Source organism: Nicotiana tabacum, chromosome 11 (genome assembly GCF_000715075.1).
Source record: "Nicotiana tabacum cultivar K326 chromosome 11, ASM71507v2, whole genome shotgun sequence".
Classification (NCBI taxonomy): Eukaryota; Viridiplantae; Streptophyta; class Magnoliopsida; order Solanales; family Solanaceae; genus Nicotiana; species Nicotiana tabacum.
The window spans coordinates 63919074-63991162 of record NC_134090.1 but is presented as its reverse complement, the minus strand read 5'-3'; the positions used below and the strand labels follow the sequence as shown (position 1 = coordinate 63991162).

General features: G+C 38.8%; 1 protein-coding gene across 1 annotated transcript; it reads left to right on the top strand.

Moving 5' to 3' along the window:
* The first annotated feature begins 24947 nt into the window (after nucleotides 1–24947).
* LOC107806219 (cycloartenol Synthase-like) lies at nucleotides 24948–47404 on the top strand. Its single transcript, XM_016630343.2, is given in 20 exon segments — nucleotides 24948–25016; nucleotides 25115–25316; nucleotides 26264–26449; nucleotides 26658–26747; nucleotides 26874–27068; nucleotides 27183–27267; nucleotides 27674–27840; nucleotides 28158–28258; nucleotides 28260–28344; nucleotides 30549–30662; nucleotides 30871–30993; nucleotides 31088–31210; nucleotides 31288–31386; nucleotides 31571–31627; nucleotides 33555–33601; nucleotides 33699–33842; nucleotides 33951–34128; nucleotides 35097–35177; nucleotides 45547–45630; nucleotides 46718–47404. Coding segments are annotated over 19 exon segments (2271 nt in total). The 5' UTR covers nucleotides 24948–25016; nucleotides 25115–25118; the 3' UTR covers nucleotides 46832–47404.
* Nucleotides 47405–72089: the final 24685 nt, after the last annotated feature.

The following is a 72089-nucleotide window of genomic DNA, read 5'->3' as shown; positions in this document are numbered from 1 at the left end:
AAACTAAGTAAGACTTCACATAAAATATAGAACTTAGCCAGAAAAGCAGGTTCAAACCCTAACAAAGATTAATTAGGGCAAAACCTCAAAAATATTGGATTTAACAAGGAAAAATGTTTAAGTCCAAAAGATAGAGTAAACTAACACGACTGGTATCACAAAAATACCCAAAATCGAAGCAAAGATTAAAGGAACCACATAGAATCAACTAGGGTTTACATATTCTTGCACAAATCAGTCACGGAGATGAATGAATAATTAATCAAATACTTAGAAGTCAGAAAAACCTTTGAAAAACAACTTGGGATGAACCCTAGTTTAGGAAGAGTGATTAAAAATCGGAATAATCAAACAAAGATTTTTTGAGGGAAATCACATAATAACATTCGAATCATCTGAGATCTGTAAAGATCTGAGAAGAATCGACACTATCGAGCTAGGGTTTTCACAAAAGTAGTAGAGATGAGAGAATAGGTCAAGAACCCATAGATCCGTAATAAAACAAGAAAAAGTTCTTACTCACAGACGAAAAATGGCCTGAGACAGGATGATAAACAAAGTTTCAAACCGGAATCAGTTGGGGTTCCCTTGAGATCTTCTCAAGGACCCAAGAAATCGAAGAGCCATGGCGTGTAGAAGACCAGGTCTGGTCGGAGAAGACATAGAATCACCATAGGAGGGGTTCACACCGGTGACGACGTTTTAGGGTTAGGTTGAGAGGGAGTTTGAGACAAGGGAGATGATGACGGCGGGTAAGGGAAAGAATGAGAAGGGTTTGGGTAGTTTTGGGGGTTAATTAAGGTAAGGATAATCGTAGACCGTTGATCAAAATGATCAACGGCCATGATTGAACGAGCTAGTTGGTCGGGGATAGGCAAATTAGGCCAAAAGGGTTTTGGGCTAATTTTAAAAAGGGTTTTAGGCTGGTTTTAAAATGGTCAGGTCTGAAAATAAAGGGGCTATTTATTAAATCCCAAAAAATTTATAAAAAATATTTATAAAATAATTAACTAATTATAAAAATATTTTTCATGCGTAGAAATGTTTTAAAAATAATTACTCAATATTTTAAAAATACAACGAACCATTTTCTAGTAAAATAATGCAATAATGTACACATGGGCTATAATTTTAAAGTTATTGCAATTGTAACCAAAAAGTGTAAATCTGGCCATTTGTTAAATAATTTGAACTTAATATGACTATAAATAGCAAAATTGGATCATGAAATGTAGTACGAGCGTTTGTGATGCAATTTTGTAATTGTTTATATAAATAAAATACTGGAATTAATTTAAAAATATAGAAATTATGGAAAAATATCAATTGATGTTAATGCATAGTTTTGAATATATATATATATATATGCATTTTGAAAAATAATATAGGGAATAATTGAGTATCAATAGCTACCCCTCTTTACCCGGAAAGGATGAAAGAGTTGTAGGGTAAAGATATGATGGCCAATTTTGACCGAGCGGGATGGTTTGAGAGATTTAGGCCGCACTCTGGTTTCTGAGCTGCCTACATATCCCTGGTTTTGCAGGAATCATGTCGTATGTAGTTCCGAATTCATTGGCGGAATATACCGATGAAGTCATCACACGATCGAACGCGAGATTTCGGGATAGGTAAAAGGATGGTTACGGTGAGCGATCAAGTTTGAGATAGTCAAAGGGATCAGAGCGGGATTGCTCCTATTGGGATAACAGTTGCTTATCGAGTCAGCTGCATATAAAAAATACTACAAACATATATTTGTGCAGGAATTTAAACATGATGTAGATTCCCTTCAGACCATGAGAATTGTCTTCGGACGGTGCAGATGACGTCCTTAGACTATGATGTCCTCGGCCATGAATTGTGATATAGGAGATTTGCAGGCCATGAAATTATGTTCTCGGGCCATGAGGATGGTGCCTTTGAACCATGATACCTTTGAATAATGATATGTAAATTTGAGAGATCCTCAGGCCATGGCATGCTGTCTTCCGGCTATGAGGATGATGCCTTTAGACAATGACACCTTTGGACAAGTTGGCGATGTTTCAGCCAATGAGATGCAATAATATGATGCTAAAATCAACAAGACAAGGCTTAGTCTTGTGAGGTTGAGGGTAAAGCTTAGCCCGAAAGAGGAGCAAATAGATAGTGTCGGAATAGAGAAACATTTATGCAAGGAGGGACAATGCTTAGTCTCATGAGAAGGCAGTGCTTAGCCTTATGCAAAGATGGAGGCAGGGTTTAGCCTCATGCAGATGGAGACAGAGCTTAGTCTCACGCATAGAGAAGGCAGTGCTTAGCCTTATGCATATATTGAGGCAGGGCTTAGCCTCATGCACAATTCGGGACAGGACTTAATCCCATGCAAACGGAAGGCAGTGCTTAGCCTTATGCAGATATGGAGAGAGGGCTTAGCCTCATGCAAGGTTCAGGACAGGGCTTAGTCCCATGCAAATGGAAGGCAGTGCTTAGCCTTATGCAAATATGGAGGCAGGGTTTAGCCTCATGCAAGATTGGAGACAGAGCTTAGTCTCATGCAGAGAGAAGGCAGTACTTAGCCTTATGCAAATAGGGAGGCAGAGTGCTTAGCCTCATGCACAATTCGGGACATGGCTTAGTCCTGCGCAAACGTAAGGCAATGCTTAGCCTTATGCAAAATGGAGGCAAAGCTTAACCTCATACAAGATTTGGGACATGGCTTAGTCCCATGCAAAGGGAAGGCAATGCTTAGCCTTATGTAGATATGGAGGTAGGGTTTAACCTCATGCAAGGTTCGGACAGGTCTTAGTCCCATGCAAAGGGAAGGCAGTGCTCAGCCTTATGCAACTATAGAGGCAGGGCTTAGCCTCATGCAAGATTGGAGATAGAGCTTAGTTTCATGCAAGATGCGGGACAAGGCTTAGTCTCATGCAGATGGGAGGCAGAGCTTAGCCTTATGCAGATATAGAGGCAGGGCTTAGCCTCATGCAAGATTGGAGACAGAGCTTAGTCTCATGCAAGATGCGGGATAGGGCTTAGTCCTATGCAGATGGGAGGCAAAGCTTAGCCTTATGCAGATATGGAGGCAGGGCTTAGCATCATGCAAGGTTCGGGACAGGGCTTAGTCCCATGCAAATAGAAGGCAATGCTTAGCCTTATGCAGTGAACAATTGGCAAATAGGAGTAGAGTATTTCTTAGCTAGAGATATATTCGATGTCTGGTGGCCCAATTGATAGTGATTTTGCTGCGTGTATTTATTTGCGAATGCTACTCTTACGTCAGATGTGCCTGCGCTCAAAGAAAAATTTGTAAGTTTTGTAAGGGGAAGTTGGTTCGTGCCTTCATCTACTGGCTTTGCTCTGCTCCGTTTTGGAGGCCTTGTTTGAGATTCCCTAGGTAACACCTGGCTATTACAGAAATAGAGTTTTCAAAAATATGCAATTATTGATGAAAATAGAGTTATTTTCAAGAATCATAGTGAAATATCAAGTAGTTTAGATGAACTGATGAGTGTAACATATTTAAGAGACATTAAAACTTTCTTGTATTAGAATTTTGAGGATCCTCCTCAAAATTCTGCCCCAGTTTGGTAAATGATCTTTCGGCCGTTTGCGAGTGACGAAACTTGTTGGACCTTCTTCAGAATTTTGAGAATCTTTCTCAAAATTTTGCCCCAGTTTCTTAACCAATTTCTGACTTTCTGGCATGTGATGGTGTCGGCTGGACTTGCTCCAGAATTTTGAGGGTGCCCTAGTTTTGGGTTCTGGGGGAAATGAAAATTTTATTATGATATGACCGAACCCACAAGGCTGCCTACGTATCCCCTCTTATATGGGAATTAGGTCAAGCGTAGTTTAATTGCATCATGTGAATGAGAAACATCTAAGCATAGTATCTTTTGACTGCGTCTGAATTGATTGGTTTTGGCCAGACTTCTCCGTCCATTTCTGCAAGTATGAGTGTTGCTCCTATTATCACCCTGTGAACCATGTAGGGACCTTGCCAATTGGAAGAGAATTTCCCTTTGGCTTCATCTTGGTATGGGAAGATCTTCTTCAGCACTATCTGTCCTGGTGCAAACTGTCTTGGTTTTACCCTTTTGTTGAAATCTTTGGACATTCTGTTCTGATAAAGCTGTCTGTGACATACTGCGTTCATTCTTTTCCCATATATAAGGTCCAATTGCTTATAACGGCTCCTTATCCATTATGCATCGCTGAGTTCGGCTTCCTGTATGATCCTTAAAGAAGGAATCTCGACCTCGACTGGGATGACAGTTTCGGTACCATAAACTAGTAAGTAGGGAGTTGCCCCAGTTGATGTGTGGACTATAGTGCGGTACCCTAACAAGGCAAAGGGTAACTTCTCGTGCCATTGTTTGTGGTTTTCTACCATCTTCCTTAATATCTTCTTGATATTCTTATTGGCGGCTTCTACGGCTCCATTCATTTGAGGTTTGTATGTTGTGGAGTTCTTGTGCTTGATTTTGAAAGTCTCACACTTGAATTTCATCAGATCACTGTTGAGATTGGAGGCATTGTTAGTGATGATTGATTCTGGAACTCCATACCGGCAAACAATCCAGTCACGGACAAAATCTGCCACGACTTTCTTGGTTACTGCCTTGTAAGATGCTGCTTCAGCCCATTTGGTGAAGTAATCAATAGCTACCAAGATAAACTCGTGCCCGTTTGAAGTAGTGGGCTCAATCGGACCGATAACATCCATTCCCCAGGCGACAAATGGCTAAGGTGAGCTTGTTGCATTGAGATTATTTGGTGGCACCTTTATCATATCGGCATGTACTTGGCATTGGTAGCATTTTCGGACATACCGGACGTAATCTGTCTCCATGGTCATCCAAAAATAACCGGCCCTAATAATCTTCTTGTCCAGGACAAAAATCATTCATATGCGGGCCACAGATCCCCGCATGTATCTCCTCAAGTAGCTTAGAAGCTTCTTTTGCGTCGACACACCTTAGCAATACCAAATCAGGGGTTCTTCTATATAGGTTTCCTCCGCTGTGGAAGAAGTGATTGGACAACCTCCGAAGTGTGCATTTCTGAGTATGGTTCGCATGCTCTGGATATTCTCCTTTTGCCAAATATTCTTTGATATTGTGAAACCAAGGTCGCCCGTCTGCTTCTTCTTCAACATGGGCACAATACGCCAACTGATTATGAATTCTCACTAGGATGGGGTCAATGAAATTCTTGTCTGGATGTTGTATCATTGATGACAAAGTGGCCAGTGCATCTGCGAACTCATTTTAAATTCTGGGCACATGTTTGAACTCTATTTTTGTGATTCTTTTCATCAATTCTTGTACGTGGTGCAAGTATGGTGGCATTTTAGTGTTCTTTGCAGCCCATTCTCCTTGAACCTGATGTACCAGAAGATCTGAATCCCCAATCACCAGTAACTCATATATATTCATATCGATAGCCAGATTGAGCCCCATAATACAAGCCTCATATTCTGCCATATTGTTGGTGCATGGAAACCTGAGCTTCGTAGATACAGTGTAGTGTTGACCTATTTCTGATACCAAAACCGCTCCAACGCCCACTCCTTTGAAATTTGCAGCTCCATCAAAGAACATCCTCCAACCGTAGTATGCTTCAGTAATGTCCTCTCCTACGAATGACACTTTTTCATCAGAAAAATACATTTTTAAGGGTTCATATTCTCCTCCCACAGGATTTTCAGCAAGATGGTTTGCCAATGCCTGCCCTTTGACCGCCTTCTGAGTTACATAGACGATATCGAACTCACTTAACAGTATTTGTCGTTTGGCTAATTTTATTGTCTGTATGGCTTCTGAAAGATGTACTTTAGAGGGTCCATCCTGGATATGAGATATGTGGTATTGGCACAGAAGTAATGCCTCAATTTTTGAGTCTTCCAAGTCAAAGTACAACAAGTGCGTTCCAATAAAGAATATCATGCTTCGTAAGGTGTGAACTTCTTACTCAAGTAGTATATGGATTGCTCCTTTCTCCATGTCTCATCATGTTGTCCCAAAACACATCCAAAAGCTCCATCTAACACAGATAGATAGAGTAGCAAATGTCTCCCAGGTTCTGGAGGGACTAGGACTGGTGGTGTGGACAGGTACTCCTTGATTTTGTCGAAAGCCCTCTAACAATCTTTGGTCCAACTTGTTTCAGCATCTTTCCTCAACATCTTGAAGATGGGTTCACATATGACTATGGACTGTGCTATGAAGCGACTGATATAGTTAAGACGTCCTAGAAAGCTCATAATGTCCTTGCTCCTTGGTGGCGGTAACTCTTGAATAGCCTTAACTTTGGACGGGTCCAACTCAATTCCCCGATGGCTGACAATGAATTCCAATAACTTTCCTACGGGAACCCCAAATGTGCGTTTTATAGGGTTCAATTTTAAGTTGTTCCTCCTTAACCTGTCAAAGAACTTTCCCAAGTCTGCATCTGCGACCCTCTTGAATTTGATAATGACATCGTCAACATACACCTCTATTTCTTTGTGTATCATATCATAGAAGATGGTTGTCATAGCTCTCATGTAAGTGGCCCTAGCATTCTTTAGACCAAAGGGCATCATCTTGTAGTAGTACACCCTCCATGGTGTAATAAAAGTTGTTTTCTCTGCGTCTTCTTCATCCATCCAGATCTGGTGATAACCCGCGAAACAATCTACAAAGTATTGGAGCTCATGCTTGGCACAATTGTCGATCAGGATGTGTATGTTTGGTAGTGGGAAGTCGTCCTTGGGACTTGCTCTGTTTAAGTCTCGATAGTCAACATATATTCTGACTTTCCCATCTTTCTTTGGAATTGGTACAATGTTGGCCAACCAGGTTAGGTACTCAACTACCCTGAGGACTTTGGCTTTGATCTGCTTAGTAACTTCCTCCTTGATTTTCAGGCTTATATCTGGTTTGAATTTTCTGAGTTTCTGCTTCACCGGCGGACACATTGGATTGGTAGACAACTTGTGAGCCACTATGGATGTGCTCAAACCGGTTATGTCATCATATGAACATGCAAAGATGTCCTCATACTCCTTCAAGAAACTAATGTACTCCTCCTTCTCTGTCGGTGATAACTGGATGCTTATGTGAGTCTCCTTGACGGTTTCGACGTCTCCCAAATATATTGCTTCGGTTTCGTCCAGGTTGGACTTAGACTTATTCTCAAAGTTCTCAACCTCTCTAACAACTCCCTTAGGTATTTCATCCTCTTCTTCTAAGTCACTATCCTTATGTTGCGTTGTCTCATTACATGTCATAGTCACCGGTTCATCAGGAAAAGTAATAATAATACTGTAGAAAGAAAATGTGAAAGACAATAATGAATAATAGGTAGCAATGCATTGATTAAATTCAAAAATATCCAAAATGAATACGGCTCGATGAATCGAGCAATTATTTTGAAGCAAAAGTGTCTTTAAAATAAAATTACAGAAAACATCTGAAATGCCTAGCATGGCTATAAATTAGGCTAAGTGCCAAGCTTCCTAGGGACTCGGCGGGCTCGGGATGGTGTGGTGGTCCAATTACTAAGAACGGCTTCCTTCTCCATAGTCCGAATAGTGAGGCCTTCTTCCCCCTCCTCCTCAATTATCGCACTGCAGTCCATATCCTCATCTTCTAAAAACAAATTCCTTAGCTCAGCTAAGGCTTGTTCCTCTGCAGTTCCCCATATTGTATTAGCCTAGTGAAAAGTCTGACTCAGATGTGGCACTGGTTGCTCGAGAGGGTAATAAGGACCACGCCATGGAGGTGACCAATCATCATACTCTTTCCATGTATACTGGTATCCAAGCCTGAAGATTGTACCATGACATTTCAGTTGTATTGGTTTAGTAATGCTTTAGAGGTTCTTACCAAGCCCTTTGCCGGGTTCATACCCAGTCCATACCAGTGTGCTTACTATTTTATTACTCCACCATTTGTCCTTCTCAACTGCGTTGATATGTTCAATGTGGTGATAAGTTTCCCCTCCTAGCCTTCTTCTGTTCTCGATAACCGAGATGGTTTGACTGGTGCAGATAGGTTTGCTTCCATCTCCGTGAATGATCAACTCCTGATGGTTCCATTCGAATTTCACGGCCTGGTGTAGTGTGGAAGCCACATCCCCCGCAGCATGTATCCAAGGTCGACCCCATAGAAAATTTTATGAAGGTTATATATCCAGTACTTTGAATTCAACGTCGAACCAAGTTGATCCCATTTGCAGACAAAGATTAATCTCCCCAATTATGGTCCTTTGAGACCCATCAAAGGCTTTCGCGTTCATACTTCCTGCCCGTATCTCATGGAAACCTTTGTCAATTTTTTCAGAGTATCCAACGGACAAATATTGAGGCTTGAACCTCCATCGATCAGGACTCTGGCAATGAATTTGTCTTCAAATTGTACTGTGACATGCAATGCTCGGTTATGATTCAACACTTCAGGCGGTAATTCATCCTCGTGGAAAGTGATCTTATGACTTTCCAGCACCTACCCTACCATGTTGGCCATTTCTCCGTAGGTGATGTTATTAGGCACATAAGCTTTATTCAACACCTTCATCAAAGAATTCTTGTGCGCCTCTGAATTTTGCAATAGTGATAGGATGGAGATATGGGCAGGGTTTTTGTTCAAATGATCGATGACAGAGTATTCTTTTGCTTGTACTTTCTTCCAAAGGTCATCTGGTCCAATTTCAATGACGGGTTGCTTAGCAGAAGCCTAATTTCTCAATCCTCCCAAGTGTTCAGGTGTATAGATCCTTCCCGTTCTGGTCATCCCTTGTGCGGCATGAGATTCTTCCATCTTTGCATTTCCTTTTTGCCTAGCTTCAGCGACATAATCCCAAGGTATGGCTTTGGAATCGAAAGGAGGTGTGGTTGATACTATCACTGTGAAAGGTGTAGCCACTTCTACCTCAAATGGAACCGGTGTGGTTACAGGTGGAGCTACCTCTACCTCAAATGGAACCGATGCGGCTACCTCAACCTTGATCGGCGACTACATCTGTACTGCAATAGGAGTGAGTGTGACTGTAGGTTTAAAGTCATCGCCCTCTCGAATATGCTTGATTGACCCCTCAGGATCCCATTCTTCATCCATCTCTATCACATATACTCCACCGCCCCTATGATCTGGGAGAGGATTGTTGCGGACGTTGGGTGCAACTTCTTTTTCCTGTATGACCTTGTTGTTAATCAATGTCTGGATTTATCTTTCAATGTTCGGCACTCGTCGATGGTGTGCCCCTTCATACCGGAGTGATATGCACAAGTTTTGTTTGGGTTGACCCATTGAGATGAGTTCTCTACAGCCACAGCGGGAATAAGAGTGACATAACCAGTAGCCTTCAACCTTTCATGCAGCTGGTTGATGGTTCAGCAATAGCGGTGTATTGTCTGGGTGGTTTGCGATCAAAGTTAGGTCGGGGTCTTGGGTAGTTTTGGTGAGTTGGAGGTGACTGAAAATGAGATGGTTGGGGGTTATATGTGTGATAGGCAGTAGCTGGTTGGGAATATCTGGGAGATGAGGGTTGGTATGTGGGTGGAGGTGTTTCATATATGGGTGGAGGTGTTTGGTATGTGAGTAGAAGCGTTTGGTATGTGAGTGGAGATTTTGGGCCTTGAGCCACCATTACTGCCCCCACGTCTCTCTTCTTTGATATACCTCCTGATTATAATGCTTTTTTTGTGGCCTGTAATGCCTCGAAATTTGTCACCATTCTGCTTTTGATACCTTCTTCAATACTTTCTCTAAGTTTGATAATATCAGAGAATTTGTGATTCTCAATGACCATTAACCTTTCATAATACTGTGGGTCATGTGCCTTGACAAAGAACTTGTTCATTTGTTCTTCTTCTAGTGATGGTCTGACCTTGGCTGCTTCTGACCTCCACCGGGTAGCATACTCACAGAAAGTCTCAGTTGGCTTCTTCTTTAAATTCTGGATGTAGAAGACATTTGGTGCATTCTCCGTGTTGAACCTGAACCGGTCCATAAATTATGATGCCATACTCACCCAATTGGCCCACTTCTTAGGATCCTGGCTGATGTACCAGGACAAAACATCTCCAGTAAGACTTCTCATAAAGAGCTTCATTCGGATCCTTTCATCCTTTCCGACCCCTACGAGCTTGTCACAGTAAGTTCTCAAATGAACCTTGGGATCGCCTGTTCTGTCAAACATCTCTAACTTGGGAGGTTTGTAACCCTCCAGTAGTTCCACGTCCGGTTGTATGCATAGGTCCTTATAATTCAAATCTTCTATCCCTTTGCCTCCTTCGACACCCTGAACTCGACTTGTCAATTTCTTGAGTTCTTCAGCCATGTTCTTGATGAGCAGGTCCTTCTCAGCGGATTTTGGTGTATAGGAGATTGGTTGAGTATAGTGAGGTATGGTTTCCATATATAGGGTTGTTTGATGAGTGCCAGGGATTTGGGTGTAGTGGTGGTCGTTGGTCGAGTTTTGAGGATCAAGAATGAGCTGTGGTGTGTTCTGAGGAGTGTGATAGGTAGTGGTTGGCAGGTATTGGATTGTTTGATGATGGTGTTGTGGTAGGGTTGGTATCGTCAAAGGATTGAGATTTTGAGGCAGAGTTGCATAGTGATGAGGTGCTGGCGGGTTTTGTGGATGCTAGTTTGGTGTATTTTAGGGAGGTGCTGGGTTTTTGGTCTTTTGTTGGTTGATATCAGGGATGTTCAGGGTGAGGGATAGGTTTGCTAAGTTTCGGACCTGCTCAAGCTCTCCCTATAACTCCAATATCTTTTGTTCCAACTGTAAAACCAAATCATTTGGTGCCGGAGTACTCCAACCGTCTGAAGTTTCTGCCATTCTCCTTTTAAATACCACTTAAGTCATCTATTTTAGCTTTCCCTATGCTCTTTATATTACTTGGAGGAGGAGGAGGTGGAGGGCCTCTAGATCTGGTGTGATATGTTGATGATGCCAGTAGTGCGAACCAACCTTAGGGGATGGGAATAATAAAGAATAAAAAATAAAAGGTAAACAAGTCAGTAAGGGTTCTGAAATGTTTGCAGTATTTAAACAAATATTGCGAAAATGTAAATTCATGTCCTAATTTGGGAGCCTCATTGTGCCCGAGGTAAGCCTAGCGACAAATAGATTTGGAGAAATTCAGTGCCAATAATTGCCTCATTTCATTAATGTTCAAAATAGATGACCCAACCGACACTAAATAAGATAATGTTACTAGTGGAACTTGGCCTTATTACATTTAAAAGAAAAGCAAGTAAACCTAATCTACTTGGTCCCAGAAGGACCCTTTCCAGACCGGATGCTATTGTCGATCAATTCCCCAGTTCGTGCAGGTTCAGCAGTAAGAATGCCCTTGCAAAATGTCTTCCTTTGTTTCCCTCAGCATTCTGGCAATTGGTGACCCTCTTTCTTATTTTCCCTTCCAATTCCATTAAGTTGTACTCCAAATATGCCAACCTTTCACTGGATTTAACAGCTCTCTCTTTCCACTCATTGATCATTTCCATGTCGGCCTTATGCTACTCCATATGCTCAGCTTCAGACTCACGAACTCTTTTGCGCAGCTTGTTATACTTCATCTCTGCTTCAACAAATTCGTCTATGACACTGTTTCCTGGACCAACCCTTGGTTCGAAGATCCCTGTTATGTTATCATCCAACCATGAGGGGTAAAAGTATAAGTGACTCGCATGATATCGGTCCGGATCGATGGTATCCTTTTCCACGATAATCTTCATAGTCCACATATGTTGTACTTCATTATTTTATGGGATGGCGTCATCCTAAAAATCAGCTATGAAGTGACTCATTTTAGTGACTTGTGGTATGACCTATCTCCTGCCTGGCTGTCTCATAACCCTGAGGGGAGCATAAAGGTATATGCCCCTTAACCCAATCAACACCAAGTATGGAACATCCCTGGATCTGATGATGAACTCGCCGGTGGGGAACTACTCGAACATCCACTGAACCTGGTCCTCAGTTAACTTGTTGAAAAATTGCACACATCCTACAACATCCTTAGGTTGAGCAAACATGTCCGAAATATAATTCATTCTCTTAGGGTGATGGAAAGTTATATGATCATTCCAAGGCCTTTCTTGGTGGTATTGACCCCTTTTGAGATGCTCTAACAACCAAACATGTAGCAGCAAAATTGCAACCCTCGAAGAATTTGTGCCCCTTCTAATAGCGCTCTAAGGCTCGGTACATATTTGCAATGATATAGGGACAATGGTATATGTCTTCCCCTCGATCCCGTCCATTAAAGTTTTGGCCACCATGGCCAGCTTGGTAAGGATTCTATTCCCTTGAATCGGGAATACCAGCATGCCCAAGAAACATACAATGAATACGAAGACCCTGCAATGAACCCAGCCCAAGGAGGTGATTGAGAACTCATCATAAAAAATACGGTAAGAGCTACAGTGACCGTATCGTTCATAGAGGAAGTTGAAAGGTATGTAGGAGTTTTTTAGGCACTCCAAGTCATCATTTTTCTTCAGCCCCATCATCTTAAGGAATCCTCTAATGGTGCGATTTTTAGGCGCTAATAGACCAGGGCTATCCCAAGGCAACCCAGCAAATCCCCATACTTCTTCTAGAAGAGGAGTCATTTCTATGTCCCCAAAGTAGAATACAGCTCTTTCCTTGTCCCAAAACATAGTGGCAGCCTCAGTCAACATTTTGTTCGGCTGAAGATCCAACAGAGAAGGCAAATTTCCTAAGACTCATTTCACATGATTTTGGTCACTTAAGGGATGATCCCTCCACCAATCCAGCAAAAGTGAAGGTATGCTACTGACCATACCGAATCTAGGGACTTCGTGCCTCATTTTCTGCAAAACAAAAGATGGTTAGGTCATTCCCCCCTCCAGGTTCGTCTATTTATACAACAATGATTAATGCACACAATTGTGGTTGCATCCGTTGGGATTATGGAAAACCCGATGGACTTTTGGGTGAGGCTTGTCTTAAAAGGTTATTATGTGGACAACATATTAACCCGGCTAGGGTTGACCATGATGCATGCACAATTGATCAGAGTAAGGCTACTATAGAGGTCTAGACTGGGACCCTCAAGCGGACAACTTGAGGGGGAAAGGCACGGAACCGTCGAACACACCGCTGATCGACTAGTTTTACTGCAAATACGTCTTTTCAAATTTAAAGGGTGATATATAGGAAGAGCGCAAACACTCATCAAGCGTTGCTATAATATTGATTACACACGAGTGGAATATGGTGTTGAGCATGATTTATGCAACAATAAATAGCATGTTGTCAAGTATTGCACGTTTTAAAAACGATAAATGCGATATTTAAATAATTAAAAGACAGTTACAAAAAAGAAAATAAAGAGACAAGTCAGTTTCAGGAAGCAAAGGAAATCATAAATGCTTGAAAATAAGCAGTTAAATCCAAATAAGGGATAAGGTGCATAGAATAAAGCATGCTTAAGAATAATTCATAGAAATAAGTTCGTTATGGTAAGATCCTAAAATATTTCTAGCGGAGTTGCCATGCTGTCGTGCCCCCTTTTTCCATCGTGGAGTCCGGGTTTCGACATTCATTGGGAATAACTCATTTCCTTTTGGGGAATTGGGTATTTGAATTTGAAGAGTCGCCACCTAACAGATTAAGGTGCGTTAGGTCACCTAGAGCAATTAACTCATATAACTAGTTTGCATTACCAGAGATCAGGGTAAGGGCTTGAAATAATCTTGAAGGGAAGGTGTTAGGAATCCCTTGTAGTCCACAACGGTGGGTCCCGACCGAACTCAGTTATGTGAATTAGTCATAAGCAGTCTAAGCACACATTTGCAAATAAATGAAGTTTAGGTAGTCTGAGCACACATATGTAAATAAAGGAAGGGAAAACCTAGGTTTGTTAGCCTATAAGATCACATCTGTACAATAACCGGTAAGCCTTCCTCAAATAGAGGGGTTACACATGGCATTAGCGCACAAGTCATCATATCCTCTACTACCTAGTTACCCTCCCCTTGGTCATATCCTAAGGTGTCCTAACAATCTTAAGATGTATCCTACGCGTGCACTACTCGTCCCTTTACTTATATAGTCCGAAGGTATTTGGGACTTCTAGTTAAGGTGGGGTCTAGACTCTCCTACAGTGATTAAAAGGAGAAACTCTAGGCGACATACAAAACATATAAGACTGGACCAAAGATAGAACAATCAAAATGCTCACATTTTACCTCCACAAATAGAGCAAGTAAGGGCATGTCTCAAACAACAAATTTCAAATATTTGAGAAAGAGCCCTAGAACAGGATATCTAGGTAAGCATGATAAGCAGAGAATATGCAATGCTGAGTTAAGGCAAAAGTGTTGAAGACCTATTCAGTTTGCCTACTGAATTTAGAACCTGTTAAATCTGGGCAGTCACAATAAGTAAAGCAGTTTCATAGTTTATTAAACCTTGATTACCTATAGGCTTGCCTTGGCGTGGATTAGCAGTAACATGTCATCTAGACATTAATGAAAGACCATAATTCTAAATCAAAAACTGACAGACAAATTTTTGTTTTTATTTAAACCTATATGTTGTCTAGGCGCTGAAGAAGGATCACATGCATTACAGAATTGATTTCACACTTTCATCTCTAAGAGTATGATGTCTAGGTATTGAGATTATTTTTATGCATATTCCTTATAGGCTAGGTGACAACTGATTTTTACGCGTTCAAACTATAGGCATGGTTTTAAGTAAATGTAGTAAAAATCATAGGAACATGGTCTCTAATGCACATAGAGCAGTTGTTGAACGTGATTATTAAAGCAGAATTGATAAATGACCTAAGAACCAGATTTTAATGCAACTAAGTGAATGCAGAATGGAAGTTTAGAGCAGATAGTATAGTGATCCTATAAACATGTTTTCTAATGCACATAACAATTCAGTAGGCATGGCTTCTAACTCGTACAAATAGTCCTAACAATCCTATGAGCAAGGTTTCTAGTGCATTTAGACAATCATAACGGTTGTAGGAGCATGGTTTCTACCCAATTCCCAGAAAAGAGATATAAAAGTCCCTCCCTTTTACTAATTTCCTCAATATCTATTTACAAGAAATTATTATTACAGACCAATAGTAAATGAATTACATAAATAAATATAAACTATCTATATAGGGAGCCTGAATTAGGCCCAAAGTAAACTTGGGGATGTCAGGCCTTTAGAACAGTCTCAAATGCCAAGAGTCTCATAGCCAATGGTATGTCCTGGTGTGTCAAAGTTCCCTAAGGACCTCTGGGATCCCAGGTAGTGCTCACACCAAGACCCTTTCTTAAATAGAGAACTGGTTATGTGCAGTGTGGAAGGGTCAGCCCTGATGTGCCAGAGTTCAGAGGAATCTCAAAGATTCCTAAACAGTGCACACACCAGAGGGGCAGAGCTTAAATAATCTTAGAGTAGAAGTGAGAGTGTTTGACATAGTTTGGAAGAACTTAGTAAAACAGTGTTGAAGTAAAACTTTCAGGAGTGAAAAAGGTTTTCAGGAATAGACACAGTTTTAGAAAAAAATGCTAAGAGTGAAAACAATTTTGGAAGCAATTCTGAGAAAACACACAATCACAAAAAATAACTTAGAGCGCCCAGATTCAGAGCCATTTATTACTTGATTCTAAGTGTAGACAAACAGCTTTACAGACAAGGATTAGGGGGGTTGGGGACATAGAGAGGTCAAATCAGAAACATATAATCATGGATAAGAGGAGAAGCATATAGACCAACAAGTACAAAGAACAAGTAGGAACTGATTGACATCCAGAACACAAAACTACTACTTCAAAGTGATAACAAGGGAATCATGCTCGAAATTGGAATAGTAATAGGCAGTAAGACATAGAGACAAGGTATGAGAGTAGTCATGCTGAGGACATGGGTCTATTACACTGAATTATTCAAGCCGCTTAGTGTTAATCAAGTACATTAGGAGTCTATGATACTAACATGAGCATACTAGTTAAGAGAAATAAACAAGAACTCAAGTAAACATGTTGGCCAAGTATCAGTCAAGACAAGTGATACCCAGACATGCTGATTACACACTTGAACAAGAGAGGGCAAAACTTAAGCATGTTGAATAAAGCAATAAACAAGAAGGGCAATTAAATACATAAGCCATTAAATTAGTGCAGAAGGAGACATAAATTAACATACATGGAGCACATAGAGTTGAGTTTCAGAATTGAACTAGGAACATACCAGTTAAGGAAGCAAAGTGCAGAAAGTAAAGCAAGTAGAGTTCCACAGTCTAGCCTTGGCTTTCAGCCGGCTAGACAAGTAGTTAGCACAAGTAGCAGAGAGAGAAGATAGAATTTTTGTATGTGTGTGTGTGTGTGTTTTGAACTAATTGTTCTTGTGTTGAGAGGTAAAACAAGAGTGTATATATAGCATTTTAGGAGTAGAACAAATAAGGTAAAAGAATCAGAAGCCCGTCAATTAGGGGCAATCACAGAATTACAGAATCAAATCACATAAAGGGGTTTGGAATAGACCCCCTTAATTAGGGGTAATTGATTGACGGTAACAATAGGGGTTTAATTAAGGCAAGGAGTCCAAATCATACCAAATAAGGAATCAGTAAGAATCCTAAAATTATACGGGCAATCAATTAAGGCAAAGATGATCAATTAAAGTCATAAACAAGGAAATAAATAAAACTTATGCACATGAATCTTAATAGAGTAAAGTAATCAGCAAAACCTTCAAAAGAATACTGATTTCTGGAAAGAATTACTCAAATTCCATAAATAGAGATTAAATTAAGTAAGACCTCACAGAAAATATAGAACTTAGCGGGTAAAGCAAGTTCGAACCCTAACAAAGATTAATTAGGACAAAACTACAAAATTACTGGATTTAAAAAAGGAAAAATATTTAAGTCCAAAAGATAGAGTAAACTAACACGACTAGTATCACAAAAATACCCAAAATCGAAGCAAAGATTGAAGGAACCACATAGAATCAACTAGGGTTTACATATCCTTGCACAAATCAGTCACGAATACGAAAGAATAATTATCAAACACTTAGAAGTGAGAAAAACCTTTGAAAAACAACTTGAAATGAACCCTAGTTTAGGAAGAGTGATTAAAAATCGGAATAATCAAACAAAGATTTTTTAGGGAAATCACTTAATAACATTCGAATCATCTGAGATCTGTAAAGATCTGAGAAGAATCGACACTATCGAGCTAGGGTTTTCAGAAAAGTAGTAGAGATGAGAGAATAGGTCAAGAACCCATAGATCTGTAATAAAACAAGAAGTTCTTACTAACAAATAAAAAATGGCCTGAGACAGGCTGATAAACAAAGTTTCAAACCGGAACCAGTTGGGGTTCCCTTGAGATCTTCTAAAGGACCCAAGAAATCGAAGAGCCATGGCGTATAGAAGACCAGGTCTGGTCGGAGAAGACATAGAAGCACCATAGGAGGGGTTCACGCCGGTGACGGGGTTTTAGGGTTAGGGTTAGGTTGAGAGGGAGTTTGAGACGAGGGAGATGATGACAGCGGGTGAGGGAAAGAATGAGAAGGGTTTGGGTAGATTAGGGGGGTTAATTAAGGTAAGGATAATCGTGGACCGTTGATCAAAATAATCAACGACCACGATTGAACGGGCTAGTGGGTCCGGGGTAGGCAGATTAGGCCAAAAGGGGTTTGGGCTAATTTTAAAAAGGGTTTTGGGCTGGTTTAAAAGAGGTCAGGTCTGAAAATAAAGGGGCTATTTATTAAATGCCCAAAAAAATTATAAAAAATATTTATAAAATAATTAACTGATTATAGAAATAATTTTCATGCGTAGAAATGTTTTAAAAATAATTACTCAATATTTTAAAAATACAATGAACCATTTTCTGGTAAAATAATGCAATAATGTACACATGGGCTATAATTGCAAAGTTATTGCAATAGTAACCAAAAAGTGTAAATCTAGCCATTTGTGAAATAATTTGAACTTAATATGACTATAAATAGCAAAATTGGATCATGAAATATTGTAAGATCGTTTGTGATGCAATTTTATAATTGTTTATATAAATAAAATATTGAAATTAATTTAAAAATGTAGAAATTATGGAAAAATATCAATTGATATTAATGCATAGTTTTGAAGATATATATGCATTTTGAAAAATAATATAGGAAAAAATTGGGTATCAACAGTAGTGGCTCTGCCAGTTGATGCACCAATAGTGCGTAGCGTTGACACTTATCACATTTTTTAACATAAGTCTAGGCATCTTGTTCCATCCGGGGCCAGTAGTATCCCGCCCTGATTAATTTTAACACCAGGGAATCTGTGCCTGAGTGGTTTTTGCAGATCCTTTCATGGACTTCTCGCATAACGTAATTAGCTTCGGAAGCTCCCAAACATCGGGCCAGCGGGCCTTGGAAAGATCTTCTATATAATTGACCTCCCTTGAAACTATATCGAGCTGCTTTAGTGCGCAGTAACCGAGATGCCTTAGGATCTTCAGGCAATTTTCTGTGTTCAAAGGTAGTCAATGATCTCATTTCTCCAGTCCTAGACCAAATTGACCGCATTTACCTCGTAGTAGCTATCTGCATCCAATACCAAATTCATAAGCTGCACGACCGTGTCGGAGTTCGATCCCTTCATTTTTGTGGATGATCCAAGATTGGCTAGTGCATCTACTTCCGCATTCTCTTCCCTCGAGATGTGAGTAATTGACCATTCCCTGAACTGAGCGAGTAGAGCCTGGACTTTTATTACGTTGTTGCATGCATTCATCTTTGGCTTTGAAGATCCTGTAGACCTGATTTACTACCAATTGGGAGTCACATTTAATTTTAAAGACCTCAGAGTCCAGTCCCCGGGCCATCTCGAGTCCTGCAGTCAAAGTTTCATACTCTGCTTCATTGTTATTCAGAGGAACAATTTTTTTGGCTTGCCTTAGGGTTTCTCCCAAAAGCATGGTTAGCTCTATGCCGAGCCCAGACCCATTCATGTTGGAAGCTACGTCCGTGAACAAGGTTCAAAATCCTAATGTTGATTCTGACACCATAACTGCTTCTTTGGTAGCCAAAGGCAACAGTCCCGGACTGAAATCGGCCACAAAGTCGGCCAAAACTTGCGACTTAATCGCAGTACTGGGTTTATATTCTATGTCAAATTCACTCATTTCGATGGCCCACTTGGCCATCCTACTTAAGAGTTTAGGTTTATGAAGAATATTCCGCAGGGGAAAAGTGGTCACCATAACTATCGTGTGACATTGGAAATAAGGTATTAGCTTTCGACTACGAGGCTAAGGCCAATATTTTCAAATGTGGATAATGAGTTTCTGCTTCCGTTAAAATTTTACTAACATAATAAATGGGAGATTGCGTCACTTCATCCTCATGAACTAAAAGAGAACTTAACTCTACCTCCAAGATCGCTAAGTAGATCAACAGTTGTTCGCCTTCCTCCGGTTTCGACAGTAATGGAGGACTTGACAAATACCTTTTCAAATCCCTCAAAGCCTGTTGATATTCCGGAGTCTATTCGAAGTTCTTCTTCTTTTTGAGTAGTGAAAAGAAACGATGGCATTTCTCCGAAGACCTTGAAATGAATCTGCTCAAAGTGGTCAGTCTCCCTATCAACCTTTGAACCTCTTTCATGCTTGATAGTTGGTCCGGGATGTCTTCGATGGCTTTAATATTGTCGGGGTTAACCTCGATCCCCCTTTGCGACACAAGGAATCCCAGGAACTTACCAGAGCTAACCCTGAATGCACATTTCTCGGGGTTAAGCTTCATGTTGTGCTTCCTTAATATGTCAAAGGTTTCTTGCAGGTGTTTAAGATGATCACCTGCGTTCAAAGACTTAGCCATCATATCATTTATGTAAACCTCCACAGTCTTCCCTATCTATTTCTCACACATTTTTTTTACAAACCGTTAGTAAGTGGCTCTAGCGTTTTTAGCCCCGAAAAGCATCACAATATAACAATATGTGCAGAAATTTGTTATGGACAGAGTTTTCTCCTGATCCTCCTAGTTCATTTTGATTTGGTTGTACTCAAAGTAAGCATCGAGGAAGCTCGTTAACTTGTTCCCGGCCGTCAAATCAATCATTTGATTAATGTTTGGCAATGGGAATGAGTCTTTTAGGCACGCCTTATTTAAATTCTTATAGTTTGCTAACATGCAAAATTTATTATTGTTCTTTGGAACTATTACTAAGTTAGCTAGCCAGTCATAATACTTTACCTCTCTGATTGAACCAATATCAAGTAAGCGAGTTACCTCTTCTTTGATAAATTTGTTCTTGACCTCGGCAATAGGATTTTTTCTGTCTTACCGGTGGGATGTTGGGATCCAGGCTTAGTCTATGCATGGCCACTTCCGGCGGGATAATTGTCATACCCACATGCGACCACACAAAACAATCGACATTGAATTTAATAAATTCGATAAATCCAGACCTGAGCTCAGGGTGTAGTCCTATCCCTAAGTGGAAGTTCGTCTCCGAGAACTTTTCGAACAATGCGATTTGTTCAAGTTCTTCTATTATGGATTTTGTTGCGTCTATCTCTTCTGTACCTGGAAATATCTCGGTATCTAATAGGATTCCGATGACTCCTCCCCCTGGTTGACTTTGCTCGGCTCGGGAGCATGCGCTCGGTTCCTGTAACTACTATGCCACATGCTCCTTCCCTGTGCTACTGGAAACTGAGATTGCATTCATCTCCCTTGCTGCTGGTTGGTCGCCTCTTATTTGTTTAATTCACTCGAGAGTTGGGAATTTTAGCAAATGATGATATGTTGATGGTACAACCTTCATCTAGTGCAACCACGACTCTCCCTAGGATAATATTATAGCCTATATCAATGTCCACCGCCTCAAAAAAGGGTTATCTTCATCACCCCCTCATCATTCGTAGGAAGCAAGATCTCTCATTGGGTTGTCACACTTGCTAGGTTGAACCCGACGAGGAGTTTTATGGCCGGAATGATACTTCCGGTGAGCTTGGCTTGCTCAAACACTCTCCATTGGATGATATTGGCCGAACTTCCTGGGTCCACCAAAACACGTTTAATCTTAAAATCTAAGACATTTAAAGAGATTACCAATGCATCGTTGTGCGACAGCAGTAGTCTATCTGTGTCTTCCTCCATGAAAGTAATGTCGTCCTCAGTGACTTCCTGGAGTCTCTTACTGTGGGTCACCGACACCTTCGTCTTTTTTGCTGCCGAAAATGTTATACCATTAATCTTGTTCCCTATGGAAATCATGTTGATTGTCAAACGTGAGGGATCGTCTCCAGCTTTCGAAGATTCTGCATTATCATGATTGCGGCCATAGTTGTTTTTAGCCTGATCTCTTAAAAATTCTCTTAGATGGCCGTTTTTCAGCAATGTCTCCACCTCCTCGCGCAGATGTTGAGAGTCCCCTATCCGATGACCATTGGTTCATGGTATTCACACCAAAAATTAGGATCTCTTTGGCTAGGATCAGACCTTATTGGCTTCAGGAACTGTGCTTCTTTAATGCTCCTCATAACCGACACCAGCTCCACTACGCTGACGTTAAAGTTGTATTCGGAAAGTCTGGGATAGGAAAAATCCTGAGAACCCGATGTCTCCTTATCCAGTAATGACCTATTATTCTCGCCATGATCAGTTCTCCTGTCGGTAGCGAATCTATCCGTTGGACAGAAACTTCTGTCGTGTCCTTCGGCCCGCTCATAAAGCAAAATTGTCCCCTGGAAGGGCGCTGATCTATGTCTAAATCATCCTTTAATTTCTCTTTATTCTTTTCCCGGTCCCGACCTTTGGTTGACGCCGGAAAGCCGAACTGGTCTTCTTCAATTCTTATCTTTGACTCGTATCGGTTGTGGACATCCGCCCATGTTGTTGCCTGGAACTCGAGCAGACTTTCTTTCAATTTCCGGGAAGCATCGGAACTTCTCGAATTTAACCCTTTAGTAAATGCTTCTGCTAGCCATTCATTTGGCACGACCGCGAGCAACATCTTTATTTCTGTAATCAGGTCATGAACTCCCGCAACAATTCAGACCCTCTTGTGCAATCCTGAATATGTCGGCCTTTCGACCCTGTACCTTTCTGGCCCCCACATGGGCCTTAATGAAAGAATTCGCGAGCATTTTGAAGGAATCTATGGAATGTTTAGTCAAGAGTGAATACCATGTCAGGGCCCCCTTCGTGAATATCTCTTCAAATTTCTTTAGTAAGACTAACTCAATCTCGTGGGGAGCCAAATCGTTTCCATTCACTGTTATTGTATAGGTAGTGATATGCTCCTGAGGATCTGAAGTCCCATTATATTTTGACACGTCTGGCATTTTGAACCGCTTCGGGATTAACTCGGGTGCCGTGCTTGGTTTGAATGGCAGTTGGGTGTACTTTTTTTAATCCGGTCCTTTCAATACTGGTGGTGCGCTAGGAATTTGATCCATTCGGACTTTTATTTCCTTTTATGAACCGCATGAGTTCCGTTTTAAAGGGATCGTTCTCATTGTTGTTATCGGATCCGCTACCGTTCCTCCCAGCCCAATCAAAGCCGACTTTACCCCTCAGGGTGTTGTTATCGACCCTCTGCGTTGTTTGATTTGAGGGAGCACCAGGTGGAACTAGACCTCGTCCATTCGCGTTGTTAGAAACACTCGAAAATGCATGCCTTAATTTCGTCATAACCTGATCTTGCCGTGAGAGATGACCCATAATGATCCTTTGTTGCTCCCTCAGGATCCTTACTATTTCAACGATATAATCCATTTTATGAATTTTTTCATCATAATTCAAATGATACTTTCTCATCTCAAATTCAAATAAATCTTATCTCTCTATTTTTATAATAATTTCTTTTAGTTTATTGTTGTGAGTAAGCTTATTTACTCGTTACTTGAAATTCTTTCATTGTTCAATATTTTTTTGTTTTAATTTTATTAAGAATTCAATTATGTGGTATTATCTATTATATGGCCTTTTTCATCATAATTGGAAAGACACTTTATCATCTCAAATTTAAATAAGTCTCATCCTTCTATATTTTTTATTTTATCTTTTTTATTTATTATTACTTGTCATTATTGCATTTGTAGACAATAAATTGCGTCGAGAAAATAAAATCAAGACCGAAAATATCGCAACAATCGTAGTATTTTATTTTAAATATTTGAGTGTACAATCTCTATGAATCCTCTGATTCTTCTTTCCAATAGTAAATAAATTCAAGGGCCTTTGAGCTTGATCTTGAATCTATATTTGTTGTCACTAATGATGATCTTGAATTCAACTAGCATGAACTTTGATTTGAACTCGTACTCCTTGAACCTTGATTTATTCTTCGTTCTTGAGCTTGAGCTTGATTGCTTGAACTTGAACTTGAACTTGATTTGTTCTTCATTCTTGAGTTTGAACTTGATTTCTTGAACTTGAACTTGATTGCTTGAAGCTTGAAACTTGTAGAGAAATTTGCGGTGTTTGATCCACGAGCTCTCTCTTGCTTCTTGTTATAACTTTTGTTGTCCTTTCTGAGTTATGAAGACCCCTATTTATAGTTGTGAAAGGGAAGAGTTGTGATAAGAACAAACTCTTTCCGACCAATCAAATTGAAGTGTAACATGGCCGCATTTGATTGGCCAGAACATGTCACTTGCACACGTGGCGCGATTTCATTAGCCTTTTAATATGACTTGGCATGCCTTGTCATTTTGACACGTGACATGGTCCTATTGGCTCTTCCGCTTGACTTGGCGCGCCACATCATGTGACACGTGGCACCAAACTGGGCCTTTAGGAAGATGACATCTTGGGCTTAATGAAGTAAGCTCATCACTTTAGCCCAATAGATTAAGACTTATTTATTTAATCCATTTATATTGGACCTATATAATTAATTTATTTATATATTAGCCCATAATATTTATTTAGACCAATATATCTTGAATTTAAAATATAGTCCAAATTATTTTATGGATTTAATTTAAGTAAAATTTATATGCCTACAACATTATTTATTATTTAATATTTTTATATTTTCATGTGACGTTTTATTAGTTTATAATTTGATGAAATATCCTTGCTTAATATTCCTACTCCCAAAATTTTATTTACTCAAGTTAATTTTGTTGCTAAAAAATATTCAGCTAATATTTAAATTTGTCAATAATATTTTGAGTATTATTAAAATACTCTCACATTACTTATCTAATATAGATATTTTATTTAAGATCTTATTTTGCTGCTTGAAGTTTTTAAAATTTTTAAAGTCATCAAATATATAAAAATTATTATTTTCTTAAAAAGAATTTAGATATTTAAAAATTTGAATTTGAATTTAAAAATAATTAAATAACTCATTATTAACTAACCTAGCTAATTTTTTTCTAAAACTACCACATGTCTTTCTCCTACGTTGCCACTTGTCATAATCATAGGCTAGACTCTCTTTGTTTTAATAATATATAGATAGATATAGAATATAGAATAGAATATATAGAATATAGATAAATATATAAATATAGAATTTTGTTTTAAGTCATCAAATCTTTAATATGTTAAGTAAATTAATTTACTTTATTTTATATTTTAACTTGTCCCAATATATAAAAATTATTATTTCCTTAAAAAGAATATAGATATTTAAAAATTCGAGTTTAAATTTTAAAAATAATTAAATAACTTATTATTAACTAAGCTAACTAATTTTGTCCTAAAACTACCACATGTCTTTCTCCTACGCTGCCACTTATCATAATCCTAGGCTAGACTTCGTTCCTTTTAATAATATATAGTTTACTAATTTTGTTTAAGTCAAATAGAAGTTTCCATAGAGAAAGTAAAATTAAGTTTTAAATAATAGAGCAACAAAAAGAATTATCAATAGATATTTACAAGATTTTCATATTTACCCATACTATTTTAAAGCAATTTAACAATAAATATTAAATAATTTTCATCTATCCACATTACTCCCCTCGCCGGCGAACTCCTCCACCCGCACCGTTGATCTCTTTCTCCCGTGAATTCTCGCGTCTGTAAGTTTCTCCTTTTTCCTCTATTATACTGCTCCCAGTTTTAGTTAGTTTTCTTGTTTGGTTTAATTCAATTTTGTAGTATTTTTTTTCTTTTGTAGAAGAATGTGGAAGTTGAAGGTTGGTGAAGGAGATAATCCATGGCTTCGGTCGTTGAACAATCACGTAGGACGGCAGGTCTGGGAGTTTGATTCGAACATCGGGTCTGAGGAAGACCTAGCTGAGATCGAGAAGTTTCGCGAAGAGTTTCGCAACAATCGTTTTGAGACAAAACACAGTTCTGATCTTCTTATGCGTTATCAGGTGGAGTGATGATCACTGAAATTTACCTTCTCGCAAATATCTACCACATTTCTTGATCCTTGATGTTGTTGTTGTTGTTTGTTATTGTTACTCTTATTGTTGTTGTTTCTCTCTGTGGAAACTGGAAAGATGTATGGTGATTTGCTATGTACTTGTGTCAGCTTCAAAGCTTAATTCTTATGTAGATTTGTACTTTGTGCTCTATAGTTCTCTGCTACTTTGTATGAATATTCCTCCTCTTTATTGAAGATTCTAAGATTTTTTTGTGTTACATATATATCGGAGAGGATGTGAAATTCTCTGTTAGCGCTTTTACTTTACATCCTATGCTTTTCCAAGAGTTGTTTAGTCTATCAGATATTTATATGTCAGTTGAAAAATATAATGAACTGCTAGTGCTTTTTTTATTTTATTTATTTATTTATTATTATTATTATTATTATTTTGGATAATTTTGGCCTCGGATGAGTTTATATGGAGTAACATGGTTGGTGAGGATTCATATAGCCGACTACAACTTGGTTCTGACTGAGGCATAGTAGTTGTTGTTGTTGTTGTATATTGGGATAAATATGACAGACGTTTGTGATATCAGATTGTATATGTTTCTGTGGACACTTCGCCAAAATAATACTATAGCTATATGCGCTGGCAGTATTAGTTTGATTTCTTCCAGAATTACTTAGAAGTACTGATTGTATGCTTCTATCAGCTCATAATTATCTTGTATCCTGTGTGTAACTTTCACATGGACAAGAATGGAATATGTGTTGGGGTGTTTTAGAACCTAGTCTACAATTTGCTAGGTGACTTGGCAGCATGACACTCATTATTTCTTTTAACAGCTGTTCTAGGTGAAAAAGATAGCAGCATTTGATTCTTGTGAGTATCTCCCATACGAAGTAGTCGTTATCACATTCTTCTTTGTTTTCTCTTCTGAATTTCAGTTTTCAAAGGAGAACCCCTCGGGTACAATTTTGCCCCAAGTCCAAGTTATAGACATTGGAGATGTAACCGAAGATAATGTAGCCACCACATTGAAAAGGGCTCTCAGTTTTTATTCTACTCTACAAGCTCATGATGGTCACTGGGCAGGAGATTATGGAGGGCCAATGTTTCTAATGCCTGGCCTGGTAATTGCTTTTCTTGCATTGATTGGTTATAAAATCACATTCCTATTTATTTCATGGCTTGAAATTAGGCTGTAAACTTTTGCTATGTCGTAATGTACATTTCCTCTGCTAGTCTATGTTGTAATCAATGACGATCGATCTCATTATACAGACCAAATATAAGCACTTCGCTTTCTTTGTTTTTTATGTTGTTAATCTAATGGTATAGGTTATTGCATTATCTGTTACTGGGGCACTGAGTGCAGTGTTATCCGAAGAGCATAAACGAGAGATATGTCGTTATCTTTACAATCATCAGGCATGTACAACATTTTGAACTTATTTCTTATTATTTGTATTGCTCTGTTGTCAATTTTCTGAAGTTTTCCTGATGGACTTCCTTTTCTGTTTATTCTAAACTTTTCTTAACATCGTTAAATGGCAGAACAGTGATGGTGGGTGGGGTTTGCATGTTGAAAGCCCCAGTACCATGTTTGGTTCTGTTTTGAGTTATGTTACTCTGAGGTTGCTCGGTGAAGGAACTAATGGCGGAGAAGGGGCAATGGAGAAGGGACGCAAATGGATTTTGGACCATGGTAGTGCCACTGCAATAACCTCGTGGGGGAAAATGTGGCTCTCAGTTTAGTAACTTTAACTTTTACTTATTTATTTACTTCGCGCGTGCTTTGTTAGATGTGTGTCAGGTGATGTATTCTTGATAATTTTACATTTTCTTGCCCCACTGATTCATTAGGTGCTTGGCATATTTGAGTGGTCTGGGAACAATCCACTTCCTCCAGAAATATGGCTTCTTCCCTATATCCTTCCATTTCATCCAGGTCAGTCTGCAGTTTCTTTTGTTCATTATTTTCAATTTGTAAATTTCAAATCCAGTGTACTTATAAGAAGATCTCAAGTTCAGCGTAATAATTCGTGTCTGGCGACAGATGAAAAAGCAGGTCTGATTTTATTTCTACATTTTTCTTTAAAATAAGTAACAAGTTCGTATCAACTGATTAGGTTGGCAAGCCACAATTCAAGTAAATAACCTTTCTTCATACCAAATGTAATTTCTATGGGTCTTAAAGTTTCAGTAAGTAGCTTATGTTCCCATTAGGCTGTTTATTGGCGGTCTATTCTCTTGTTTCCCGAAAATGCTAAGCATTCAAACCAGCTGATTCATTTTCAGAAACAGCTGCGTCTTGTCTTCTCTAAAGAAAACACTTATTTTGTTAAATCTTCCAGGAAGGATGTGGTGCCACTGCCGGATGGTTTATCTGCCAATGTCATACTTATATGGTAAAAGATTTGTTGGACCAATCACACCAACAGTTTCATCTGTGAGAAATGAGCTCTTCACAGTCCCTTATCACGAAATAAACTGGAATAAAGCACGCAATGAATGTGCAAAGGTTAGTATGAATAGTAATTAATGCAATTGAAAGGCGCATATTTGCTGTGTCTAGTCTAGGGACAATCATGAGAAGAGCTAGAAGTGTCCTGCTATATCAATTACTATCTCACTTATTCTATCTGTGAAGAAATGGATCTTGATCCTAACTCAACCCAATAAGCTACTTCATGAGCTACTATTATCCAAAGCTCCTGATGTTAATTCTGTCTGCATCAAAAGAAATCCTGTATAATAAGCAGCCGATGTAAGACTATGTGGATTGCGACTTTTTTACTGTTCTTTTCCTTATAGCTTTCATTTTGTTTTAATGAGCAGGAAGACCTCTACTACCCTCATCCTCTAGTTCAGGACATCCTCTGGGCCTCTCTTGACAAGCTTGTGGAGCCGATTTTTATGCATTGGCCTGGGAAAAAATTGAGAGAAAGCGCTCCGCACTGTAATGGACCACATACATTATGAAGATGAAAATACTCGCTACATATGCATAGGGCCCGTGAACAAGGTACTAATGCTAAACTTCTTTTGTGGATACGTTAAAGTAATCAAAATCAAACCCTGTCTCGTATGATACACGACCTGTGGAAGAATTGTGGGAATTTGTCGATGTTTCTTCCTGGTCCAGAGCATTTGTTGTTAATTGTTTTCACCTTTAAATCTTAGACTAATCTTTTTGCTACTTCTTTCATACTTATGTTTGGGAAGTTTCTTCAATTGTCTAAGTTGCTCGGACTCTTCACTTTCAGTGCCGTACCCGTGTCGGACACGACGTGGGTGTGGGTGTGAGATCGGTATCGGAACTGGTCAACCGATTTTGGGTAGAATACATCAACAATAACAAACATAGTATAAGCCCACAAGTGGAGTCTGGAGGTCAACCGATTTTGGGTACTTTGATAAAATCGACGTAGAAATTCGAGATAGATACCATTGTATCTGAAATAAAAACAAAAGCTAAGGTGAAATTGAAGAAAAATTGGAATACCATGTATGTAGAAACCTCTAAGTTAGTCATTTTCCTTTTTTCTCTTTCTCAGATTCTCCTTTTGATCAATATTTTGTACGCCTCAGAATACCTTATAACTTTTTCTCATAGTGTCTCATAATTGAGACAATTTTTATAACTCCATTTTTAGATATTTTAAATATTTTTAGGAGAATCTTCGCATCCATATCTAGGTACCTGAATATGTATTCCCGAATCTTAAAACTTAGATCATGAAGGATTCTACCTCTAGATCCACACCCGTATCAGACACCCGCCCTTGAGTCTGTGCAACTTAGTCAATTGTTCCTCGATGAGCTACAAACTAACCTTCAGTTTGTCAAATATATTGATGTAGCTCCATATAACATTGAATTTTACTATCTTAAATTCTAGTCTAATTTTACCTTTATCTTTTAGTTAGAAATAAAGTAGAGATTAGATTCTCTGTATTACTTCCTCTGTCTCAATTTATATGGTGGTGTTTGACTAGACGGAGAAAGAAACAAATATACTTTTGAAACTTGTGGAAACATGCCATGACATAGGCCTGAAATTATGTGGCTATAAAAGCATCCCATGAAGGGTAAAAAGGAAATATACGTTAAATTGTTTCTAGATATAGACACGTGTCATTCTTTTTAGAATATATTAATAAGGAAAGATTGTCACATAAGATGGGATAAAGGAAGTTGTTAGATATTATCTTATCTTTAATCAAAGATAAGGTTTTATCATCTTATCTTACTAAAGTTCGAGTAGTTTTAAGAGTTCTAACTTGTTCAGAATTCATCAGTGTATAAATAGGATTTTGATGTACTTTGTAGGAGGAGATGAGTTTGATGAGCTGAGTAATACATTATTAATTGATTTTTCAATCTTATTTTTCTTTTTCCTTGTCCTATTTCTCTCTATGTTCTCTCCCTTCTCCCTCGATCCTTCTAGTCTTGCATCAACTTGGTATTAGAGTTTAGGTTTTGATTCATCACAGGCTGTTGCACTCATTTGCACCATGTACATAATAAAACACCCATCATCCTATCCTCTGCAATGTAACCCATACCTCAACATTCAATGGACCTTCTTTTCAAATCTTTCTTGAATTTTGGAGATGGTTATTAGGTTTTGCAAGACGCCATTACAAGTGGAAATTTTGTTTACTTTAATTGGTGGTTTGAAGCAAAACTCTATTCAATAAAAGGATCATTGCTTCATGCTGCATGAATTCAATAAGTGTGAATTTTATTCCATAAATCTGGAACTTTTGGAGTTTGACCTGATTTTGCACTCATCATTTTCATGTTATTTCCCAACTGTGGGAACATGATGTAGTTCAATAAGACATTGCATTATTGTCATCTCTAGTTTTAATTTTACCTTTTTCTTTTTGTTGGAATAAAGTATAGACCATCCTACTTCGTTTAATTAGATAAGGTTTTATCTTTAGTTAGAGACAATATTTTGTTTTCTAATTATAAGTAAGATTTTGTCTAGTCTTATGTTAAAGATAGAGTTATAATAGTTTTAAGAGTCATAACTTGTTCAGAACTCATTTTCCTATTAATAGGAATCTGGAGTGCTTTGTTTGGTATTCACTTCATGTATAACACTTTATGAATTGATTTATCTTTCTCTCTCTATTTTTCTACCAGTGTCCCTTCTCCATTCTGGTGCTACATCATATATTCATCCCTTTTTATGGTAAACTGATCCATCATGTGCAGGTCTTAAATATGCTTTGTTGCTGGGCGGAAGATCCTAATTCGGAAGCTTTCAAATTACATATTCCACGATTATATGATTATCTATGGATTGCTGAAGATGGCATGAAAATGCAGGTCTAGAAATATTACTTGATAATATTCATAAGTCCTATAGTAATTAGTTCTATTTTATTTTTCTCTGGAAAGTAAGACAGTTTAACTTTATAGATGATTGAATTGGCAGAGTTTCTCAAGTTCCCCGCTATAGTTGCTATGATATTAATTGTTAACATCATTTTCCTTATTTCTAGTAGTCTAAAGATGATATGATGCCAAATTGCAGGGATATAATGGAAGTCAATCATGGGATACTTCTTTTGCTATTCAAGCAATCATTTCGACAAACCTTGGTGAAGACTATGGTCCAACTTTGAGAAAAGCACACACGTACATGAAAGACACGCAGGTAATACCTCTGCTCTTTAATATATATGTGGCGTTTTGTCCTTATTTATCTTGTTTTTCATCTCTGGTGTGCTAAATTCTTATTTTTTGTAAAGGTGTTAGAGGATTGCCCAGGCAATCTTGATTTCTGGTATCGTCATATTTCAAAAGGAGCTTGGCCTTTCTCTACTGCAGATCATGGTTGGCCTATTTCAGATTGTACAGCGGAGGGGCTTAAAGTAGGCATTTTTTTTTAAAACCTTCATTTGTTGAGACGTTTTCATTTGTAGTAATCCCTTTGTGCCATGTCTATCAGGTATGTCTTCAACTCTCCAAACTTCCCATGGAGATTGTTGGTGAACCATTGGAGGCAAAGCGTTTGTACGATGCTGTAAATGTTATGCTATCATTACTGGTAAAAGCATTTTCTTTATGTAATTGGAAAATATGGTTTTTTTCCTCATTAGATCAGCCTTTTGATGATTTCTTGCAACTGGATTCTTGGTAGTTACATATCCAACATATAGTTATTGTAATATCTTGAAACTGCACATTGCTTTGAATTATTGATGAAGCCTTTTCTAGGATGTAATATGCAGAATCCTGATGGTGGCATTGCGACGTATGAACTGTCAAGGTCATATCCATGGTTGGAGGTATTCAGTTTGGCAAATAACATTAGTTCCATATCAATGTTTTTTTAGCTTTTACAGCAAGGAGCATACTGATATTAATAATCTACTTATCTTGTAATAGCTGTTCACTTGTGTAACCCAATCGCACCACCCTGAGTTTTGGATTTCTATGCACTAATTTGCCTTTTTATAGCATTTGAAGTTTCAAATAATGTTCCCGTTTCACCAAATTTTATATTTTCCTTATATGCCATCCTCTACTTCTATGACCTAAAGCAAGTAGTTGCTCGTGATCTCTACATTTTTATCAGCTATCACAATTCTCCAGGACAACAGGATGGTTATCTCCTCTAAGGTTAGGGTATGCAGATATGTTAGAACAGTATAATGGCTGATGAGTCCAACAGTTTCAGACTACCTGGTTGTATAAGTGCTAGGCACTTGAACGCCTAGGAGTGCAGATACCCAGGGCTGTTGTGGCAACTGGATTATCACGTCTTAGCAAAATGAAAAATGTTAGTATAGGACTCTAGGTGTCTGAAGTCCAAACAGGGTACGAGAAAAGTTGGTTTTGTAAAAAGTTCTTTGATGTCATTAGATCCCTGGATTCATTTAGATGTAGTAGTTGTTTTTGTTAGTTAATCATTTTTCAGATGTTTAATAGGAGGCAAACTGTGATACTGCCTTTTTTGAGGGTTTGATAGTCATCTTAGAAGCTAGTACATTGTTCTCCTTTTTGAAGTGGTTCCCTGCTTTCAGATGGAAAACGGGGGATTCTCCACTCTTTTTCGCCTTTGGAAAGCTGAGAGCCTTGCCAAATTTTTACATGAAAGGCTTCATTACAGATCTGTTTTACGTTTATGCCCCCTGTTAGTTTCTAAAGTTACTTCTACGACTTCAACATCTGCTCTACTGGTGAACTACACTGTGATGAAAACCTAGGGTATTTGCTTATGCTGCATGCCTGTTTAATCATTTACAGCTTGTCTGATATAGTTGGGGCCAAGCCATTTACATATCACAAGCATTTTACCTATGTTGCTCGGACTCTCCGAAAATGTGGCCGGATATGTGTTGGATCCTCCAAAAGTAGTGCATTTTTGAAGGACCCAACACGGGTGCGGCTACATTTTGGAGAGTCCGCGCAACATATTATTTTACTGTAATACATTTTAAAATTTTATTTATAAAGAATACTAGTTGTGTTATGTAACTAGACAATGCATATGCTAGGAGGGAATACTGTACCAGTGTATTATGTTGGATTCAGAACCTTTTACCATCTCTTCTGTTTCACCCATTTTCGGCATTTCTTTTCTTTCCTTTTTTTTTTCTCTTTGTTAATTCCTAGAATATTTCTCACTTATTTCATAGATTTCTCCCGAGATTGTTTGGAGGGTCTCCTTAGGGAGATATTTATCTCCTTTATTTGATAAACTCAGGGTAAGGGCCGAAGATTGAGTTCATGCCTTTTTCTTGGGTCCGTGTAATTCTGTTTGGGCTTTTCAGAGAAGAGGCAATTGGATTCCTTCATTTATTCTTTTATTCTAATGGGAGGAAAAAGACTTTCATGCTTTATGGTTTGAATTCAATGGAATCCTTGCTCCTAGCTTATATTCGCATAGCTACTCATGAGTCATGAGTAAAACATCTAACTCCCTATAACACATGCAATTGAGAGACTGCAAACGCAATTGCTAAAAATTTAAGATATAGATGTATTGACTAATAAACTATACAATTGAAAGGATTCTCATGGAAAATATAAAATAGAATAAAGTTAATTAAATGCAAGAGAAAACATGAGTTCTCGGCAAAGGAACTGCTATCTTTCTCATTACTGATAATATAGATAAGACACTACTTACATGTTTTGTCATTCTTCTGCTTCTTAGACTTCTATTATGCAAGTCCATTGTTAATGTGGAATCATGTTTTCCTCCTTCAGATAGTCAACCCTGCTGAGACTTTCGGTGATATTGTTATTGATTATCCGTAAGGCATCTGCACCTGTACCTTGTTTCATCTATCAGACTACTTGAGGTGTGTGCAAAAAGGTTTGGAACTTAAGATTAGCCAAAATTATTTGCAGTTATGTAGAGTGTACCTCAGCTGTAATTCAAGCTTTAGCAGCATTTAAGAAATTATACCCCGGGTATCGGAAAGAAGAAGTGGACCATTGTATAAGAAAAGGTGCCTCATACATTGAAAAGATTCAAGCAGCAGATGGCTCCTGGTTAGTTCTTGTTTCCAGTTATAGCCTGTTTCTTGTTTACTGTTCTTTTTCCCCTCTTTGGCTAGTAAAACCATTAGAATTCACTTAATCTCTGAGGTTTCTGGTTAGGTACGGATCTTGGGGAGTTTGCTTTACGTACGGCACATGGTTTGGGGTGAAGGGCCTGCTGGCTGCTTGGAGGAGCTTCAACAATTCTTCTAGCATCCGCAAGGCCTGTGATTTTCTGTTGTCCAAACAAGTATTGTCTGGTGGCTGGGGAGAGAGTTATCTGTCTTGTCAGAATAAGGTAAATGCCATTTCATACCTTGTCAGTTCATGTAAGAGCTATCATGGTTCTCTGTGTACCTTGTAATCTTGCTATGCATGGTATAAAGCACTAATCTCATGTAAATGTTTAACATCAAAACATGTATAGAGATGTTCTCTACTAATAAAGCTATGAATCTTTAGTAACCATGCTAGAATGATTAAGTTCTTCAAACTTGCTTCTAGGTTTTTAGTACCTCACTTTCTTCACAACAACAACAACGACCCAGTATAATCCCACAAGTGGGGTCTGGGGAGGGTAATATGTACGCAGACCTTACCCCTACCCCGAGGGACAGAGAGGCTGTTTCCAGGAGACCCTCGGCTCAAGAAAGCAATAAGAGACGATATATTAGTACCATCAATAGACTCATAATAAAATAATAACAATATAAGAAATACGAAATAGATGGATCGTATAATAATAACAAGCAGATAAAGCCCTGCATCAATAGATGACCAGTAGTATCCTAAGACTAACTCCTAACTGGTTAGTCTCACTCTAGTGCGCTGTACAAATATTCACAACTTCCCCCTAACCTACAACCTTAATGCTCGACCTCCACAATTCCCTGTCAAGGGCCATGTCCTTGACTTTCTTCACTTTCTTCAGCTGGATAAAATGAGAGATGAAGTCCTTAATATCAACCATATATGAATAGGAAAAAAAAACTCTTTGATTTAGAACTTGTCTGTTAGAGGTATCATTGAAATCATTAATGAACCACTGAGTTACAAGTATAATTAACTAGTTTGGTAATGCAGTTCAATAGAAAAATGTTACAGTCAATTCGATAACTATGTCCGCAGCTATTAGCTGCTGTATTTCCACTCAAGTGCTGGCCATAACTCTAACTTATTTGCAATTACTGGAATTATTTGCCTCTCAGTTCTAGAAACTAATTTTCAAAATTTGTGTCTTTTATTTTCACTTTCTTACTTTTATAGGTGTATACAAATCTTGAGGGCAACAGATCTCACATTGTTAATACAGCATGGGCTATGCTGGCTCTTATTGAAGCTGGACAGGTATGACTAGTTTCCACCTCAAACATGGCTCATTCCAAGGAGATGTTAGTTAAACCACCTTGTCTTGTCAGAGCTTTGAGGACCAGAATCTGTTATACAAATTATGATTTGATCTTTTGGACCAAAACTAATTTTTCAAAGCTAATTAATTGATGGTTTGCCATTAATTTGAAAGATTAGTTTATTACTGCTGAGTGTTATGGAAAATTTCTGGAGTCAGCTATAGACTTCATGTCAGTTGCCCTGGATTCTCATGGATGAAAATTTCAAAATGGTTGCTGGCAGTGTTGCTGGAAAATTTCAAGTGATTTAGGTGAGGATGTGGTCTAACCACGTCTACAGTATGATTATTACATCTTTTTATTTAATTTTCCCATGGAGGTCAATGGTGGAGGATTTCTTTTCTAAGGATACATGTTTATGTGTCGGTCATGTGAATTGCATTCATATTTCATTTCTCTTGCTTTCTTAATGGTTCTCTACTCATATAATGTGCTTGGTAACAAGATGTCAAGATGGGATGGAAACTAGTTGAGGCCTAAGGTGACTTGATGCCCTGTTACTTTGATTGATCTGGGTAATGATGGTATTGTATTGGGAAAAATTAAGTTCATGTATCGAATTAATTATGAGGTGACATATCATGACACATGGACTGGTAAAAGAATGACAGTTGGCAAAAAATAGTTGAAGAGGCATGAGCTTCAGCAGGCACGGGCAGAGATCCAAGGAAATCAGAAAGGATAGGTGCTCGAACCTCTTGATATTCAGGGGTCACATCAGAAGAATGAACCTAAATAGCAAAAGGGGTATAGATACGTATTATTGGTAATTAATAGGCATTAATTACGGAAAAAGTTATGGAATCTGTATTGAATCAGTTATGATTACCAATTATAACGTTACATTAAATGTCATTAATTGTCCATAATGACTCCATTATGAAAGGAGAAAAACATATTACTTAGATATAACTATAAAAGGTGAGGACTGAACATTTGTAAGGACACGAAATACTATTGGAATATACTAATTTACTTTACTTTCTATTCGGTCGTTATTTATATCAATTATTCCTATTTCTATTTGATTATCAGTAACCCGAGTTCTTCTAAAAATAGGCTTTGACCGAAATCCCTATTTTTGGCTAAACAAATTGGTTCCGTTACCGGGAATCTCATAATCGTCTGCTTTCCAAATCGATTCTTTTATCAAAAACGATCATGTCGAATGTCAACGACAATAATCAACACAATTTACCACCTCAAGATCCACAACATCAAGTGAACGATGCAGATGACAGAACCCAACCTCCTTCGCCACAACATTCTCAGCGATAGTCATGAGAGGGGACTCCAGACGAATCTGAAGCAAATCAAAATGACGGAGTTATGAATGAACAAGCACTCGATGACGCTCTTAAGAAATTAATTGCTCAACAAGTCAATAACGCTCTCCAGGCTTTTACCAGTCAGTTGCCGGTTGCACCGCCAACACCAACTCCGAATAATAACACTTTGGAAAACTCACGTTCTGGACTCGTTAATTCAGGCAGTGTTGGAACTCCCAGCGAGTCTCGTGATGGAGAACCAGGTAACATAGTCAATTCTGATTTACAAAATTTAGTATTAACTTTGCAGAAACAGCTCAAGGAGCAAAGCGATCGCATAGAGCAAATACCTGGAGTACCGCCTGTAATCAAGGGAATAGATATGGATAAATATTCACAACAACTTTGGAAGCCCAGTGCTGCTCCTCTGCCAATTCCGAAGAAATTCAAGATGCCCGATAATTCCAAAATACGATGGCACAACTGATCCACGAAACCACATGACTGCATTCACAACTGGTGTGAAGGGCAACGACTTGACCAAACAAGAAATTGAATCAGTATTGGTCAAAAAATTCGGTGAAACACTTACCAAGGGAGCATTAACATGGTATTCTCTTTTACCCGAAAATTCTATAAATTCTTTTGCTGAGCTTGTAGATTCATTTATCAAAGCCCATTCGGGAGCTCAAAAAGTCGAAAAAAGAATGGAGGATATTTTCAAAATAAAGCAAGGAGATTCGGAGCTGCTTAGAGAATTCAGAGCTGCTTAGAGAATTCGTAGACAGATTCCAGCGTGAAAGGATGATGTTATCGCGCGTACCTGATAACTGGGCAGTTATGGCTTTTGCTAGTAATTTAAACGAGGAAAGTTCAAAAGCCACGAGACGACTCAAGGAAAGTCTACGTGAATTTCCAGCAACAACTTGGAATGATGTTTACAATAGATACAACACGAAGTTGAGGACAGAAGAAGATACCATCTCTCGGTCTCAAAAAGAAGAGAGGGTAAGTTCGAGACGTGGTGAAACTGAAAAAAGGTCCGGAAAAAATAGATACGAGCCTTACATGGGACCAGTAGGAAGAGACTCACGTTCAAAGCAGGACAATACAAGGTACAATCACAAATCGAGAGATAGAGAGTCGGGCTCATCGTCAAGGTTTGGGAAAGAGCGAAACACACGAGAGACGAGAGATGATGGTAGAAGCTCGAAGGCAAAATTCGGCGGTTACAATTTCAATGTTAGCACATCAGAATTAGTAGCAGTATTAAGAAGCATAGGTGATAAGGTGCGGTGGCCAAAGGAAATGAGATCAAATCCGAATAGGCGAAATCCTGATTTCTGGTGCGAGTTTCATAATGATCATGGTCACAAAATGGCAGATTGTAGATTGCTGCGAGGTGAAGTTGACCATTTATTAAAGCAAGGATATCTTACCGAATTGTTTAGTGAAAAAGGTAAACAAACATACATGAAGAACAGGCAGGAGCCCCCTAAACCTCCTTCTCCTAAAAGGACCATTAACGTTATAAGCGGGAGAGAAGAAATCAATGGCGTAACATATACGACAGCCAAGAAAGCTTCAAAGGTTACAGTCACACACGGGAAGGGGGTTCGACATGTTTTCAAAAGAAGAAAGTATTACATTTGATGATGCAGATGCAGATGGCGTACTAACTCCACACAACGATGCACTGGTAATATCTCTACTTGTACATGATACTAATGTGAAACGAGTTTTGATTGATCCAGGTAGCTCTGTGAACATCATTTTGCTAAGAGTATTAAACGAAATGCAAGCTGAAGATAAGCTGGTACCTAAGGCGCATACTTTATCCGGCTTTGACAATTTAAGCGTCGTAACAAAAGGGGAGGTAATACTCGTAACATTCGCAGAGGGAGTTGTTAAAGATACGAAATTTCAGGTGGTAGAGATGGACATGGCTTATAATATGATTCTCGGTAGACCATGGATTCACGAAATGGATGCTGTGCCATCTACTCTACATCAAGTTATTAAATTCCCTTCACAATGGGGAATACGTCAAATCCGTGGTGATCAACAGACATCTAGGAGCATCAACTCCATAGCAGATTCAAGCGCAAAAAACGAAGAAAAATAGCAATTACAGAATTTAGTTGAGGATGCTGCAACACAAGCCTCAGCTGAACACGGGCGGACAGATGTAGACTCGATGCCCGATTCCATCCAAGAACCGGAAGAAAATGAAATCATCAAAACAACGATTGAAGAGTTGGAGGCTGTAGAACCATTCATACAATGGCTTGAAAGGAAAGTCTACATTGGGGCTAACTTAAGCCACGAAATGAAAGATAAGTTGACTGAATTTTTGAAAACTAGCATGGATTGTTTTGCCTGGTCCCATTCTGATATGACAGGAATACCTCCGGAAGTAATGACTCACAAGTTAAATGAAGATCCATCATATCCACCGGTCAAACAAAAGAAAAGAAAGCAGGGATCTTTCAAAAATCAGGTGATTCAAGATGAGGTGCAAAATTTTTTAAAAATTGGGTCTATCCGCGAGGTAAAGTATCCAAATTGGTTAGCTAATACTGTAGTAGTACCAAAAAAGAATGGTAAATGGCGAGTCTGTATAGATCACATTGACCTAAACAAAGCTTGTCCTAAAGATTCTTTTCCATTACCGCATATAGATCAACTAATTGATGCTACTGCAAGACATGAATTGTTAAGCTTTTTAGATGCATATTCAGGGTATAATCAAATCAAAATGGATCCCCTAGATGAGGAAAAAACTTCATTTATAACAGACAGGGGGACTTACTGTGACAAAGTAATGCCATTTGGCCTCAAAAACGCTGGGGCCACATATCAAAGGTTGGTGACCAAAATGTTCCAAGAACATTTAAGGAAAACCATGGAAGTCTACATAGATGATATGCTGGTCAAATCTCAACAAGCAGGGGATCATATTCAGCACATGTCTGATACATTTCAGATTCTCCGTAAATTTAACATGAAGCTAAATCCCGAGAAATGTGCATTTGGCGTTTCGTCAGGGAAGTTTTTGGGATTTCTTGTTTCTAACCGTGGCCTTTTATGAAGTGGGGGATGGATATCGTGGGTCCACTACCACAAGCAAAAGGCAAGGTAAGATTTTTGCTAGTACTCACTGATTACTTTACTAAGTGGGTAGAAGTATGTGCTTTTAAACATGTACGAGAAAAAGAGGTCAGAGATTTCATTTGGCGAAATATCATATGCCGATTCGGCGTACCAAAGGAAATCGTATGTGATAACGGCCCGCAATTTATAGGCGCACAAATCACAGAATTTTTTCAAAGTTGGCAAATTAAAAGGATTACTTCAACGCCTTACCATCCGGTGGGTAATGGACAAGCTGAATCGACGAATGAAGTCATTATCAACAATTTGAAGAAAAGATTGAAGGAATCCAAAGGCAATTGGCCAGAGGTGTTACCTGGTGTTTTGTGGGTTTACCGCACAACAACGAAAACAAGTATGGGTGAAACACCGTTCTCACTTGTATATGGAGCTGAAGCCTTGATCCCAGTCGAGATAGGGGAGCCAAGCACGAGATATACACAAGCAACTGAGGAGTCTAATGAAGAAGAAATGCGAATAAAACTAGATTTACTTGAAGAAAGAAGGGAAGCTGTACTAATAAGGATGGCAGCGCAAAAATAAGTTATGAAACGATACTATAACCGGAAAGCTCGTTTAAGATACTTCAAGATTGGGGACTTTGTACTCAAGAAGGTTTTCCAATCCACGAGAGCAGCTAGTGCGGGAAAGTTAAGTCCAACTTAGGCAGGACTTTATAAGATTCACGGTATCGCAAGAAAAGGAGCATACGAGCTGGAAACAATGGATGACAAGATTTTACCTTCACATTGGAATGTCGTTCATCTGAAGAGATACTATTTCTAAGGAAAGGAAATATCCACGGGCAGGTACCCTCATTTTAAAATTTTATTTTTGAATTGTTAAAATTTTACTAACGATTTTAGATGATAGGCAAAAAGCTAACCCGTACTAAGTGATGAATCACGACCTGCAAGACACGTGGAAAAATATAAATTCCCGGTCTACGGTTACAACTATTCTGATAGAAATTTAAGTGGGTTAAGCAGTCTTCATCTACAATCGTACCTCCGAGTCCCGTATGTTTTTCCTTTTCAGGAAAAGGACCACATGGTAGGAGTAATCAAGTGCTCGAGATTTCATACTTCAAAGCTCAAACACTTGGGGGACTATATAATATACATAGGACATATGTATAAAGAAGGCAAAGAAGATTGAATGAAAGTTAAATTCAAGTCAAGCCCAAAAGTCTACTCATCAAATATGTCAAGTGCAGAGCAAAGTCACGAGCCAATAACACAAGCCAGTCAAAAAAACCCTTCATATAGATTTCAAAATCTTATGATGTCTAGGTTAAAGGCAACTTGGATTTTATTTCCTTTTTTGCAAATCTGTTGTAATAAAAACAGTTACGAAAAGTCATAGAAGATATTTAAATATATGTAAGATGTTACTTAAACTTGACAAAGTTCCGATGAAAACTTTATCAAAGTTATTTCAAGAAACATGTATGTTCCTATTTCATTTTCGTATATTTACACCATTATGAAGTTGAGACGTCTTCCTCATTAAGTGTCGAGTATAAAAAGGTCCTCTTTTATAAAATTCATGTTTGATTCAGACATCCATGGAGTTAATAAAGCATTTTATAAAACAAAAAATGCAAAAAGGGTAAAACTTAAACCCACAAATTAACTAACAAGTCCTTGAATATAAAGGCAAGAACGAGCAAAACAAAGGCTCAAGACAATTAAGTAAAAACAAAAACTTCTTAATATTAAGGTTCAGACTAAGTATGAACCTAGTCGTAAACTATTTGTCATTTATACAAAATGCCCCGAAAAGGTCTGGGGACTTGTCATTTTCAAAAAACTAAACCCTCAAATGGGACCGAGGGTTAAAACCACATTCCACCAAGAAAGTAAATAAAAGAAGTCACACTTCATAAGCTTTCACTGAGGGGCTAAAGAAGGATCTAAAGCAGTGTCACTAGAGCAGAAGGTTCGAGTTGGCTTGCAGGAGTTGGGGCATTCACTGTACCCATATCATCTTCAACATGCTCGGGAGTATCAGCCATAGGATAATGGAAGTCTTGGCCTTGCTGAGTTTTTTCAATAGTCTCCTTTATCTTGGCTAACTCAGCATCCAAGTTGAAACCCTCTTGGCTAGCCTCCACAAAGGTATCGTGGCGTGTGTTTAAAATTGCCCAACTCACTTCAATGGCAGTCTTGTCCTCAAGAATCTCATAATCTTTCTCCCATTGATCAATCTCATTTTTGAGCTTTTCATTCTCAGCCAAGGCCGAATCATAAGAAGCTTGTAGAGGAGCAAGTGAACTTTCTAGAAAACTGACCTTATTAGAAGACTCACGGAGATCTTCTTGGGTATGAGTAAGTGATTGAACAAGTTCACCGGCGTAAACTTCTTTTTCATTCAGCAAAGCCTTCAATTATCTAATCTCTTCACTGGCTTTGGAGAGTTGCTCAGAAAACGATGTCTCGAGGAGATTTTTATCCTTGCCAGCTTGATTTGAGGAAGCCTTCTCAACTGCTAACTCTGAAGTTAAAACCTTCAATTGCTGCTCTAAGATTGATCTAAAAAAAGGGGGGGGTAAGAACTTTAATAGAAGAAAGATGTAATAAAGTGTGAAAAGAAACAAATACCTTTAAAGATGACTGCACTATGTTATTCATCCAAGTCAAAGAGTTGTGACTCTCAAGCTTGGATTTCTCAACTGGACCGATCAGAGGTTTCAACCACACGTCAGCCCGACTTGATTTTCTCAAAAGGTTACCCTCGGCAGGAACCTCGATGATAATTTGCTTCATAGCTCCACTTCCAATTGAGGAACCAACCTAGGTATGAAGGACAGTAGTAGGGGGAACTGTGGAAGAGGTCAAAACAGCTTGGGACGGAGCAACAACGGCAGCAGTTGCAACTGGTAAAGAAGACGTCACAGGAACATGCATGGTAAATGAGGCAAGGAGTACTTTATCAGAAACTAAACCAAATTGTCACCACCAAACCCACGAGCAAAAAGTTGATCATCAGAGTCACGAGCTGCCACAGGAGTGTCATCATCAGAGATTACCATGGTGGCTTTAATAGGCTCGGTAATGGGAGCAGAACGGGGAGGGGTTGCTTCATCATCTGAAAAGACGCGCCTTCTGGCCCGTTGCCTTTTAATCATGGAACTTCCGTCCTGTTCTTCTTCTTCTTCTTCTTCAGAATCTTGAGTCGTATCAGCCTTCCTTTTCGATGAAGAACCCAAGATTATCTCTTGAGCTCTTTCCAAGGAAACTCCGGAAGCTACGACTGCATTGCCACTAATACCTCGAATGAGAAATCCTGATAAAAAAAAGGATCAAAACAAGTTCTGAAAAAGGGATGAATAAAAATATGAAGAAGATATGAGAAAAGCCTTTACCATGAGTTCCCATGCGACAGGTTTTTCCAAGATCTACCTTCCATAGGAGCAACATTCAATAACTTTCCTACCCAACCATGAAAATTGGGAATCTCATCAACAGTTCCCATGGTTGCTGAAAAAGAGGGAAAAGTTAAATGGTAGCGAGCAAAATAGAGAGAAAAGATAGAAAAAGTTGTAAAAAGAAAACTTACGTGCAAAATTCCACTTCTCGGGAAATGGAACATTTTCTTGACCCACTAAACCAACAGTGGGGGCAACAACAAATCTGGCATACCAGCCACGGTCCTTATCATCCTCTGGACTAACTAGCACTCTCTTACTTCTCGCTACTAAAGTGAAAATCCCATGGCGGAAAAGTTTAGGAGAGTAGAGATGAATCAAATGAAAGAAAGTAAAAGGCAAACCAACCATATTGGTTAAATGCCGTAAGCATGCAACAACCCTCCACACAATGGGGCCAATCTGTCCTAAACAAACATCGAAAAAACGACAGAATTCGATGATAACAGGATCAATGGGGGGTTTGAAATTCAATGTAAAAGGGTATGTATGCACAAAAGAAAACCCAGTCAAGTAAGATGTAATCCTTTGGTTAGCATTGGGAATTATAATGGGGAAATCATGTCTCCAGGGCAATCCCTACGAACAACAGAGATCAGACCTTCAGTAATTTGAGATGGGTAAATATCTGCACGATCTAAAGAAGACATAGAAGAAACTTGGTTTCTGATTTATTCTCTATCACTATAAAAAGATAGTTCAGCAGGAACAATTTCATCTACCAAAGACTCACGAAGAGGCTCATTAGAGTCTTTATTTCTAGACGAAGACCTCTGGGAAAGATAACCCCTAGTTCTAGAAGGTGGAGTAGAACTTACTGGAGGAATAGACCTCGTATCGATGAAGACCCTAAACTACGAAGTCTTCCTCCTCTCCTACTTCTAACAGGGGCAAGAGGAAGGTCATCAATAATGGAGACTCTTCGAGGGTTAGGGTTTGAAGAAGACATAGTAGTACGAGGAAGAAGAAAACAAGAACTGAATATTCTAAACTTTTTATGATAAAGACAAAGACGAAAAATTGTATTTATACTCAGAAGCAACCGTCAAGGGAAAAGGTGTAATGATGGAAACGTCATGATGGAAGCTGTCGCTTCGTAATTGATGAAGCCTTAAAAAAGTCCTAAAAGACGCTGAAAAGTTGCAGAACCAATCGGGGGATGCCACGTGTCACAAACATTAAATGGAAGTGACATATGAAGCGTCAGTTCCAAAGAAGAGATAATGGCGGCAAATATTCCCGCTTTAATAAGATCCACTTCCCAAATATTCTATTGATGAATAAATGGCAAGTGGGGGGACTAGCTGTATTGGGAAAAATTAAGTTCATCTATAGAATTAATTATGAGGTGACATATCATGACACATGGACTGGTAAAAGAATGACAATTGGTAAAGAATAGTTGAAGAGGCACGAGCTTCAGCAAGTACGGGCAGAGATCCAAGGAAATCAGAAAGGATAGGTGCTCGAACCTCTTGATATTCAGGGGTCACATCAAAAGAATGAACCTAAATAGCAAAATGGATATAGATACGTATTATTGGTAATTAATAGGCATTAATTACGGAAAATGTTATGGAATCTGTATTGAATCAGTTATGATTACCAATTATAGCATTACATTAAATGTCATTAATTGTCCATAATGACTCCATTATGAAAGGAGAAAAACGTATTACTTAGAAATAGCTATAAAAGGTGAGGACTGAACATTTGTAAGGACACGAAATACTATTGGAATATAATAATTTACTTTGCTTTCTATTCAGTCATTATTTACATCAATTATTCCTATTTCTATTTGATTATCAGTAACCCGAGTTCTTCTAAAAATAAGCTTCGACCGAAATCTCTATTTTTGGTTAAACAGGTATTGCACGGAGCATTTTGGTGAAATTACCGCAGTATTAATACTATTGCTTTTAACTTTTTCTTTTTCTTTTTCCTTTGGATGGGGGAGAAATCGAAGGGGTGGATAAAGGGAAGAAGTCAACGTACTGATGATCTTGGGAAGCATCTTTTCATGAAAATTAGGTTAACCTTCAAAATGATGACATCCCATGTATTATTTCTTTTGCTTTTATTGGTTCAACATGTTATGATTTACCGAGATGACATCCAAACGGAAAGCTTTTGGCATTCTATGATCAGTGGTTGAAGTAACACACTAATACCTGCCATTCCTAAACTGAGATGTTGATTGCAAGAAATAATCACAGAGATGGAGGCTCTTCAACTTGTACCAAATTGTCACTTATAAAAGTTTAAAAAAATGATAAAAAAGAGTCTAGCTAAGTTATGTGTCTTCAGGCCTAAAATTGATGCACTTCTAGATTTTGGCTATCAACTTCTTGACGTGTAAACACTCGTCGCTGCTTTACTTTGTGCTTTGTATAAAATCGATGAAATCTTCTGCTTTCTGATCACCACTAAAGTGTTAGCTTTCCTTTCTGCAGGGCAAGAGAGATCCGGCCCCATTACACCGTGCAGCGAAAGTATTGATAAATTCTCAGCTTGAAAATGGAGATTTTCCTCAGCAGGTAATTCTGTGGCCACTAAGATTTGTAGGTCGCAACATATATATATTTAGAATGCTAACCATTATAAGAATTAACCCAGTTTGTTAGATTCAAACGTACCAGTCATCCAAGTTCTTCCGATACAATTTTCAATTGGTCAAAAATCTCGAGTTACATACTGAAATAATTGTCAGGCTAAACTTGAACGACGAGATCCATTCTAAAATTTAAATTGGTAGTTATAAAGCAGGTGACAGCTTGACTTTCAAAAGGGGTGAAGTATTGGAAAGGTTGATCCTTTTTATATTTTTCCTGTAGCCTTTGAATCCTGATAGAAGTGTTCCTCCTCGAATAAATAATGGGAGTTGCAGATGATTCACAAGTTTAGATGGTTGTTGTGATTTTTCCAGTTTATGTGGAACTTTTCGCTTTTCGAGAGTCAATTTGACTAATCTTTGAAGCTAAACTGGACTGGATCAACTCAAAAACTTTAAAAAGTAAAACCTGAATATTCAAAAACTATATAAGAAGTACTATAAATTGCAATTCTTCTTATGTTAATTTGATAAAATAAATACATTTTAAATATTGGTCAAAGTTCACGTAGTTTGAATCTCGAGGAGCAGAAAGTGCCATTTTATGGGGCAGAGGGAGTACTTTATTTCATTCTTTCATTGTGTTCCTAGTTAATCTCAAAGATATGCCTTCAGCCAATAAGCCTAATTGTTGACTTATTAGACTTCAAATATAATGCCTGAATTAATCTCAGTCACTATAAATTTAAGTTTACTGGAGCACCAGAAACTGATTGGATAAAATCTTCTATTTGTATTTACGAACTAACAACTTCCTCTAGAAGGGCATGCACGAATCTTAAATATAGCAAAAATCAGTTCTTTCACCGTGCATCGAACTATAATCATAAGATTTTCCACCTTGCATGTACAAGTGTAGTCTTGGTTGGGGTAATACATGCGATGAATCAAGAAAATATCTCACCCATTTTAGTTGTAATGACATCTTATTTACTATCTTCTCTTCAAGAATCGTGCCAAAACAAATTATGTGCTTTAACTTGTATATGTTTGCCAAATCTTAAATTTCCCAGGAGATAATCGGGGTCTTCAACAAGAATTGCATGATTTCATATTCGGCATATAGGAACAGCTTCCCAATTTGGGCTCTAGGAGAATACCAATCTCAGGTACTTAAAGCTCAATGAGTGGCATTTCTAGATGAACTATGGAAGTCCCAGTTTTAGTGATTATCTATCTTACTTCTCATCCTGCCCTCAATACATGCCCTGAAGTTGTCAGTGAGCCATTTCACAGCTTTTGTATGAGTTTTCTTGTTGAGAGTTGCTTTAGCTATGAGCAATCTGTGAAATTGAACAAGCAGTGGGCATTTCTTATTGATCAGAAACAGGCCTCGTGGCCTTGAATCGACAACAGGAAATCTTCTGTTTATTCTTTTGGTTTTAGTTTTAAATATTTGTTTCTATAACCATTATTTTTATTTGTTTATTGCATCAGTTATACATATTAGAGGAAATTGTTTAAGGGGTTGATTCTTCCATTCTGTTTCTTGTTCTGCACCCCACTAAAACTTAAACTTCAAATTATGCTTTGAAGTGTTGGCCCTTCTCTGTTTCTGTTTCCACGCAATTTGTGTTTATGATAAACTCAAACTCAGTGTAATTAAGAAGTTTAGTCTATGTATACAGATCAAGCCATGTTTAGAAGTCAGGGTATATATATATATATATAATCTAAACTTACAGTTTATTAATTTGTAATTTACATCAGTGCCCATGATAACTGAATTCATAAATTATGGTCAAGAGATAATACGAACTGCTAGATAAATAAGCCAAGGTTTTAAAGCAAGAGTACTACTAACTTATCGAAGTATTATCGTAGTAACTTACGTCTTATAGAGGCTTGAATTGAAAATCTGAATTAATCATTCCACTTTGATCGTCTATGTACATTGTTTCTTGTCAAATACACATGTAACGTAGAAACTAGAAACTGAAACGAGTTTGATCGTTACGGTCTTAAAGGTTGATTATCACCTTGCTCAATATGTTTGCGCAATAGGACCTCTAATTTTTTCGGGTTAAACCAATAGTAATGCTTCTTGTGAGCATGTAATTTTTGCCTAATACAAATTACTCCTAAATTTTCCCAAAAATCGATTTCTATTATTTCTTTTTTAGTTTTATAGAATTCTTAAGAATTTCTTGTTAATTGTTGTTTGCATTTAGTTGCACATTTATTTTCAAAAAAAAAAAAAATCATGAAAAATACCATTAAAATGTTCAGAATTTCATGCATTGCATTTTAGGTTTTGTGTGTGCATTTTTAGGATTAATTTGTTAATTAATTGCACTATTAAAACAAAAATCACAAAAAATATTGTTCATTTTCATATTTTTAGTTTCTAGTTTTAAATTAGTAAGTTCCTTTAGTTTTAAAGTTAATGAATTGTTCGAATGTTAGAAATAGTTAATTAGATTTATTTCACAATTTAGATTTGATTTAGGACCTAATCTAGGGTTTTAATTAATTAGTTTAGAATTTAAAATAAATTAGAAAAAAAGAAGAAAGAAGAAAATACAAAGAAGAGGAATTAAAGAAATATGTTGTCACTGGGCCAAAGCTTCAATGACCCAAAAATGCCCAAGTTCGCCCTAGCCCAACTTCCTCATTCCGGTCCAATCCCCTAAATAATCAAAACGATGTCGTTTTTATAACGAAAATCTCAGCCCTTGATATTCCTAATCTAATGGCCCTAAACTCACCAACTTCTTCTAATATAATTGCCTGAGACCAGAACCCCTCCCCCCCCCCCCCCAAAAAAACCCCCCCCACATAACTCGTCCCTCTCTCACCCCTTTCTCACCACCGTCTGCTGCTCGCCGGAAATCGCCCACGGCGGCGGCACTGCTCCAAACCCGCCCAAAATTACACCCTATACTCCCCATATTCTCCTAAACGTCATCCTACCATTAATTTCCCCAAAATCCCCACCCATATTCACCAATTTCAAATCTCAGAAACCCTAAAACCCAAATTTTTCGCTTTTTTGATTTTTGTGAGCAAATTCGCCCGTTTTGACTAAAGACTTACATTGGTCAATTGTTCTTAACAAGAACAATTGGTTAATATTGGTTTTAGGTCATTTCGAAACTCGCCCGATTCCGGCCAAGTCAACACTGACCGGCCAAGCTTCGTCGCCTTCATCATTCGTCAATTCGCTTCGTTCGTCGACTCATTTCTCAGCAAAAATCAGTATATCGCTTCTTTTATTCCCTCCGTTTTTATTTTTAGTGTTGCATTATTAATTAGGTGTTAATTTTGAATAAGCTTGGTTATTTATTTGATTAAGTTCATTAAAATTAGGATTATGTGGGTTAATTGCATGATTTTAGGATTAATATCTTTTTGTTTATCATTTTTGTTTGGTTTTCTATTCTGGACGGATTTCATATTAGTAGGTTTATTTGTTTTTCTTTTTGCCTTAATTGAAACTTGAGGGGGGAGGGGTCTAAAGGAACATTGGAAACTTAGGGCATTGAAAATCAGGAATTAGGTCAAAATTGGTGTGGCTATTTGTATTAAGCAGAACTTAAAGGGGTCATTTGAGAAGTAAAAATGGGGGAATTTCAGATAAAAATATCAGAAGCTTCTAGTATTGGACAGTTGCCATTTTTAGTTTTTTTTTTTAAAAAAAAATATGCTGAAATTGGATAAAACAGACTGCTGCACGAAAATCTATTAAAAAAAGACGCTTTTTATCCTTTTCTACAACTGACACTCCTTAATTTTAGGCTAGAATATTCCCGTCATAGACACTCACTCCTACACTCTATATAAAGGACACACACTCCCTCATTTCACACACATTATCATCAGCATACTCACTCTAAAAGGCATCTCTGAATACAGATCCTTACAAAAGGAATTTTGGGCAAATATTTCTCCATCTCACACTAATTTCTTTCCTTTTCTTGAGTCTCAAAGTGTATTTAAAAACAAAAAATAGTTCTCTGTTCTTGCTGGTTTACTATTTCTGCTATTAAGAGGTTGATTTAGCTCAATCTCCTCTTGTTTTGTTGTTGCTCCGTTGCTACTGCTATTCTTCTTGCTGCTGCTTCTTCCTAGTTTTTTCAGAGACTTATTTTCTTCTTCTCTTTCTTTGCTGCTGTTAAGGTGTGTGCTGATAGCCTCAAATAATGTAGTTGTTATTTGAATATCATATTGCTCTGAAATTTCAGTTGTTTGCTCATTTCATGTATACTGAATGCTTTTTTTTTCATGTTTGAATGCAAGTTTGAGTTTGGTTTAAAGTATCTGATGTGATGAATATCTTAAACCTTAATGAAATTTGAGTAATAATAAGAAACAAGCATGAAACCAGTTCAATTTTCTTAACCTTTGATTGTCAAGGTTTGAGCCACTATTGATGGATTTCTTACGCATGAAGTTCTGAAATTCCCTGAAGGTCTGTGGTTTAAGAAGTAACACGCCAAAAGGATTAGTGACGAGTTTAGAAATCTGACCAGTGCTTGGCCTGATTTTTAAAAGTTTCATCACTTGAAAATAGTCATTTGTATAATGGCTTAATTCTAGTTTGGTATAGTTTTCTAGTACAAAAATGTAATAATTTGTTTCATTACTAGTGAAATACAGTTGCGTACATTCAAGTAGCTTGATAGCTATTGTTCAGGAGTATGAATTTCAATCTATGAATGTTGTCATTTAGCAATATGATATAAGTTTATTGAATCCTTCGAAATGCCTTGGTTGTGGTGGTTAAGCAGGAAAATAATTCTCCCTGCCTTTGTGTAGTTTAGTCGCGTGTTGAACTTTGTGGAAGGATTACTTTGTTTTCCACAGTTACTGATTTATGAGTTTGGACCTCGACCTTAGTCAAATAGAGGTCTATTCCAGTCTATCAATGAATGCATCCCAATAACGTTAGTACCCATAACTGACCGGCTCACCCACTATGGCATGGGATAATAATAGAATGAGCTATCCTATTTTTGACATTAAACTTATAGAAATCTGTATTGATATGTTTTTTAATGGTCTCATGTTTTGATTCATCTCCTTGTAATTCAAGTACATGGGTGTCACGCAAATTTCCAAATAGCCAACGAATGAAAATCATCTCAAAGTTTTGGTTTCGAATCCCTGGTAATCAAAAGCTTAGGTCGTATAAAAAGAACTAAGTTCTTAGCTCCAACAGTTCGTTACCATATTACGTGATTTTGAATTAGAATAGTAAACAAATCACAAACATCGTAGCTTGCTTTAGGCGCGATTAATAATAAATTATTGCAACTATGGGTACGACTCCCGTTGCGTAGTTATGATACGTAATCTCCAATTCGGGTGCGCATTTCATGTTACCCGACCATAACTTCAAATAATAATAAAATTAAACTTATTGTAGATCGTGGGTACAGTTCCCGTGACGCGATTCGCAATGTGTACAAAACAAACGAGTACGCGACATCGCGACTTGTTCAAATAAATTTCATAAATAATTAAAAGCAGGTAGAAAGTTAAAAATGCACAATAGGTTCTAAATATGTAATTAATCAGATAATTAGGCCAATTATTAATAGTTGAGCGATCGTGCTAAAACCGCGGAACCCAGGAATGCCTAACACCTTCTCCCGGGTTAACAGAATTCCTTACCCTCTTCTGTGTTCGCGGATCATAAATAATAGTCAATTTCCTCGATTTGGGATTTTAAAATTGACCGGTGATTTGGAACACCATAAATTATTTCAAGTGGCGACTCTGAAAATAAATAAATAATCCCATTTTGATTAATGTCAATTTAATTGAAAAAAACTCCCTATCCTCCTCGAAAAAAGGAGGTGTGACAGCTCTGGCGACTCTGCTGGGGAGACGAACCCAGAATCTCTGGTTCAGGGTTCAAGAATTCGAGCTTAGAATAACTATTATACTTGGCTTTTATTTATTACTTGATATTACTTGTTTGGGCCTAATGTGCTAATTGGCACTTTTTACCGCTTTGATATTTTGTGAAATGTATATAAAACTTTTACGCAACCCTTCTTCTCTCTGAGTCTTCTAAATATTCTGGGAAGTGCACGCTGGCGTGACTTCTTTCCTGTTAGTGTCATACCCTAATTTAGAACGAGGATCGGATCAGTTACAAAGCTGGATGGCCTTTTGGTTACTGGTACGTTGCCCCCCCGGCTCGAGTTGTCCGCTCGATTAAGCTAGGTCTAGAACAATACACCCAAGTTTTAAACCTAGAATAACATAACCTAATGCCGGATCCCTAGTAGGAACGCTTGTTTTCATCACGTACATTTGACTTTGGGGACTCAACACAAGGGTTGGGTCCGTCTAGGACAGGTGTACCCAAAATAAAAAGACTATCCTAATGCATTTTACATGCTACTTGTGCATTTATTTGCTTCGGCTTGCATGTTGATCGGCTTCTAGAATAGGGAAGGAAAATCAAGAAAAACCAAGATTGAGGTAGGAGAGAGAAAATCATCCGTTTCTGAAAATTTCGGTGTTCAAAATATCCCGAAACTCTGCAGAAATTTTAAAAAATAAAGAAGATGAGAAAAAGTCATTTCAAAATAAGTCATATTTTCCTGTTGCGACAAAACTGACCGAACTACGCAGGTTTGATTCTCATCAGATGTGGGATACATAGGCACCCCTCATCGGGTCCAGCCCCATTTTTGCAAAAATAACCAAAAATATGAAAATATCATCATTTTTGTCATAAATAAAGTTAGATGATGCCGTTTTGTCCAAATAGCCGAAAATATCCCGGCGGGATACCGAAAGGCCCTTTTTGCAAGAATAGCCACCTATAGTCCTTTTTCTAATATTTGTCCACTTAGCAAACACATCTCTAAAATCTTCCCTTCTGAAGTGCTGAAGGGTCGTCTTTGCAAAAGTAGCCATGATTTGTTTTAATTTGAATTTTGCAAAAAAAATTAACTTTTCTGATCAGTTTTGCAAACAAAACTCACATATTTTAACCCAGTCACTCTAATTTAAAAATGTGCAGAATGATCACAGTTCAGAATTTAACGATAAAGATTATGAATCAGATTCCACTGGCACTCCACATGTGGTGGAGGATTTGGGAAAACAAGGGCAAGACAAGGTCAACTGACACCTGGTGACACTCACTAAATTATTGAAGATTAAACCTAGAAGTGATGTGATAGAGGCGTTAGTGTTATTCTGGGACCATGCTCACAATGTTTTGCACTTCTCAGATTTTGAGCTTACACCTACCTTGGAAGAAATGGCGGGTTACGCCGGGAGTACAGAGGGTTTAAGATACAAGTACCTGATATCTCCAAGGACCGTTACTCCACACAAGTTTCTAGACTTACTGAAAATAAACAGGCAGATCAAGATTAAAAATCTAGCAGGTGGAGCTTTCATTTTTCACTTTCTATACCAGCAGTATGGGCATTTAAGAGGATTTGAGGACCCAGAAAGTGGACTCTGCAGTAAAGGAAACCGATCAAAGTGGTAAACACATAGATGTTTTGCCTACATGGTGGCATTATTAGGCCTCTTAGTGTTTCCAAGGGAGGACATGCACATTGATTTACATGTAGCTGGCGTTGTCCATGTCTTGACTACCCAGGCCAAGAGTACCCTTGCAACCATAATCGTATCAGATATATTCCGAGCTCTCACATCCTGTAAGGCCGGAGTTAGGTTTTTTGAGGGTTGTAATCTGTTATTGCAAATGTGGATGATCGAACACTTTTGTCACCGTCCCCAATACATGAACTACGAGTCTACGGGGAAAAATTGCATCGAGGAGTTTGATACACGAGTGACCGTATTCGAATGCCAGAAGGGGTCAAAGATTGGATATTCCACCTTCGTTCTATAACTGTGGATCAGATAGAGTGGACATTGGGTTGGCTTCCCTTTGAAGAGATTGTTTACATGCCCGTCACTGGTCCTTACTTCCTACTAATGGGTCTCTGAAGCATTCAACCTTATGCCCCGTACCGGGTGTTGAGACAACTTGGAAGATGCCAGATAGTTCCCAAAGATGAGTATCTTAGTACTCATGTGGTTGAAATCCGCTCTGAGGCTCAATTTCTTGAAGAAGTGGTTCGCCAAATTTGGAGTGAATGCCAATAATTGGGGGCAAACACCCGAGTACGCGATTTGTCCTGGGGCAAGGTTTTACCGGGTTATCTTGCTTGGTAGTCGCAACAAATGATGAATTTGAAAGGCCGACTAAAAGGCCTCATATCCAAGAGTTTGTTGACGCATAGCAAGAATAGTGAGCTTTGTTAGCCAAAGAGAATGACTACCGGACTACCATAAGCAAACTAGAAGATCAATCAGAAACATCAAATTTGATAGTGGTTTGCAGGCCTCTGTGGATGAAGGAGAAAAGAAAAGGTTGGTCCGAGAAAATGAAGCCCTCCGAGCTCGGATTCAGAAGATGAAAAACCCGGCAAGAAGCAAAAAAGATGAAAAACTCATAAGCAATCTAAGGCAAAAAGTGCACGATTATGGGTTTGATCTGGCAAAGGCCGAGGATGAATTGGCAAAAGCCCGGGAAAAGCTGGCAAAAAATGTAGAAGAACGGACAAGGTTTGCTCAACAGTTAAAGCAAAGGTATAATGAAAGGGTTACAATCTTAAAGAAAAAACTGACTAATCTCGAGAATGAAATGGTCCAGCAAGCAAAGGATTTCAAAACAGAGAGAGATTATTGCTATACATTGATTTCCCGATTGAGAGAAGACATACAACAATTGCAAGACCAAAACCGTACAACCACGCAAGTGTTGTAGGCTCGGTCTCAGCAAATTGGATGCCTACTCCAAGAAAAGGGTGACATTAGAATGAGGGTTAAAGAAATTGCTGATTATATCGTAATGAAGTGCCATGAATGCGAAGATATGACCGGGTTCATGTTCTTCGCTGCTGTGATGACCTTTGTTCGTCAGGTGATAGCTAATTTAGAGTACCTCCAAGAAGAGATTGCAAGCAGGTCCGCGTCGAGACCGACTGATGTCCCGCGGGCCCCCGGAGTAGCATTGGAGGCTCTTATGTATTCCTGATTTTCTTTTGGCTTTGAGTTTGTATTTCACTTTTTCGAGTCTGTTAGTCTTTTCCAAGTTTGTTTTGTTTTTCTATTTTTAAGTTTCTATGTCAGAGTCTTTGTAATAGAAAAATCCAAAAAAAAATTATTTAATGAAATATTGAAAAACCAAAATTTTTCTTTCTTTTATTTCGCATTTATTCCCCGAACTACGTAATGATCTGATTCATGCGGCGCCGTGATATGTAGGCAATCCCCATCAGATTCGATTATAGCTGTAGGCAATCTGAGTGAAAATAAACCAAAAAAAGAGAATAAAAAGAGAGAGAGAGAGAGAGAGAGAGAGAGAGAGAAAGACAAAGGAAAAATTGAATGAAAAAGAAGGAAAATAGTGAAGAAATAAAAGAGCAAAAATAGCAAAAGAGGAAGAAAAAGAATCAGGGTTTTTGAAATTTGAGAAAAGAAATAGCAAAGACGGGATGAAACACACAACCATTGCAAAATATTTAGAAACGTTTAACTGTTTAGGAGTATTGCATCCCCAATATGCGATTCTCTATCCGTTAAATTTCTTTAACTAACCGATTTGTTATGTGGCAACTAAGACAGGTTCTGTTTCAGGTGGTTGGTTTTGTGGTAGTCTGACTTTCCATCCTTACTTCACAAGATCCAAAGGTAGTATCCCTATGGATTCCGAAGGTCATCTACCAATTATTAATCCTTCAGAGGATAGCCCGATATCGATTTTCCCAATGTCAGAATCACCAGCAGCTGAAGAAAACAGAATGTTGCATTGCTGTATGTTAGAGATGTGGGACGCTTGGTCTAATGGTAAAGAAATGCCCAGTACAATCCCCAGATTTCTCGAACTGCTTCCCAAGGCAAGCGGAACCTCCAACGTCCCTATTCCCATAACCAACCCATTCATCCCGTTTGGGTACCCCACTATGTCAGCTAATTTCACTGGTATGCCTTCAGAGGTTCGCCCCCAGACACCATTTCCAGGAGTATCTTCTACAATATTCACTGCACCACCAGTCTATACCACAACACAACCAATAGTGCCTAGGCCATGTTTCGAACCACCAGCCTTCACTTTTCAAGTATCACAATTTCAGTTAGACATAGCTCATGTCACCCCAAACTCCTACCCTCAACACCCACGATACGAGTCTCTTAGTAGAACAGGAAAGAATGGCAAGAAACCCCGAGCAAGAAGAAATGGCTCGGAAAATGAAAAGTCTTGAACAAAGTCTTAAGAACATGCAAGGCCTGAGTGGTGTTTCTTACTCCGATTTGTACATGTTTCCTCATGTCCATTAACTCGTTGACTTTAAAATGCCAAAATTCGAGAAATACAATGGGCATGGAGACCCGATCGCTCTTTTGAATAAATATTGTAATCAGTTGAGAGGGGCAGGTGAAAAAGAAGAACTTTTGATGGGCTATTTCGGGGAGAGCTTAACAGGAATTGCGTCAGAATGGTACATGGACCAAGACATCTCCCATTGGCATATATAGGACGACCTGGCCCGAGATTTCGTCAGGAAATTTCAATATAATGACGATATTTTGACCAATTTTAAGAAAACAACGGAAAGTTTCCGTGAATACACTATCAAGTGGCGTGAGCAAGCAGCTCGAGTGAAACGACCAATGGATGAGGCATAAATGGTAAATGTTTTCTTGCAAGCCCAAGAGGTCGATTACTTCCAAAACATGATGTCTGCCATGGGCAAACCTTTTGACGAAGCCATAAAGATCGGAGAAATGGTAGAAAATGGCTTGAAACTGTCTACATCATAAGTCAATCTGCTTAAAGAGCAACTTACCAAGCTATCCAGAACAGCTCGGGAGGTTTAGAAAATCGGAAGAAGAGGGAAGAAGGAGCCATGATGTCTTCAAGTTTGAGAAGCTCTCATCTATCTCGTGAATATTCTTGCCCCCCTTCCAGAACCCCGCAACACTACTACCCTCGCCAAGATGCAACATACGCCGTGGCACCGCCTCCTTATACGGTGATGAATGCCAACCCTACACACGGCCATAGCAGCACTACAACCAAAATCAAGCTCCACCTCCCAGAAATAACCATCCTGATTAAGCTCCATATAACCCCCGTCCACCACAGAACAACTACCAACATAATACATGCCCCCGTGAGCCTACCGGGAAAAGCGATTTCACCCATATTGGTGAGTCTTACTCTATCCTGTTTCCGAAGTTAGTCCAAATGGGTCTATTGCAACCTGTGCCTCTAAACCGGCAAAATCCAGAATCTCCATCATACTGACCCGGCACCAGGTGTGCGTATCATTCAGGGGCAGAGGGACATGATACAGAGAAATGTTGGACTATCAAGATGGTTGTTGAGAATTTGATAGAACAAAAGCGAGTGGTGCTGAGGGACGAGGAAGTCCCCAATGTGACTAACAACCCATTATCGGCTCACAACAATGGGCCGGTCATTGGAATGATTTGTTATAATAAAGAGTTTGATCTGGCTTTGAAAGCCATCATTGCCATTGCTGATTCAGAGGTAAGACCTAAAGCAGCAGCGAAACAGGCCAGAAATGAGAAGAAGAAAATCACTCTAACTCCTCAAGTTGCAGAAAAAGCTATGGAAACAAAAGCTGGGGCAACACCTACTAAGGATGCAATTCTTTATGTTCCCAGGGCCCCAAGGAAAGAGCAGTTCATGTTGAACGCTCCCAAAAGATTTGCGCAAAAGAAAGTCGTGCTGAATGTGCCAAAATTGTGTGTACCAAAAGGGACCTATGTGGCGCGGGGACCGGTAATTTCACCAAGACTGACGAAGCCCGTGGTTATCAGCCGCACACCATAGAGCCCTATGAGAGACCCCACTGAAGTCCCCTGGAATTACAGCAAAACAGTGGTTACTTATAAGAGGAAAGAGTTTATGGGAGAAGTAAATAAAATGAACCAATCTAGGAGATACCACACCCTTGAAGAGCTGAACAAATCAAAGCTAAACAAGGAGAAACGGTTTCCACCCAAGAAGTCTGTGAGTGCTAAAGAGGCAGAAGAGTTCTTCCGAAAAATGAAAACTTCGAAATATGCCATAATTGATCAACTCAAGAAGACTCCTTCCCAGGTTTCACTTTTGTCCTTGCTGATGAGCTCAAATGAACATCAGAAGGTGTTTCTAAAAACATTGAATGAGGCGTATGTCCCGATTGAAACTTCAGTCGAACAATTGGAAAGAATGGCTGAGTGATTTTTCGAAGTCAACCGGATTTCCTTCAGCCACGATGACTTGCCTAGAGAGGGAGCCTCCCACAACAAAGCCCTTCACTTGACTGTCAAATGTGAAGAGGGTTATGCTAGACGGTGGGTCCGAAGTCGACATTTGCCCTCTTTCAACGGTATAGAGGATGGAAATCGGGACAGAAAGGATTAGACCGAACAATGTCTGTGTGCGCGCTTTTGATGGTGTCAAGCACGATACAATAGGGGAAATTGACTTGATTCTGACCATTGACCCTGTGGATTTCGAAGTGACTTTCTAGGTTCTGGATATGGATACTTCGTATAACTTTCTCCTAGGAAGACCATGGATTCACGCTGCAGGGGCTGTGCCCTCCACTCTCCACCAAATGGTCAAGTTCGAACATGAAAACTAAGAAATTGTTGTCCACGAGGGGGATGAACAGTCCATTTATAGGGATCCATCAGTCCCGTGTCTCAAAGCTAGAGAAGAAAGTGAGCGCATTGTCTATCAAGCCTTCGAAATTGTGGTAGCAGACCAATGTGAAGAAGGGGCCCTATTTCCTCAACCTTGCTTATCAAATGCATCGGTCATGATAGCTAGTGAAAAAATTAAACATGGGTACACGCCCGGGAAAGGGCTCAGGGTATCTCTACAAGGCATCATAGAGCCCATCACTTTGACCGCCAGTAAGAAGTTCTTCGGCGTAGGTTTCCAAGCTATAAATGTCGATGTAAAATGGGCTGATGAGCGCAAGAAAAATGGGTGGGCCCTACCTCAGCCTATTACTCATCTCTCCAAGTCGTTTGTTAAACCCAAGTATGAAGAAGAAGAGGAAGAGGCCTTCACGACCGAGGAAATTGAGGATATTTGTGAAGCAATGAAACAGATGTTGTATGAGTCCCACATAGTCCAACCGGGGGAAGTCACAAGCACTACTGAGGTGCTGTACATGGGACCAAATGCCAAGCTTCAGAACTGGAAGACTACCCCATTTCCTGTCGGGGGGAATCTCGGTAGTCCAGTCTTGCCATCTTTTTCTACATTACAAGTTATTTCAGGGTGTAATTCGAATGTTTTTATTTTCTTGTCTTTTGATTTCGATGTAAACCCTCCTATATTCTAATTCAATGAAATGAAATCAATATTTCATCGCCAATAGATGTCTTCTTTTTCCTTTATTCTAATTTTGCTATTTTTCTTATCTTTTTCTTTTCAGTTCTAATAACGCGGACTTAAATAACATGACATGCTTGCGGACTGTATGCCCAGATCCTAAAATACTATCTAACTGTAAAATAATGAATCAAGAACCGGAATATGACAAAGATGAGGCTTTTAGGGAAATAAATCGAGAATTGGAACAATTTGAGAATAAGCCTAAGCCAAACTTAAATAAAACCAAGCCAGTCAATTTGGGTAGTCCAGAAGAGGTCCGGGAAACCATGATAAGCATTCACACCGATGAAAGAACTGGAGATGCATTGATCCAACTTTTGTTCGAATTCAAAGCCGTGTTTGCATGGTCTTATGATGATATGCCAGGACTGAGTGTTGATTTGGTAGTACATAAATTGCCAACTTATCCCGGTTATCCACCTGTCTAACAAAAGCAGATATAGTTTAAAACGGACATCAGTGATAAGATCAAAGAAGAAGTCACCAAATAGTTGAAAGCTGGTGTGATCCAAGTAGTCCGATACACCAAATGGTTGGCTAATGTGGTCCCAGTGCCGAAGAAAGATGGGAAAACCCGAAATTGATTATCGGTATTTGAACAAAGCAAGCCCAAAGGACAACTTTCCATTGCCAAACTTCCAGATTCTTGTTGACAACTGTGCCAAACACGAGATACAGTCTTTCGTGGATTGTTATGCTGGGTGCCACCAGGTTCTGATGGATGAAGAAGACGCAAAAAAGACGGTTTTCACCACACCTTGGGGCACTTACTGTTACAGGGTCATGACGTTTGGTTTAAAGAACGTCGGGACAACTTACATGAGAGCTATGACTGCCATCTTCCATGACATAATGCACCAGGAAATTGAGGTGTATGTGGATGATGCGATCATTAAATCCAGAACGCAAGAAGACCATGTACGGGATTTGAGAAAGTTCTTTGAGCATCTGCGCAAGTACGACTTGAAATTGAATCCAGCTAAATGTGCATTCGGAGTTCCATCTGGGAATCTTTTGGGGTTTATAGTTAGTCAGAGGGGTATCGAGTTAGATCCAACAAAGATAAAGTCTATTTTGGGGATTTGCCACCTCCAAGAACCAAAAATGAGGTCATAAATCTGCTAGGAAGATTGAATTATATTAGCAGATTCATTCCTCAGCTGACTACCACGTATGAACCCATATTCAAGCTGTTGAAGAAAGATGCGTCAATCAGATGGATGGATGAGTGTCAAAAAACTTTTGACAAAATCAAAGAATATCTGTCGAATTTGCCAGTATTGGTTCCACCCGAGCTAGGGAGACCTTTGTTCTAGTACCTTACAGTTATGGAAAATTCTTTCGACTGTGTCCTAGGACAACATGATGTGATTGGGAAGAGAGAGCAAGCCATATACTATTTGAGCAAGAAGTTCACTAGTTATGAAGCCAAGTACATTTTGTTGGAAAGAACTTGTTGCGCCCTAACTTGGGTCGCCCAAAATCTTAGACATTATCTGTTGGCCTACACCACATATCTCATAACCAGAATGGATCCTCTAAAGTACATATTCCAAAACCAATGCCCATGGGAAGGTTAGCAAAATGGAAAATCCTGCTCACTGAGTTTGACATTGTCTATGTCACCCGCACGGCGATGAAAGCTCAGCCTTGGCGGATCACCTAGCCGAGAACCCGGTTGATGATGAATACCAACCCCTGAGTACTTACTTTTTGGACGAGGAAGTAAATTCAGTTGAAGTAATTACAGAGAACACCAATGCTTGGAAAATGTTCTTTGATGGAGCTGTAAATGCAAAAAGTGTCGGGATTGGGACAATTTTGATTTCACCCACCCGTCAGCACTATCCAGCCACAACCCAACTTCGGTTCTTCTGTACAAACAACACCACTAAATATGAAGCCTGCATTATGGGTATGAATATGGTAGTTGACATGGATGTGCAAGAACTGTTAATCATGGGAGATTCTGATTTGATTATCCGGCAAGCTCAAGGTGAATGGGAAACTGAGACATCAACTTTATTCCATACAGGAAATATGTGGAAGATCTTAGCAAACGGTTCAAGTCTGTTGAGTTTAGGTATATTCCTCGATTTCACAATGAGTTAGCTGATGCACTAGCTATTTTGGCCTCAATGCTGCCTTATCCGGGCAATATCCATATTGACCCGCTGGAAATTCAAATTCGAGAAAGACATGGTTATTGTAATGTAATTGAAATAGAACCAGATGTTCATCCATGGTATCATGACATCAAAAGTTTTTTGAAAACAAAGGAATATCCCGAGCAAGCCAGTGGAGACCAAAAGAGAACCATTAGAAGGCTTGTCAGCAGTTTGTTTTTGAGTGGAGAGGTCTTATGCAAAAGAACTCAAGATTTGAATCTTTTGAGGTGTGTAGATGCTCAAGAAGCTGGGAATATCATGAACGAAGCGCATTCGGGAGTATGTGGACCCCACATGAATGGATATGTCCTTGCAAGGAAAATCCTTCGAGCAGGTTATTACTGGATGACCATGGAAAATGATTGCTTTAGTTTTGTCCACAAGTGCCATCAACCTCAGATACTCGGTGACTTGATTCATGCACCGCCTTCTGAATTGCATCCTATGTCAGCACCTTTGGCCGTTCGTTGCCTGGGGTATGGATGTCATTGGACCAATCGAGCCAAAAGCTTCAAATGGGCATAGATTCATCTTGGTTGACATTGATTATTTCACAAAGTGGGTTGAAGTAGTCACTTTCAAATCTATTACTAAGAAAGAAGTGGTGGACTTTGTGCATTCTAACATTATTTGTCGTTTTGGTATTCCTAAAATTATCATTATAGACAATGCTACAAATTTGAATAGCCACTTGATGAGGGAGATATGCGAACAATTTAAGATTACGCATCGTAACTCTACCCCTTATCAGCCCAAAGCTAATTGCGTTGTCGAGGCTGCAAACAAGAATATCAAGAAGATCCTCAAGAAAATGATTCAAAGTTCTAGACAATGGCATGAAAAGCTGCCTTTTGCATTATTGGGATATCGCACAACTGTGCGCGCATCAGTTGGGGCCACGCCCTATTTATTGGTTTATAGCACTGAAGCCGTAATACATGCAAAAGTTGAAATTCCCTCTCTTCGAATCATTATTGAAGCTGAGATCAAGGATGAGGAATGAGTCAAGATCCGGTTGGAACAATTAACTATGATTGATGAAAAGCGGATGGCCGCAGTCTTCCACGGGCAGTTGTACCAACAAAGAATGGCCCGTGCCTACAACAAGAAAGTGCGGCCTAGAAATTTTGAAGTGGGGCAACTCATTCTGAGGCGTATTCTCCCGCATCATGAGGAAGCAAAAGGAAAATTTGCTCCAAATTGGAAAGGTCCGTACATTGTAAGAAAACTGTTGCCAAAAGGAGTGCTGTATTTGGGAGAAATCGAAGGAAATGATCCGAAACAACTATCAATACAGATGCGATCAAAGGGTATTATATTTGACTTTTTACGCAATTTTAATGCTCTCTGATTGGGATGACGAAGGCTTTCTTTCCCGCTACTCAAACACTACCAACCTTGCAAACTCTTTGAGCCAGTTCCCTTTTTCTTTGATTACCCTCTTTGGAACCAGGAAGTTGTTATGAAAAGTAAAAAAAGAAAAAAAAAAGAAAAAAGAAAACTAAACAAAAGAAAAAGAGAAAAAACAAGAAAATCAAAAACAAAGTTCCTTGAATTATGTTCGACTTGATTCCGAAAGGATACGTAAGTAGCCTCTCTCTGGGGTTCAGCCACACCAAAACAAAAATCCAAATTTCCCCAAAAAAGTGAAACTGGGGCAGATGTTATAATGTTTAGACAATGGTTTTGCCTGAAAGGTTCAGTCCAAATTCTTTTTACCCAAATCCTTTTCAAGTCCTTCTGATCAATCGACGAGAATGTTTAAAGAATTGAAGGATACAATCGCTTGGATCTGATTATACCTATTTATCAGGCGGGCTGGGGTAACGGGCTGGGGTAATTTCGGGGGTTTTATGGCCCGTTCGGGTTCGGGCAGGCCGGGCTAATATATATATATATTTTTAATTAAATTTTATTTTTCTTATTCAATGTTATTGATACTTAAGTATTTGCAAACTTTTAAGGCTTAGAATTAAACTTTGAAGTTTAAAGTTTTAAATTTGAAATTTGTATTTTAAAATTATAAAATTAAAATTAGAAAGTAAGTGGCTACAAAAAATTATTTAATAAGACCAATAGGCAATATGTAAGGAACAAACTCCGAAGGCTTTCATTTTATATTCTTAATACTTCAAATTAATTTGCAAGTTCTTTTTTGATTTTTTGATTTTTGAACTTGCAAATTAAAAATTTACAACAACTATAAAAAATAAGAAATAGTACATCACATATGTTGCATCATTTTTGTAAGTTCTTCCATGTCAACATGAGGTTCTAGGTTTCCGGCATTAGTTGAATCGGAACCATAAACCATTATTTCTCCAATTTCTTAGACCTCCTCTTCGTCAATATTCCTGCTACTTGTTTGTTGATGCTCTCCTAGTGTAGACCAAATAAGATAATCTTGAACACAATCATCATCATCTATAGTTGTTCCAGATGTTGAAGGATTAGTTGAAGGAATATTTGCATCTACAACCGAAGAAGCATCAACAATATTAGCATAATAATTATATAAAGTTTGTAAATGTGTGTATAGCTCAGAAATACAAGTGTCAATATCAGGAGTTTCAGTTGGTCCAATATCCATATAAGTATATAAAGCTCCAATTAATTGGCGACACTTTATCATTTTGATAGTAGGGTTTAAAATAGCACCAATTAGGTAAATATAAGGAATTTGGTAGAAATATGTTTTAAACTTATCTAGCATAGATTCAACAACAGTAGCATATCCTTCTTTCTGCTTCAAATTATGTAGTAAAAGAGAAATTTCAGCAATATGAACTAAACCATTTGAAATGGTAGGATAATAAGCTCCAGAAAACTCAAGTGTAGCCACATAAATTTTTTGTAAAAATTGTATAACATCATGAATGACTTCCCAAGTTCTAGATGTTAACAAACGGCTAGGATCGGTACAATGAGAATTAGCAACTTCAGTTATAGGCATTCTATATTTATAACAACATCTTAAGAACAAATAAGTATAATTCCACCTAGTAACTATTTCTTTAGGCATGAGTCTTGGTTTTAGTCCATAGTGTACACATTTTTCCTTAAATACATTTAATCTAGCACTTCTATTATTTCCTTGAATTACACCAAAAACTCTCCTAACTAAAGTAATTTCATCTCTAAATAATTTAAGGCAACTCTTCACAATCAAGTTATAAATATGACATGCACATCTAACATGAAATATTTCAGGAAGTGGTGGGTGTAGATGCAATTTTAATATTGTAATAGCAGCATTGTTGTTAGAAGCATTATCAAATGACATACACAAAACTTTTTATGCAAGATTATAAAATATAGCAACTTCATGGATAGTATTATTTATAAATGCACCAGTATGACTTTGATATTCATCATATTTAAACGCAATAATACGTTTTTGCATACAAAAATTATCATCTATCCCATGACATGTAACAGTCAAATAATCATTTCTATTTACAGCACGACCAATATCAGAAGTAAGAGAAACTCTACAGAAGACTTGCGAACAAATAACGTATATATGTCTGATATTGTCCAAAAAACCTAAAGATATCTGCTCTACAAGTACTTCTAGGAATACCTTTAAACATAGGGTTATAAATTCTTTGAATATAAGTAACAAGATACGGTGAAGAAGCAAAACTAAAAGGTAAACAACCTAAAACAATCATTTTAGCTAATTCTTCCCGATCTTTCTTAATATCGTATTTCTCAAATAACCCTCAGTACTCGGGTTAAGTTTTTGTTGCCCAGATGACTCATCTACTCCCCAATCAAAGGGGTGTTTCTCTTCCATATGCCTATGAAGTTGACCCGTTCCCCTCCTTTACTGGGCTCATGTTTATAATGTTCACTACAAATTTTACATTTTACATAATTTGTTTGATCTTTTAGTCTTTCAAAAAACATCTAACCCTTACTTCTTAACCGTCGATTCTTCTTAATAGGGAGAGGAGGCCTACTTGTTGCACCCCTAACATTTTGAGTTTGACTAACATTACCAGGTGTAGGTGGTGGTGTTTCAAAATTAGCGGGTGATTGAATATCATCTAAATCATCATCTACACCAAAAATTTCTTGCATTCGCTCATAATCTACATTTAAATTTTCAAGTGAACTTTCAGAAATATGTGTAAAGCTACTAGAAGAACCAATACCACCTCTTATTCTTTTGAAAGTTTTCTTACTACCACCTCTACTAGTGCGCGCTTTTTTTGCCGCTCTAAGTAAATCCATTATGTAAATCAAATTAATAATTCTAAGTAATAAAATAAGTGTACACCAAATAAGAGAAAGAGATGGAACGAGTGTACTTCGGATGCCGCACTAATTTTGAATTTTTGATATAAAAAATCAAACTTCAATTGATAGACCAAAACTTGATAGTTGATACTTGATACTTGAATACTTGATACCACACTTCACTTGAATACTTGATATTTGATAATAATAATTTTGTAATGGCTAAACTAAATAATTGATGAAACTTGAAATAATAAATAATTGAGAATTTGAGATTTGAAAATTTAAGAACTATAATATCAAGAGAGACTTGAGAGAGAATTAGAGTAGTAGGAGAGTGAATTGTGAGAAAAAATGAAGAAGAAGAAGGGGGGCTATTTATAGATTTTAAAAGGTAAAAAATGTAATTTTTCAATTATTAGGGGTGGGAGGCTATATTTTTAATGGGGAGGGGGGCGAAATGGCTATTTTTGCAAATTCTGGCCATTCCCCAATGGTCATTTCTCAATTTGATTGTTGGCAATGGTCCAATTAATTTAAAAAAAAATAGGCAACGGTAACCGGGCTCCTAACGGGCTGCAACCCATTAATAACCCGTTGACGGGTCACGGGCTACGCGGGTTCGGTGCACCGTTAGGCTAAACGTGTTCGTCCAAAACCCGATCCCCCTACCAACCCATCCATGGCCACCCTATATGCTATATTACCGGGCTGAACCGGGCTAACCCGGATTGAAAACGGGTCAGCCCAGCCCGATTAACAGGTATAGATCTGGTACAATCAAAATGAGAGAAATAAAATAAGAGAGTCTTATGGATTAAAACCCTCACGGGCACCGTAAGGCGATTGTAAGTAGAGAAATGAAAATGAGAGAGTCTTGTTAGTGAATACTCACGGAGAGCACTACAAGGTAGCGATGAGAAGAGAAGTGAGCGAGGTTAACTGGTGAAAACCAGCAAAGGGTTCCACTGATCGGAAAGGAGATCCTCCCAACCATCAACATCGACAAAGTCTTGGCAAGGTTTCTCAATTTTTAGGTATAAGTTGTGATGAATTTCTGAGAGTTGGATGATTTACACAAATCAGGCATCCAGTCCAAGAGGCATGTCATGTTCATTAAAGTCCGCATGCGCTCTAGATAAGTCTTTCTTTCTTTTCCCCAAAAGGGATACCTCTCGTTTAAATTTATTTGTCCATTCCATTGCTTGTTTTTCTTTGAATCCCTTTCGGTGTAATTCTGTTCCGAAACTAAGACAAAGAAAGGATGACAAGATTGGTTTACATGACTTTTGTTTGACATGAGCCAATATTCAAGAAGGCACCCAGCCTCGGCAGGTGCATCAAGTCGACTTCGACTAGCCATGATGGCCGATGCTCTTAAATCAGAAACTCCTGAAAAAAGAAAATCAAGGTCAAATTCCCACAAAGGCAAAATAAAGTTGAAAAGGTTAAGTCCCACATGATTAACCATCATGGTAAAGTGCTGGAAAAGCCAAGTTTCTCCAGGGCTAGAAATGAAATCGGTTATCAGGGAACAAGCAGTTACAGTTGTGATCTTTATCAAAGAAGTCAAACCGAGATCAAGTGACTGAAAAGCTCAAGGCCACAAAACCAACCACTGTTACAAACTGACAAATTGTTCTTTGTTTGAAAAACAGGAACATGTGTAATTCAAAGACTAAAATAGTTCTGCAGCAATAATCAATCCAAAAGGGAAGTCTCTTCCAATTTTTTTCTGCATTTTTACTCATTCTCTTAAATAAAAAATGATTAAAAAATTGAAATGAAAAGAAAGAAAACAAAAAAAATTCAAAATTATGGTAGTATGGGGTCTCCAATCCCTAGCTTCGGTTTTTCCAACATATGATCTCCATTCCCTAGTTGATGCCAACATAGAGTCTCCACTCCCTAGTTGATGCCAACATAACTTGATGCCAACATAGGGTCACCACTCCTTAGTTGATGCCAATATAGGATTCCCACTCCCTAGTTGTGATGACCCAAAGGGTTATCTTTTGTTTTAAATCAGAATCTGGGTTCCGAGGCCTTGAAAACCTTATTTTCTTCCTCCTCGATTTGCGTGCACAGTTCGGGCACATTTTCAGAAAGCTTTTATGTGAAATTTAAGAAAAATATGGAAATTTGCCTTTAAAATTGATTAAAGTTGACTTTGGTCAATGTTTTGGGTAAACAGACTCGGACCCGTAATTTGACGGTCTCGGAGGGTCCATAGGAAAATATGGGACTTGAGAGTATGCCCAGAATCGAATTCCGAGGTCCCTAGCCCGAGAAATAATTTTTTGAAGAAAATTGTTTCCTGGAAAATATATGGATTTTAGAAACTTAATAATGTATGGACTCGTTGGTATCAGGCCCGTATTTTGGTTTCGGAGCCCGGTACGTAGTATTTAAGTCGTATTTGTGAAATTTGGTGAAAAACGGAAGGGATTTGATATAAATCGGACCCTTGGTTGAGAAAATGAAAATTTGGAACTATTTTGAGAATTTCATGAGTTTTGGTGTCAAATTCATTGTTTAAGATGTTATTTTGGCAATTTTATCGCATGAGCAAGTCCGTATGATGTTTGTAGACTTGTGTGCATGTTTGGTTTGGAGCCCCGAGGGCTCGGGTGATTTTTGGATAGGCCACAGAGTGAGTTTGGACTTAGGAAAAATTGCTGTTGCATCTGGTATTGTTGCAGGCTCTGATCTCGCAATTGTGAGACCAGGCTTGGAAATTGCGAACCTAACAGGCTTGGCAATTGCGAGGGCTTTATCGCAATTGTGAAGAAGCCCAGGCAAGCATTTGTTCGCATTTGTGAACACCCCTTCGGAATTGCGAAGTCATCAGGGAGGGTCAAAGATCGCAATTGCGAAAAATTGCTCGCAATTGCGAGAGGAGCAGACATGCAGCAGGTTCACAATTTCGAAGCCTGTCTTGCATTTGCGAACTTCGCAGTTGCGAAGCTCCTGCCGCAATTGCGATATCTGCACCTGAATAAAACATCATTTGGACGGGATTTTCACTTCATTCTTCAAACTTTCAAAACCTAAACTCCAAAGGGCGATTTTCTTAGAGCAAGTACTTCCCCAAATCATAGGTAAATGAATCTTAACTCTTTTTCATCAATCTATTTCATCTTTTTACATGATTTCATCTCAAAATCTAGGGCTTTTCATGGGCAATTGGGTGTTCTTGGGTAGAAATTAGGAATTTTAAAATTTGGGGATTTTGACCTCAATTTGAGGTCGGATTTCAAAACCAATTACATATTTGAGTTCGTGGGTGAATGAGTAATCGGATTTTGGTTCGAACTTCGAGTTTTGACTAAGCGGGCCCAGGGTCAAATTTTGACTTTTTAGGGAAAACATTGGGAAATCTATATTCATGCATTAGAATTGGTTTATTTAGCATTTATTGATGCTATTAAGTAAATTATGAGTAGATACAAGCGGATTGGAAGCGGAACCAAGAGGTAAAGTGGTAATTAAGGCTTGATTTTTTCCATGGGATCGAGGTAAGTGTTTGGTATAGCCTTAGCTTGAGGGAATAAGAGTTGTTGTCTTATTTACTATGTGTTAGTGTTGAGTACGACGTATGGGTGTGGTGACGAGTATCTATACGTTGGTGTCGAGCATGCAAGTGAGTCTTAAACTGTGACCATTGTGATTCTTAATATGTACTATTCATGCTTAAGTCGATGATTATCCATATTGAACAAGACTTATGATATTTTCTTGGTAATTGACCATTGTGAGTATTGACTCAAGTTGAGATTTAATTTGTGAAGTTAACTGTTGAATCGAGATTGGTTATATCTAATTCCCTTGCCGAGATGCTATTGTTTCTATTATTGATTCCCTTACCGGGATGTATTATTTCTATTGTTTGGGTGAGGAAGACTGTAAAATACGAAGGGTGATGCCGTGCATGATGTTGTGAGTGATTGTTAATGCACGATGGGTGATGCCGTGCCGATATTGTGATTGTTAATGCACGAAGGGTGATGTCGTGCCATGATTTGAGAGCTTATGCATGAAGGGTGATGCCGTGCCACGATTTTGAGAGTTAATGCACGAAGGGTGATGCCGTGCCGTTTCTGTTATTTCTTATGGTGAGAACGAGAGTAAAAGCACGAAGGGAGATGCCATGCACGTGTTACTATTTCATTATCCCTGTTGATGCAAATATGGTGTTCATTATGCTTCTCTGCTAAATTACTGTTAGAATTTGATATTCCCCACAGCCCGTTCCCCTTCCCATCTTTATCTATTATTTTCTGTTATCATTGCTCTACTCGTATATGATTTAACTGCACAAGTTTATATGGTTGTCATGTCCTAGCCTCATCACTACTTCACCGAGGTTAGGCTTGACACTTACCAGTACATGGGGTCGGTTGTACTGATACTGCACTTTGCACTCTTTGTGCAGATTTCTCCGGACCTTGTGAGTAGATTAGAGGTTGCTGCCTTCAGTCCAGGGAGACCAAGGTATCTACTGGCATTCGCAGAGCCTAAAGTCCCCCTTTCCCCATTTTAGTTTCTTTTGTCTCTTCTATTTCGAGAGCAGTTGTACTTCTTTCAAATTTATTTGTAGTAAATCTTAGTCGTTCGTGGATTGTGACACTAGGTCTTTGGGGTAGCTATGTATTAGAATTGTTGGATTATTATATCACTTCCGCATTTCATAATTATTTTCTTTAAGTTGTTATCTGTTCCTGTTTGAATTAATAATAATGGTGGTAAAACTGTAACTATCGGCTTGCCTAGCTTTCTCGAGTAGGTGCCATCACGATTCCCGAAGGTGAAGAAATCTGGGTCGTGATAAGTTGGTATTAGAGCTCTAGGTTACTTAGGTCTCAAACTTCACGGACATGCTTAGTAGAGTATGAGGGATTGGTACGGAGACGTTTGTGCTTATCCCCAAGAGGCTACGAAGTTTATGAAAATTTCACATCTATTCCTTTCTATCGTGCGACTTGATTTTTCAATGCTAATTGAACTTCCACTATGTTCTTTCACAGATGGTGAGAACACGTACTGCTTTCTCAGCTGACCAACAGCCCGAGCCCCTAGTGGTAGCTCCTGCGAGGGGCAGAAGGAGAGGCCTTAGTAGACGTCGAGGCAGAGGTAGGGCTCAGCCTAGAGCTCGAGCAGCAACACTAGCGGCGGAGCCTCAGGTAGAGTTTGAGGATGAGGTTCCGGCCCAGACTGTTCCAGTAGGGCCAGATCAGGTCCTAGAGGGGTTTATCGCCACCCCATATTCCAGGATGCTCTGGTCCGTCTAGTCGGCCTTATGGAGAGTGTCACTCAGGAAGGCATATTCCCTGTAGCACCAGTTGTCTCATAGGCTAGAGGAGGAGCCCAGACTCTTTCTACTCGCACTCTGGAGCAGATGGCTGCCCAGTTTCAGACTCCAGCAGCTCAGCCAATTGGGGTAGTTCCGCCAAGTGTTATGGCACTAATCGGTAATGGGTTAGTTATATCTGCTATTGCCTTGTGGAGGCTGGACATGTTCACCAAGCTTTTTACTACCACTTATGGCGGTACATCTTCAAAGGATCCCCAGGATTATTTGGACAGTTGTAATGAGGTTCTGTGGAATATGGAGGTAGTGGAGACCAATGGGGTCGACTTTGCTACTTTTCATCTGTTATGTTCTGCCAAGAAGTTGTAGAGGGATTATTATTTGGCCAGACCAGCTCACCAGCTCTGACTTGGGGTCAGTTCTCTTAGCTATTTTTGGAGAAATTTCTCCCGATCACTCGGAGAGAGGATTATTGGAGGTAGTTTGAGCGCCTTCAGTAGGGTTCTATGACAGCCACCCAGTGTGAGACTAGGTTTGTTGATTTGACTTGTCATGCTCTTCTTATACTCCCCACCGAGAGAGAGAGAGAGAGAGAGTGAAGAGGTTCATTGAGGGACTCGCTCAGCCTATTCGATTGTAGATGGCTAAGGAGACTGGGAGCGAGATTTCCTTCCAGGATGCGGCCAATGTGGCCAATGTGGCCAAGAGGGTTGAGATGGTTCAAGCTTAGGGAAGTGGTTAGGGGTCTAACAAGAGGCCCCGTCATTCTGTTAGGTTCAGTGGTGTCTCGTCTGGAAGAAGGGATTCTTTCGGTAGGGGCCATCCTCCCAGGCCATTTCATTCAGCACTAGAGGCTTCTCACGGTGCTCCAAGTGGCAGTGGTTCTCATATGCAGTATTCTGATCAGCTACCCTACCGTGCATCACCAGCCCCTATCAGTGCACCTTCGCTCTAGAGTTTTTAGGGTGATTACTCAGGCCGTCAGGGTCAGCAGTCCCAGCAGCCGAGGACTTGTTATACTTGTGGTGATCCAAGGCACATTGCTAGGTTTTTCCCTCGAGCGTCGAGTAGTTCTCAGCATTAGGGTTCCCATGCCATGGTTCAGGCACCGGGTGTCCCACCGGCCATTCAGCCAACTAGTGGCATGGGTCTGTCAGCTAGAGGTGGAGGTAGAGGTGCTAGAGGTGGAGGTCAGGCCGCTAGAGGTGGAGGCCAGCCAGTAGGAGGCCGTCCCAAGGATGTAGTTCAGA